This window comes from Pteropus medius, unplaced genomic scaffold, assembly GCF_902729225.1.
Source record: "Pteropus medius unplaced genomic scaffold, Ma_sr-lr_union100, whole genome shotgun sequence".
NCBI lineage: Eukaryota > Metazoa > Chordata > Mammalia > Chiroptera > Pteropodidae > Pteropus > Pteropus medius.
The window spans coordinates 2,003,681-2,074,981 of NW_024345600.1; the positions used below are offsets into that span (position 1 = coordinate 2,003,681).

General features: G+C 40.0%; 2 protein-coding genes, 1 non-coding gene and 2 pseudogenes across 5 annotated transcripts; 2 read left to right on the forward strand and 3 right to left on the reverse strand.

Annotated features, from left to right (window-relative positions):
* Nucleotides 1-7,432, reverse strand: part of LOC120611728 (uncharacterized) — a 25,324-nt pseudogene extending 17,892 nt beyond the window's left edge.
* A 9,185-nt stretch (nucleotides 7,433-16,617) lies between these two features.
* TRNAD-GUC (transfer RNA aspartic acid (anticodon GUC)) lies at nucleotides 16,618-16,689 on the reverse strand. The gene has a single exon. It is a non-coding gene; the product is annotated as a tRNA-Asp (tRNA).
* A 401-nt stretch (nucleotides 16,690-17,090) lies between these two features.
* LTA4H (leukotriene A4 hydrolase) lies at nucleotides 17,091-44,191 on the forward strand. 2 transcript variants are annotated; one of them, XM_039874068.1, is made up of 19 exons: nucleotides 17,091-17,338; nucleotides 22,867-22,997; nucleotides 24,498-24,618; nucleotides 26,934-27,002; nucleotides 28,606-28,710; nucleotides 29,770-29,822; nucleotides 32,029-32,101; nucleotides 32,354-32,494; nucleotides 33,354-33,377; nucleotides 34,407-34,477; nucleotides 34,929-35,040; nucleotides 35,609-35,753; nucleotides 36,743-36,846; nucleotides 37,281-37,351; nucleotides 39,331-39,385; nucleotides 40,236-40,331; nucleotides 42,429-42,511; nucleotides 43,160-43,264; nucleotides 43,906-44,191. In XM_039874068.1, the coding sequence occupies exons 1-19, from the start codon at nucleotides 17,180-17,182 to the stop codon at nucleotides 44,021-44,023; spliced, it is 1,836 nt and encodes a 611-aa protein (XP_039730002.1). In that variant the 5' UTR covers nucleotides 17,091-17,179; the 3' UTR covers nucleotides 44,024-44,191. The 2 variants fall into 2 exon arrangements, with proteins under 2 accessions (XP_039730002.1, XP_039730003.1); XM_039874069.1 differs by lacking the exon at nucleotides 42,429-42,511.
* Nucleotides 44,192-47,753: 3,562 nt separating this feature from the next.
* Nucleotides 47,754-68,828, forward strand: HAL (histidine ammonia-lyase). Of its 2 annotated transcripts, XM_039874066.1 has the most exons (20): nucleotides 47,754-48,498; nucleotides 49,146-49,206; nucleotides 49,313-49,340; nucleotides 49,673-49,747; nucleotides 49,840-49,912; nucleotides 50,006-50,072; nucleotides 50,385-50,422; nucleotides 51,034-51,159; nucleotides 52,069-52,208; nucleotides 54,052-54,099; nucleotides 54,747-54,894; nucleotides 55,646-55,741; nucleotides 55,833-55,891; nucleotides 56,976-57,056; nucleotides 59,363-59,428; nucleotides 59,505-59,670; nucleotides 62,163-62,297; nucleotides 65,764-65,872; nucleotides 65,971-66,040; nucleotides 67,952-68,828. In XM_039874066.1, exons 1-20 carry the CDS (start codon nucleotides 48,252-48,254, stop codon nucleotides 68,090-68,092), a joined length of 1,974 nt encoding a protein of 657 aa, XP_039730000.1. In that variant the 5' UTR covers nucleotides 47,754-48,251; the 3' UTR covers nucleotides 68,093-68,828. The 2 variants fall into 2 exon arrangements, with proteins under 2 accessions (XP_039730000.1, XP_039730001.1); XM_039874067.1 differs by lacking the exons at nucleotides 47,754-48,498; nucleotides 49,146-49,206; nucleotides 49,313-49,340; nucleotides 49,673-49,747 and adding an exon at nucleotides 50,183-50,214 and having other exon boundaries at nucleotides 49,878-49,912.
* On the reverse strand, nucleotides 56,202-56,320 carry LOC120611789 (uncharacterized; annotated as a pseudogene).
* Nucleotides 68,829-71,301: the final 2,473 nt, after the last annotated feature.

Below are 71,301 nucleotides of genomic sequence, written 5' to 3' on the forward strand. Positions count from 1 at the left end.
TTTTCACTTAGCAGATCAGCTTGGACCCTCTGGCTACCTTACCTAATGGCTACGAGATGGCAGCCGTGGTTGCAGACATTCCACAAATGCCATGACATCCTTTGAACAAACAGTCCTTTCCTGCGCACGCGCGCGTGTGTGTGTGTGTGTGTGTGAAGGCTTGTGTGCCTGTTTAATCTGAGAGGAAAATCTTAGTCAAAAGCCCTCTATATTAGAGTACAAGTTAAGCTGCTAACACAAAAAGACTTGAAAATAGGATGGCTCAAACAAGAAAGAAGTTTGTTTTACTCTCCTGTATCAGACCCAATTCCAAAGAAGACCCATGACTTCTTCCCTGAAGTCATGCTCTTGCTTCGAGTTGGATTACCAATACCAATGTCCAGTCTAGAGAAAGGGGAAGACAAAGAAAGGGAAGAACAGTAATCACCTTCTTAAAAACATGATCTAGAAAGTAGACTCATTTTTTCCTCACACCTCATTGGCCAAAACTTAGTCACATGGCCACATCTTGCAGCAAGGGACACTGGGAAGCAAAGTCTATAGCTGGGCACGTGACCAGCCAACATTGGAAGAGTGCCACTGCTGAAAAGAAAGGGAAAATGAGTAGGAGGTAACTAACCTTCTCTGCCACACTCCACTAGTAGATTTCTGCTCTTGTCTCATGGTCCAGAATTACTTCACGTGATCGGGCCTAAACCACTCACTGCGTGAGAAATGGCACCACCACGATTGGCTCAGGCCAGGGTTCCTGATCTGCAGCACCACTGACATTTTGGACTGGATGATTCTTTGTTGAGGGAGGCTGTCCTGTGCATTGTAGAATGTTTAGCAGCATCCCTGAGCTCTACCCACTAGCTGTCAGTAGCACAATTCTCCCCGTCTTGTCGTGACAACCAAAAATGTCCCCAGACATTGCCAAACCACTGTTAGTTGAGAATCCCTGGTTTAGATCAACCAAGATATTTCCCTGGAGCAGAAATAGGATGCCTGTTCCTTGAATCATGTTTGAAAGGGATGGACACAAAATCAGAGCTCGTCTAACAAGAGTGACGGAGGAAATAGTGACCAGCAGTGTCACCTATGAGCAATCACAAAATAAACATCAAACAAGACATCACCAAATGGAGGTCCTGTCAGAGCATCTTTAATCAAATAATTTGTTTATTTACTCAACATGTATGTCTTAAGAGCATATCTGTACCAAATCATTCCAAGCACTTTAGGCTCTGGAATTAACGATAACAAAGCAAAGTACAACATCCTTTACAGACCTTACATTTTAGCACATGGCTACCTAATAGTTAAGAGTTAGCTACGGAGGCAGGACACGGTAGCAATGAAGCACAGGCATCGGAATCAAATACTCGGGGGCCTGAATTCTGGTTCTGCCACTTATTAGGTATGTGACCTAGACAAGTTACTTTTAACTCTCTGAGTTTCTTTGTCTTATCTATTAAATGAAGATAATAAAACTATGCACCTCTTAGGGTTATTTTGAGGATTAAATGAAATATACTCCTTAGCTCAGTACCAAACACATAATTGTCTCTAAATTAGTGTTAGCCGTGTTATAGCAAAAGAGCACTGAGCTGGGAGTCAGAAGTTTTTCATTCAAGAAACATTTGTTGAAATTAATAGTTGATAGTTGTCATGGGGGAGGGAGCATGGCAGAGGGAATGCAGTTAGCATCAATGTGGCGACTAGGTGGAGGGAGGGAGCAATTGGGGGGAATCACTTTATGAACTATATAGATGTCTAACCACTGTACTGTATACTTGAAACTAATTTAAATTAAAAAATAATAATGATTTTAAAAAGAAACGTTTTTTGAGCATGTATTATATGCCAAGTTTTAGATTCTGAGTATTCTGGAGAGCGAGATAACTAAGACATACCCTCTGTCCTTAACGAGCCTTCCAAGTTCAATATCTATCACTTGGGGAGGGGTAGGGGTGAGAAAATGCATATAACCTGGGTATAGATTCTGGTTTAAGCCTACAGTTTTGTTTTGTTTTTTAGCATTTAGATCAATGCCTGGGACATGGAAGGTGCTTAATAAAATAACTGTTGAATGAATGTTTCTATACAGTGAGAACAAAATTCTGACTCCCAAAAATGTTTGGTAAACTATGAAATCCTTTATAAATGTCAGTGAAGCAGGAACATTGATAATCGTTTGTCAAAATAATTGAATTATATGCAAAATAGAAAATATCAAAGCTTTTTCAAATTCTTGGAAGCCATTGGATTTCTTAAGTAGATTGAAATCTTGCTTACATAACTTTCCTAATAAACCCATTCCCTCATGTACTAGAAGAGTCAGCTTTAAATCAACTCATATCTAGATCATGGCAAATATGACTGGGATCCAAATGAATGGTATTTCACTACGTAATTTATCTTGTTTTACCTTTTTTTTAAGTTATTGTGTTAAATTCATGGACTTCATTTATAAAAATAGATTCAATTTTGCTTAGAACTTGTTTTGGCTGAAGAAATGGAAACAGTAATAACAAATGACAAACTAACGAATTCTAAAAATTGAGTCTGTTCTTCCAACTTACTTGTAATTATTTTATTCTGACTTTTATTATTATCAAGCTGTTTCCACTTAGATTACTTCTAAATCTTAAAATGTAGCTGTGTTTAATATAAATCATGGGGCAATTGAAGAGTTTGAGAGAAAACAGAGGCCCAAATTAATATTGTGCTGTTGGGAAGGGCTGCAGGGGCTGTTATCACATGCCTCATTTCTCTAAAATGTTTAATTTAAATCTGGAAAAATAAAAAGGTAAAGTGTTTGTCGAATGCCTGAGGGCAGAGGTGGAAAAAGCAAAGGTAAGTTTACAGAGAACTAAAGTTGGCAGGAAATTGCAAAATGAGATCTGGCTTGAAATATAAGTTTACTTACCAAGGAGGAAACTATGAAAAGATCAAAGAACCCAGTCCCCCTTGCACGTTCTCTCAACTGATTCTGGGTATGACTTGCGAGGTTGGGGTAACCACTACTATATTAAAACTAGAGGAACTTTTAATTTTCCCCTTGCTACTTTGCCTGAAATATGGGTCACTGCCCTGAGGTTTATGGTGGTGCTCAGATTATAGCTTCTGCCTGTTAGATAGGCTTTTGCATGCATGGATAGCTGCATTTCTTTTTATACTCTATGATCCATTTGTATATGTTTTTTCCATTAAAAAGATCTGTTGAAATAAGAAGCAGAAGTCATCATCACTAAAAGCATATTCAAAACAAAGTAAAAGCTAAAACAAGAGTTAAAGATACACAAACATGTAGGTCTAATGGAGTTCCTTCCTTATTAAGTCAACTGTTAATATTATCTGGTTCGACATCGGAGGTTGTGTAAGGAATTAATTGTGAGTCTTTTCTTAGGGACAAAGGTCTTTTATAAAGAATCCTTCACCATCGAAGCTTACTATACACAGTAGACACCTTTAGGGGATCTGCTCAATCCACAGCCCAGCCTTTTCTTGTGTGGCCAGCACTCTTCATGATGCCAGTGACACTATAATGGGGGGAAGAGGGAGAGGGGGTACTAATCTAATATGACTGGTGACTTTATAAGAAGAGGAAGAAATAACAAAGATATCCCTCTCCCACTCGTGCGTGCTCTCTTTTCTCTCTCTCTCTCTCTCTCTCTCTCTGTCCATGCACAGAAAGAGGCCATGTGAGGACCCAGTGAGAAGAAGGCCACCTATACACCAAGAGAGAGGCCCCAGGAGAAAACAGCCCCTGCAGACACCTCGATCTTGAACTTCTACCCTCTAAAACTGAGAAAATAGGTGTCTGTTGTTTAAGCCACCCAGTCTGTTATTATGGGTGCCTGAGCAGATTAATATAATGAGAAAAAAGAGAAAAGTTTCATCACAGTAGAGAGAGGGCAGAGGTTAGAGGGAAAAAAAGGGAGTGGCAGGAGAGAAGAGATTCAGTGCTCTTTTTCACACTAGGCACCTGAGACTGTAGGAGGGAGTTTCAATGAATCTCCGACAAAGTAGTCTGGTGAGTTAGTTCAGTTTTTATAAGTGAGGCACTACTGCCACCTGGTGGTAACATACTTAATCCAGTCATTTATTCATTTAACTAACATCTATTAAATGCCTGCTCCATGGAAGGAAGCTTGCTAAGCAAAGGGAACATTAGTAAACATTGATTAACACCTACTATGTGCCAAAATGAAGCTTAAAAATGATTTAAGCTTCAGCATAACCCTCTGGGTATTATTATCTCTTTTTACAGAGGAGGAAACGGAGATCCTAAGAAATTCAATAACTTGCCCAGGGGTCTACAGCTAAAAAGTGAGAGAATCAGATCTTGAACCAGGGAGTCTGGCTCCTGAGCTCCTCACAGATGCGTTCCTTGCCCTTACAGTTTCTTCTTAATAAGAGGTCAATAACCAGTTTAAAGGAGCTGTGTAAAATATTAATAATTTGAAATGGCAGCAAACCATTTACTCCTTATGGAGTCTGTTTTTGATTTACCGTCACAAATCTTCTGCTAAAAAAGGCCACATTCAGCTGACTCATTGTGCATCCACTTGGTTAGGGCATTGGCCCAAACTGGAAGGATTTTAAAACATAGGAAGTCCACATTCCACAGGAGCTATTTCAGCAAGAGGGAGAGAGGTGGATGGGGAAATAAGTAAAAGGCAGAGCAGGAGAGGAAAGAGAGATAAAGTATAGAGCTGTGTCATCCAATATGACAGCCACTAGTCACTGTTTAAATGTTAACTAACTAAATTAAAAATTCAGTTTCTCAATTGCACTAGCCATGTCTCAAGTGCTCAGTGGCCATCTGTGGCTAAAATGGACTGCATGCAGAACATTTCCATCATCACAGAATGTTCCACTGGACAGTACTGCTATAGAACCCTTATCCTGGCGGATGGGGTCTTCCCATGGCCGATGCAGGAATAGGTCACCCAGAGACTGTCTTACAGCTGGGAGTCTGCAGGTCAGTGACAAAGTCACAGAGCAATGGTGCAATAATCCCAAGAAGTGCAATAACCCCAGAGCAAAAGAGACGGTGCCTCCCTGCTGACCTGTCGCATATGCAGGCTGACGATGAAGACGCCGAGTCTCGACAGGACTTGGCCCCTTTTCCAGGTGAGGTGATGGATGTGTAGAGCGGCCCTGTCCCCCACTTCCACTGGGTCCGGGAGCTGGTTGGTAGGGTGCTGTCGTTCGTTCCTTCCATGGATCTCCTTCTCGGTGTCCACGTGGCTGGTGGTTAGAGAAGCAAGGACAATTTCTCCCAATCTCCGTTTCCTCGGGGCCTTTGCTCGTAGTCGATGATCCGTTAAATTGTCATGGCAAACTGACCTGCATGGGCCTCTGAACTCCTGGCCCTCTCCTTACGACGATCTGAAGGCGTTTGATGAAAGCTCTTTGTGCGTGTGTGATGATCGTGCTTATTTGCTCATACGTGAGCCTCTGCTTCTCTAACATTAATTTTCCCACTTGTGATAAACTGGCAGAGATGGATGGTTTAGACAGGCAATGACCAGCTAGTAAAATTAAATTTTAATTAGGCTGACGGCTAAAGGGAAGCTTACTAAAACACATGGACACAAACACACAGAATGGGCCAGCACCCAAACCAACTGTGTTTTCACCCCTCTCTGTATCTCTGCCTTGTTAGTTCCGTGTCTGGTATCTGTCCCTTCCCTTGCAATCCCACTCTTTAACCTGATTGAGTCCTTCCATCATCACATCTTGTACTAAGTTCATTAGCCTCCCTAAAGGTGCCCCTGCTCTAGGCTCAGTATTCTCCAAAACACTCTTCGGCTAAATTCAATCAACAAACATTTACTGAGAATCTACTGCCCTCAAAGAATGATGGTGAAGTAGGGGGACACATTAGCATAATGAAATAGATACAGGTATATAGATATATAGATTCTTAGTGGAATATATCTGTCGGTTAATGGTCCTTCGGTTGCAAATTGATTGAAAGCTCCAACTATCTTAAGCTGAAAAAAGGAATTCGTTACCTCATGAAGTCCAAGAGTACATTTTGAATTTAGGAGGAGTGTGATCCAGAGGCTCAAACAATGTCACCAGCAGACTCTTGTTCTCTCATTCCTTTCTCACTCTCTTCATTTGGGCTTTATTCTCAGGTACTACGTGAATACAAAACTGCCGGCAGCTTCTGGCTTACAATGGAAACCTGTACGTTTCTCTCCAGCGGCTTCTGTCACGTTTCAGAGTTCACTCTGATTAGACTGACCTGGCTCACATGGTCGCCTCTCAACTGTGGTTCCTTAGTGCTCTGATTGGCGAGACTTAGATCATATATAGTCTACTCCTGAAGTGAGGGAGAAGAGGATCACAGAACTGTTGCAGAGAAGAAAGACTAGGCACTAAGTAGACAAAAAACAGTAAATGTCTCAATAGCATGAGCGAGACATATCAAGAGCACAGGGAAACAGATGCCCAAATCTGCATGGAAGTCATGGAAGGCTTCATACCAGAGGGGAAGCCTGAGGTGACTTTCGAAAAAAGAGCAGGAGTTTGCTGGGTAGGCAGGAGAGGGGGTGAGAATGGCGAGGAGGAGATCCGAGTGCAGAATGGCCTGAGCAGTTACAATAGAGAATAAACCATGTATCCATACTTTTGTATGAAGCAAAAAGCCTGATTAAAAAGCCAAGCTCTAGGACCATAGTGCCTGGTTTTAATCCCAATTCAGAAACTGACTAGCTACATAATCTTGGCTACCAACTTAACTTTTGGTTACTTTCTAATTTAAATAACCTGATTACTTAACCAGGGCAGTGTTCATGCCTCAGTTTTCCCATCTGTAAAATTGGTTAAACAATAATGCCTACCTCACAGGGTTGTTATCAGGATTAAGTGAAATGTGTTTATATGTCTAAAGCCCTTAGAATAGCACCTGACACACAGAAAGTGCTAAAAAGTATTAAATGAAGTTAAATGTGTTTATTGATTAATGCTGTGCTGAAACCTAAAATCAGGGACTACGCTTATTTCATGTAATGCAGTCCAAATTTGGTTTTAAAAAATAGGCACAAAAGAACAACGAAACTTTACCTTTCACATGACCATTTATAGAGATGACATTGCATGTCACATAGAATCCCATTCCTTCTCGTATATAAAGTGCCCTCTATCCAGTCATACTGTTGTAAGCTGTTATCCTACAGTTGCACATTTTATAGGAAATGTAGTTTCTTTCTCATTCCGGTTTTTGTTTCCTACGGTCTAATCTTACAGACTTATTTTTGCAAAATGTTGCTCAATTTAGTCCACCCAGCCTCATGAGACAACGACCTGACCCAAACAACCACAAAGAAAAGGAATTTAACAGAACGTACCCACAACCCACTCGCTTTGTGTTCGTGTTATAAAGGTCAGGCTCTGAAATTAGGGCAATGGTCTCGTCACTCATAGTCTGCATGTTACGTCTTCCTAATTGATTAATTCATTAATGCATACACGTTAGGGACTTTGGCCAGATGTTCTCGCTATATTTCATTCTTTGGAAACACTCCAATCTCTGCCCTTAAGAAACAATGGCTTTCGAAATGGTCTAAGCAAAAGGAAATATATCTTATTCGCAATGTTTTATGCAGTGGGAGGAAGAAAGGAAGTTAGAAAAATGCCTGTGGTGAGACCGGGGTACAGGGCAATGCTCAAAAAAGGATGTGCTCTGGGGCCACACTGCCTGGGGCTGGATCACAGCTCTGCCCATTCCAAACTGGGTGACTTGAGAAAGTGACTTATTTATCACAGCCTCAGCGTCCTCCTCTGTCAAATGAGGATGGTAATAATGCCTAACTCACGGTAGTAGCCAGGCCCCAGGGAGGCCCCAGTGATCCCCACTTCCTCCCTACTGTCTCAGGTTGGTCTGTGTGACCAATTAAAAATGGCAGGAGTGGTGGTATGTCACATCCACAGCTCAGTGTTGTTAGACTAAAGCTGGAAAAATAGCTTTCCAGTGGCTGCTAGTTCCTCTGCCTCTAGGGAACAGAAAATCTCAATGAATCCTGCCATGACTACCAGGCCAGGATGGCATGGCCAGCCCCAGTGTACACAGACATCTCACGTAAAGTGTGACAAATTCATTTTTTTGGATATACATCTGAGGATTCAAGAAGTATGAGTTATTTTTCTTAATTTGCCTTTGGTATCTGACTTTGCTCTTAACCATCAACTTCATTGGAAGTACTCTCCCTTTTAATTACCCATCCAAACTTGACACTTTCGTTCAGTGAGGGTTTCCACAGTGGGATGGACACATGCACACAGCAATCATTTCAGTGCAGGCAGAAAACATTAAATTTCTAAATTTGTGTATGTATCTGGTCTGTATTCGCAGGTATGACTCGTGAGATGAAATCAGAAACAAGTATACTTTGTTCTTCTATTGTTCCTTTAACTCTTCTGAGTGGGCTAGTGTTTCTTCTGCCCCTGGTTAAAACCTTCTGCAAGCTCATGACTTTTCTAGACGCTCGGGTAATTCAACGTTCTGGGGTTACTTTTCACAAACTGCAGTCTCAATGCAGAAGTTAGAATGCGGGCATAAGTGAGCAACGAGAGAATGGCAGAACTAACGATTCCTCCCTCCAAGATAAGGCGGACAGATTGATTTAACAAACAAAACAATGATGATCAAATTAGATCTGACAAGAAGGTAGGCACCTCTGTGCAATCAAAATTATTGAGATGGTTACTTAAAATAAGAATTTATGTGTATTATCTATGACAGTGAACCTTACTTTTGGTATATTTTATGCCTCGAGACATTTATTAATTACATTAGCACATGTAGAGACTTTATAAATAAGCAAACCAACATTTATTGAGGGCGTGCCACCAAATTTCTACTGATATTTGAAAAGCAATTAAAAATAGAGATCCCTGCTTTGATCCCATGCCATCCGTACTGCTCCCAGGAAGATGCCCACGCCCCAGTTTACCCCTACAGCGTGTACGGACTGGTCCACCTGTTTCCCACACTGTTCTTTAGCAGTTTCATTTTATGGTCTCCATTTTCCAATAAGTTTATGAACTTCCCAGGATCAAGCGGGCAGCCATGTTGCTTGTGCCCATGAAAGGTGTCTGGTAATACCGCAGCGATGTAGTTATGTCTGCCACGAGTGCCTACTTTTGGCCTAAAGTTTGAGAGTTCTGCAATTTCCCCTCTCCAGGTGAAGACCAGGGGATGGGGCAAGGGAGGAGGGAGGAGAAGAAAATATGGAAAAACTCGAAAGAATTTTTTCCGTTGGATGGATTCCTTAAAGAGCAGAAATAAAAGGCAAACCTATCACAAAATGTCACTCGATTTCGAATTTTATGATATTCTAGTCAAGGATTGCTCTAAGAAATAAAGAGGAAGCACTTGAGGAGTAAGAGACAGAAATTCTGGGAACCGAAGCCCTCTGCAGCAAGCAATTACCTCAGCTGCCATGGTGCGTCTTCTCTTTCTGCCATCCTTCCTTCCTCTTCTCACTTCTTTGATTCCTTTCTATCTGCTGGGGACCCGCCATGTCCTTTATACTGAGCTGGGTGCTGTGAGGAGTTAAAAGGACAGGAAGGTATGCCTGTAAGAAGCTTGCCACCGTAACTCCTTTGGGAACGAAGAGAGGTTGAAAGAAACAAATGCAAACTGACTGGAAGGAGAAGAAATATATACAGTTGATGCTCCTTATTCGCAGTGATTCTATTCTATAAAGTTGCCGTGAACACTGTAAATCCTGAGCCACTGCTCACAGGAAAAATACAGTAGGGTCTGGAGAAATTCTGGTCACCATCTTTTCATCAACCAACCAATGCATAACCTTGTTTTACATGTGTTTCTGTCTAAAGGCATCTTATTCAATATACAATTGAGTTATTAACACTAAACACATAGAGCGCAGCACCTAACATGCCTGAACAAAGCTTATCTAATGCATACATTCTCCCCAGAAGGCACATCACAGCCTTCTTACGCTTAGGGACACTAGACTACACTTCAGCATTTGCTCAGAGGACATTTTAGACAGCAAAATCACCAACAATAACAACAACATAAAAAAAAAAAGTGAAAAATAAGACACTAAATAGGCTGCAAAAAGGACACTTACTTACACTATAAGAGGCAGAAACAAAGCCGAGCAGCAGTCTCGTTCAGCCTCAGCTGGGAATGTGAGCTTCAGGAAACTCAAATTTTTCACAGCTCTGCCTGTGTCCACAAACGACCATGAAAGGCTGCAAGAGCTGATTCTGGGGTAACAAATTTTAGTGAGTTAGAGAAATTCACAAATATGAAATCTCAGATAATGAAGGTTTACTGTGTGTGCGCACACACGTCTACACACGTGTGTGTACGTGTATGTATAAAGTTCCCATTCGGAAAATTAAGGACCAAAAGAAGAATGAATATACATTGGGAAAATTTTTATGGAGAATGGGGGCAGTGAGCAGAGGTGAGGGCAGTGAGTGGGGAGGGCTTTCCAGCATCGTCACCTGGATGAGTAAAGTGGAGCACGGTGAGGTGTGTCTGAGAGAAAGGAAGTAGAGGCTGGCTGGAGAAGGGCCTGCGCCGGGAGCCAAGAGGAAGCAGCTTGGAAAGGAGGTAGAAGCCAGGTTAAGGGGTAAGTGGAAGTGTGTGACTCAGCTTGAGAAATACTGAGACACACATTTGCGGGAGGAGAGAAGAGTAACTCAACTATGTGAGTCTCTTACCCAAGTTTGCTCAACTCCAAATACCAAGTAAGAGAGGCCTTTTATAAGAAATGACAAAATAGTAGATAGTTCCTCAAACTCGGATTTGTAGATGAAAAGAATGTTTAAGAGGAAAGCCTTTTAGGCTGGTCTTCAGTAAAAACATATTTTACAAGTGAGAAGCCATAATCTGCTCTGTTGTTAAAACAAGAAAAGTTGGGCTCAAAGCCAACCAATATGAGACAGGAATATTGCTTTGGAAAATCCCATAGACACTTGTCAAATCCCACTCATGCTTTAGACCATCAGAACTAAAGGTTTAAGTACCGCTTTGATGAAACAGCACTGGCTACTTAGTAGGAAAAATATAGGTAGAGCTGAAATCTCTGAGTCAGAGAAAAACAAACGGTACAGCTGAATCTTGCAATCACACACACCTAGGAAAGAAACAGAAGTGACTGAGAGGAAAATAAAGTATAATCTAGACCAGCAGTTGCAAAGAATTTTTTTCTTGTAACTCGAAAACAACTTTCCTCCCTGTTCGATCCACCTAAACCCAACACAAACTGGGCTTATGTTGTTGGGCTCATGTCCAAGACTACAGAACCTGGGTTGTTGCAATGAATAAATTTTGGTTGGGTGCAGCGGTCCCATAATAATGGGTCCTGAATGGGTTAAGCTGTCCAAACTTCAAAGTGGCACATCAAAACCCGGCTACACTGTGTTCACAAAAAGACGTGTTCTAGAATGCCCATTGCAGCATCATCCATAATAACCCAGAACAAAAATTATCCCAGCGGCCATCCACAGTAGAACAGAGAGACAAAGCCCGGTGTGCCCGCACGTGTAACGCTACACAGCACTGAGGATGCACAACCTAGGACCACACACAACCGTATGGACGAATCTCACAAACACAGCGACCCAAAGAAGCCAGGCATGAGTACCTAATGTATGTTTCCATTTGTAGCAAGAAAATATAAATTGCCAATCAGGTAGAAATAATATGTTATTGAGAGTCAGGCAGTGGTTACCCATGGGGAGCGAGAGATTTCTAGAGAGTAGAAAGGAATTTGAGGGGTGTCTATGCTTTGTATCTAATCTGGGTGCTGATTGCACTGGCATGTTCAACTTATAAAATCCAGTAAGCTATACACTTTAGGATATGTGCACTTTTATGAATGAATAGCATGCTTCGATAAAAATGTTTTTAAAGTGTTCACCATTAGCAAGCGGATGGTAGAACATTCTCTGTCGCAAGCAAACGTATTGTCTGGTGACATTGGAGGACAAGAAAGGGCTCAAAGGTGGCTTTCTATTTGCCCAAAGTCAACACAGAGTCAAGCACTGACTAAAAGGATGCCTGGAACCTCATATGTAATTTCATTTATTCGTTTACACATTTGTTCATTCACACGACATGCTCAGAGAGGGAAAATACACCATCTGGGAATTAAGGACACTCTCACAAGGAAACTGACAAGCACACACAGTGTGGTAGGTGCTGTGTTGGGTGCTAAGGGAGAACTGATTTGAGTTGTGGACTCCAGAAGCTGCTCTGACTTGTTTAATTACTATTATTGTACTGAATTTCCTCAAAGTACCCTGTAAGCCTCTAAGTCAGTAGTTTAATTTAATGTGCACATGGATGACCTGGGGATCTTATTAAAATGCAGATTAAGATCTAGTAGGCCAGGGCGGGCGCCTGAGATCTGCATTTCTGATAGGGCTTTTAGGAGACACTGATGCTGCTGGTTCTGGAATTTTGAGTTGTGTGGGGAAAGAGAAGTCATGTGACTAGCAGTAACTCTGGGGATTCAATGCAATCTATCTTGTTCAGGCCAGTCCCTCCCGAGGGCACAGGCAGAGAAACAAAAAGCAGACCTGTGTGGGAGGAGGAGGCAGTGGTGACTGGATGGCTGGGGAGGCTCTCCGCCAGACCGTGCCTGCTGTCAATCACAGTGGGAAGGAGTGGGAACAAGCAGGGTGGGAGTGTCACTTATGCTACTTTACAAAATTGGAAGAATTTTGACTCATGCTCCTTTCATTTCTGGCCTCTCCCGATGCCCATACTTTTTCCTTCCATGAAGAACACACTGAATATGTAAATATAAACATAAAATTCTTACACAAGCAAACACAGATTTAACAGAAAAATGGAGAAATGGGTCAGGGTTGTCTCATCCATTTTTGTGAGCTAAAGGAAAAAAGGTGGCTGAAATCATTTCTTCTATTTCCTCACCCATTAGAAGGAAGATATGAATGTGAATGCCATCACATACACCTCGTTCCATTAAGAAAAGGGATTCTTCTGGTCTCCAGCTCAGACTGGAAGTAGAGGCTGGGGGCTGGGGGTGGAGGCTTCCAGCTTAAGGAAGAGCAGGAGAAAGCAGACAAGTTATCCTTCGTTCAGCATGGCCTGGGAAGGTGAACCTGCAGGGATGGAAGTGGCCAGTGCTAGAGAGCTTGATGGAAACAGGAAGTCACAGAAGGCTGCTTTATGTTTCGTTATAGATTTTGGTTCTGGTGACCTTTCTTTTTAAAAATATCAATAAATAATTCTTTTGAATCGGCAATATTTTCATATATATCAAAAGTTAAAAAGGTTAACTGGTTACTTACTCAGTTGGAATATTTACTTGTCACCTCTGTTTCTTAGTCACCCTACTTCTCCCCACAGGCAAAACATACCATGAGTTTCTTGAGAATCTTTCCAGAGATATTTTACATAGATATGAGCAAATTTTATATATATGCTCCTCGCCCTTTTACACAAAAATAGAAAGTCATCCATAATCTTGATCTGTCAAACTCTCCCACACTGCCCCTTATCTTTCTGGATATGCACCCTGATCCCAACCACCCTTCGGGCCCATGGGAATTCCAATCTGTTGACTCTACCTCTTCAGGTCTCTCTCATCCTTGGTGTCCTCTCATTACCCTGCTTGCACACATCCTTGGCTAAACCACCCCAGGCAGTCACACCTACCAAAAAGGTAGAGAATATCTATTGCAGATATTGGTGAGACCATGAAGGACTTTAAGAAAAGTAATGATAAGATTAAATTAGAAAGAATGCTCTAGCAGAAAAAAAAACCCACACAAGATAGAGGGGGAAAAGACCTAGTTAATAAATAACACTTTCAAACTTATACAATAGTCCTGGCTACTTTCAGCTGATAGTTCCTTCTATGTTGCTACTCCACTACCTTTAGCATGGCAGTTAGAGCTCTAGCCATCAATTCTGCATTCCAGATACCAGAATAGAGAAAGAGTTTTTTCATTATTTATTTTGTTAAAGTTCCTGTGAAGGACACTTTCTAGAATTCATAATTGACAATTCGACTTATCTTCCATTGACCAGAACTTAGTTACATGGCCATAAATGCAAAAAAAAAAAAATAATAATAAAAAATAAAAGGCAAGAAATGTGGTCTTCTGGAGCGCTGTGTTCAGCTAAATACCAAGAGTTTTACTACTAAGAAGAAAATATAGATACTGCGGAGATAATTAATGATCTCTACTAGATCAGATGTACAACCTAGAGAGGAAAGAAGAAATTAGATTATTAAGGAGTGTGTAAAGCTTTGGGTTATCGTGTAGGATTCTGTAGCCCCAGAATTGTTCTTTCGCAAACACATCTCTGCTTCTGGGCCCATGCCTGGATTCCTGGTACTATGTCTACTTGGAAAGCTGTCTACCTCACATTGCCCATGTTCAATTCTATAGCCTTTACCATTTTTCCTATTAAAATTCTCATTCTTCAAGCTCCATCACAGATGCTATATCATCCATGACGTTATTCCTGACCTTCCCTAAAGGGATAGAACTTGTCTGTCTAGAACTTCATTTATAGTTCTCCTTGGGCCTTGCCCTTCATCTTAATACTATGCTGTCTTAGGTCATTGGTATAACTGTGTACTAGAGTGTAAATTATCAACAGGCGAGACAAAGCCTTCCCCGACTCTATTCTAGGTAGTGCAGTGTAGTAGAATGCACCTACACTTGACTAAAAGGAATGGTCTACGAGAAGGGGAGAAAACAGTGAGAAATCGATATACCCTTTTAAGGAAAGTGATAATGTACCAATGGCAATTTCTTGAGTCTCCTCAATGTAAATGCGTTTCAAAAACATGATTATTGTTAATGTCGCAAACTTTTTGTTTGTTTGTTTTTTGTGATGTGTTTATTTCTCACAAAGTCTTGCCATAATTTTTTCCTTTGACAGTATATTATGAAACTGCTATATTTACCTTTTGCTTGAATTATCTCATGGATGATTTCTTCCCTTCCATTTTCTCTAATCTTTTTTTTTCTGGATCCATTGGATGGATTGATCCTTTAATTTCTTCTAATTTCTACCCTATTTTTCACTTTTCCTTCTTTTCCGCTCTCTCTCACTCACCCATATATACCCTGACCTTATTTTCCAACCCTTCTCTTGATTTCTTTATTTCTGCTTTCATGTTTTATATCCCTATGGGTTTTATTTTCTCATTCCAAGACTGCTCCTTTTTTCTACTATCCTGTAATTATTCCACGTATGCAATGGATTCCATTGTCTTCCTGAGTATATTGGTGTGTGAGATGTTTTCTTCTCCCAGTAGTCTTGTTTTTCTCCAATTTGTTTTGTTTTCTATTTATTCATTTTAGTCCCTATCTTTTGGGTTAGAGACTTTCCTAAGATGGCTGGTGATCCTCATTTGTCAACTCTTATTTAAAATTGGGGGGGGGGAAGCGAAGCTGATTTAGCTTCTGAACATAGGTAGAGCTTGTTGACGGTGAACTGCAATTGGAAGTTCATTGGGAAGCCCATGTTAGCGATATCTTTGGTTCTTTCCCCTGGGGCACTCAGATTCCATAAACAAAATTCTTCAGTTTCCTGCCTGAGAGCCTGGTGTTGAAAGAGATTGGCTTTTTTTTTTTCACTCATCATAATTCTCTTGCATCCCACCAACGTTGTTATGTGTATCAATAGGTAATATCAATGGAATCATGCAGTCTGTAACCTTCTAAGTTGGCTTTTTCCACTCCGCATAATTCCTTTGATCTCCACTAAGTGACTCATAGACATCTTCACTTTGATTCCCACAAATTCTCAAACTCCATATGTCCGAAGTTAAGCTTAGATCTTTCCTACCTAAATTTGTCTTCTTCATATAGTCTCTATCTCTCCTTAATGATTACTCAGCCATGGACGCCAAAAACCTGAGAACAACTTTGATTCTTTCTCAATCCTTCCTTCCTCTCTATCCTTACCACTTACCTATGTCGGGCCTCCAGCGTCTTCTCCCAGACTGTTTTAATAGTTTCCTAACTCTCCTGCCTTTGACTTTCGTACCTCATATCCATTCTCCGTATACTACCAGTGTTCCCTTGACAACATAAATCTGACCATGTTACTGCCCTGCTTAAAATTCTTCAATGGGTCCCCCATTCATGAACTCAGGATTAAAGTCACAGCTGCTTAAAGTCCTTTGAGACCTGTGCTCTTCCAATTTTTCCAGTGTCAACTCTGAGGTCCACACTAAAGGCAAGTGACCCCTCAATCCTTCCTCACCTTTCCTCAGAGCCGAGCTGAACGTCTCCCCTTGAGGCCAGTGCACACGCATATCACAGGACTATCTCATTACAGCACATTGAAATAATCTTCCTAAGTTTCTAGTATGGGAATGTTGGCTTGTTCTGGTTTAGATCTCCAGGTCTGGAAATGTACAAAATAAGCACACAAAAAAATGCTTGTTAAACTGACAGAACTGAGTTTTTTTAAGGTGTTGCCAATATGGCAAACCAGCAATAAAATAGCTCTTAAAAATGTAAATCTCACAAGTAGCTTGACGTGTGCTATTTCTTTCACATTGTCTTTTACAACACTTGTAAGAACATTTTCATTTACCAAATGTATTTACTAAGAAAAAAGTAATTTCGCTGTGCCTCCCCGTCGGGGAATCGAACCCCGGTCTCCCGCGTGACAGGCGGGGATACTCACCACTATACTAACGAGGAACTGCACAAGGGAAGGTCTTCTGACAAGCCTCTTATCTCATTCAGCCCCGCCCAGCCTTTACTGCTCATAACTATAAATAGGTTTGATATTCTTTTATTGCCATTGCCAATGTCACCGAAATCAAAGGAAATTAAAATAAAAACATTCAGTTTGATCTTTCCGCTCCACTTATTTCCGTCGGCCCCCAATCCCCTCCTCTTCCTTCTGCTCCCGGTTCAGGAGCAATCTCGGTCCTCCACACCCCACACCCCCCACACACTCCCAGGGTGCCAAGCGCATGCCTTGTCGCGCTGCACTGCGGGACTTAGAGTTCCATCCACGCCGTTCCCCACTCTTCTCTGACTTTTAGAAACTTCCTTTCCCGGCGGGCACCGCGAATCCCTCCTCCAGTTCTTTACCTCCCTTCTTCCTCCTCTCACTTTCAGTCGAGTAGTCTTGGCAGCTGAGTGTTCAGCTAGTGATCGGTGTGCAGCGGGACTCCCGGGAGCCATGCCAGAGGTAGTGGATACGTGCTCCTTGGCCTCTCCGGCTTCCATCTGTCGGACCAAGCATCTGCACCTGCGCTGCAGCGTTGACTTTACTCGCCGGGCGCTGACCGGGACCGCCGCGCTCACGGTCCAGTCTCAGGAGGACAATCTGCGCAGCCTGGTACGGTGGGACGCGCGCCCAGTGCCCGCCTCTCCCTGGCCACCCGCCTCTTGTCCCTCACCCTGCTGCGGCCTCTTCCCAGCTCCACGTCCCTATCTGCTCCGCGCACCCCTCGGTGCCCCTCTGCAGCCCTCACCCCTTATTCTGCACCTCCTTCTTAGCCCCCACTCATTTCTCAGCGTCCTCTTCTCCAGCCCCACTCTCCCTATTGCTCCGCCTCCCAACCCAACTTACGTGTGTGCATCCCTTCTCTTATGCCCTACTTCTACTTAAGTGTCTCCTCCCTGCTGCCCCCCAAACTCCCTCTCCAGTCCCTGGGCACATCCTACTGCCACATCCGCGCTGCTCACCTCACCCAGGGCTCGGGTTTCATTTTAGCACGAATACCCCCACTCCCATAATCCTAGTTCCCAGCAAAAATCCCCCCGTGGCCTCCCCATTTCCACGGCCTGGAGCCCAGAACTCCCTCCTCAGGCCTCAGAGTTCTTCCAGTCCCCAGCGCACCTTCCTCAGGCCACACTCTCATCTAAGACTTAGATACGTATCCTGCGGATCCCGGATCCCGCTCTTCCTTCCTGGGAACCTTTATTTCAACCCCTGAAGTCTGCAGGACACGACCAATCGCCGTCTTCTCTCGGTCTCCCTGCCCAGTCGTTCTCAAACCCCTTAGGAATCCCAGCACCAGACCCCTCTCTCCGCCCTACTTTGATACTTCCAGTCTCCGCTAACTCTAGATGCAGCTGTTTTTCGCCAGGGTCACGGTCTTTCCTACTTTTGAGACTTATCACTCTTCTCTTTTAGAAATTTAAAGACGTGTGGGCCATTCAAACTTTCTAAGGATGTCTCAATACAGTGTATTAGTAATGGGTTCCAAAGAGCAAGTAATTACTGTGCTTTTTAAAAAAAGTATTTCTACAAGCTCTCCAGCCACTTGAATGATGAAAAATTTGTTTAGATTTATGGAATTTTATTAAATTATTTTATCTGTACAAAATAACCTGTTTTCAGTGTTCTTACTCAAATTGTCTGATAGTATTTGGATTGTACCTTTCACCTGAAGAATTTCATGGGTGCGCATTTTAGAAATAAGAGGGACAAGAAAAGATCAACCACAGTGTATTTTGCATAAAGTAGTGTGGTGATGGCTACTAAAGTTTAAATAAGAATTAGTGGTTTTCATACTTCTTTTTCCTGCTTGTGTAATAGGCCTGTATTTTGAGTCATTAATATGAGCTAATATAGCAAATAACTTTCTTACTCTTTGTTGTCCTTTAACATTTTGCTAGACTAATGTTGATTTAAAAAATAGGCTGACTCTTCTATGTATTGGTAAGAAGTCACCAAAAAGACTATAATGAAGAAAATAAATGGAAGTAGTATAAGCAAGAAAGTGACTATTTCTCTGTAGATTGAACTTTGGTCTTCTTGAGGTACTATGTTATCTTTTATTGCAGGCAGCTTTTCCCAGGAAGATTGGCTGAACTAAAGTCCTGTTTCAATGCAGTCTCTTTTTTTATTAAAAGAATTGAATTTTGATAGCTCATTATCACTTAATATGACTTTGCACTCTACGCGTTTTGTAAAAAATAAAAGAAAGCTTTTCCTCTGCTCCATGAGTAAGCAAGCATCAGGAGGCTTATATTTGAAAAAAAAGTCCCTTCAATGTATCAATCTAAAAACTTGTCCATTGTTTCGATATTCTCCTGATCTAGAGAAAAGATACTTAAATTATGATTTCTGGTTGGCATGTCTGTTTAGTAAATTAGAGCCTGGAATTATAATAATGTTAGAGTTTATACGAGGAAGGCTAGTTGTAGTACAGTGACATCTGTTTATTTATTTTTGTTAATTAATTGTTTCCTTATTTATAACAATAACCTGAGTCTAAGAGTTTGGTTTTATTTATGTGAAGTTAGCTTATTTCTTTCCTCCACCAGATTATGGACTCTTGAAGGTAGAGATGACGTTTCATGTCTGTGTGTATCTCAGGTTCTCAGTCTATAGCACCTCGCATGTAGAGAACACTCAAAAGTTTGATGAATTAATGGATGAATTCAATTAGAAAGCAGTGGCTAAGCCTAATATGAATTGCACTGCTAATAGTGCTAAGCGTATCTTGAAGGTGAGATGGCATCATAGCTCACTGCCATGGAGAGAAAGGACCCAATGCCAGGACCCAATGCATATGTTCTTTCCCTCTCCCATTCGTGTAGTCCTTGATGCTGGGGGATGCTGAAGGAGTTCTAATAGGACTAATTTCCAGCTTTTCTAAAAGTCTTTTTAAAAGGGTTTTTGCTATTTGCACTGAAGTTTAGTACTTATTTGTAGTAACTTTCAAGCATTTGTTTCTTTCATTGAAATTTTCAGTTTTTTAGGCATTCTTTCAGTTTGTGGCTCAGAAGAGGTTTTAATGCCTTGGCCAAGATCATAAACTAGTAAGTGGCAGAAGCCAGGGATGGAACACAGATCTTTCTGACTGCAAACCCACCAGTCTTCACTAAGTAAATCGCTGAGCTGGGAATCAAATCAAGGTGTTTTTTGGTTTGGTTTCAGTTTTAACGCATAACCCCATGGTTTTTTTATTATAGCACCCTGCAAATAACAAGTAGAAAATGTAAATAGAGACATAATAATGAGGCATAACACTTTTTAAATTTAAAGCCTGTTTTCTTGCAGAATGAATTTGAGACATATACAGTATAAGAAGATTTAATAATAATTAAAGAATTTGCGGGAAGAGAGAAGGATCGGAAAAGCAATATACATGGTGTAAAGCCCTAGACACAAACACAGAAGTGGACCCAAGACTGACATGGACTTTCCCAGACGCCTGTGCAAAATGGGAATCAGTTTTATTTTCCATGGGAACTGGCCAGCTGCTTAGGATATTATTCAAAGAGGATATTATGAGATATATTAAATTATATCCTCAGTAACTGCCTACCATTAGTAGAACTAGTTCTTACGACTACATATGGGTGTCTTGGCTTTACACATAGTTGGTGCTCAATAAGTATTTATTGAAAAATACCAATTTCAACTTGTCAGCTAACCAATTTCCTTTGTTTTTCTTTCTTGTTACTATTTTTGATCAACTATTTAATAACATTCATCAGTGAAACTTGAAGGAGAATTCCTTAATTTGGGAGTGATATAGAGCTTAACCATTGCATTTTCTGTTTTCACCTGGTCCAGGGTTTGCTTCAGGCATGACACCTACTATTTTTCAGGCTCTGTACTAAATCCTAGGAATATAAATCTAAGTAACATTCTGTTTTCTTAAGAACCTTTAGTCTAATGGAGAAAATAAATTATAACACAGTTCAGTAAGTACTATAGGAAAGAATTGGGCCAACTGTTGTAAGTACAGAGGATATGAAAAAAATAGAATAATAACCTGATTCTTCTGATTCCAAACAGATTTGAAAAGTTTAAGCAATACAGAAAACAGAATGTGTTCCACTGGGAAATGACCCAATTAATTCATCCTTATGGTTACAAGAGTAGTATAAACATTAGTAGTTATGTATATAGATATTCAAGTGAAATTTTTAAAACCAGATATTTAGAAATAGGTACTAGACTATGAAGGGACAAAGGAATAGCTCTATTATTCTTAATAAAATAAACCTAATAAAGCCATATATTCTGAATATGCAAGCGCAGGAAGATAAGTCAGTTCTACTAATTTAGAGTAAGGGCAACACTTGAGATACCCCCAAAAGAGAGTAACCTGAAAGAAATAATTACCGATTCGGAGGCAAACAAATGGTACTCATAACAAATCTGGTTGCTCTTTAAAAAATAAAAAAATAATAAAAATAAATAAACCAGGTTGAGAATTTCTTCCCAACCAAATATTATTGATTCCAGAGAGGTGAGAATTAAATTAATGATTGCCCTTGTGACTTTTCCTGAGCTTATGACCCACAGGTAGTATAAAAGAGGCAACCTGCCTTCTAACTCCCCATGCTAGTCCAGGCCAGATTCAAGGTAAAGACACCAGAGGTAGGGAGATCTGAGAGCAGATAGTTCTAAAGCAGGGCGTGACCTAGGGTGGTGATAGAAAGAAAGAAAATAAAGTATGAGGGCAGTGTGAAAGAAAAACTTGTTAACTGGCTATGTGGAATTGGGAAATGGGATCAATTGTGGATTATTTGAATGTTTCATGGATACCTTGAGGGTTCCCTTAACAGAGAAATCATGGGAGGGGGCCAATTTAGGAGACAATGATTGCCTCATGAGAATTCTTAGAAGCCTATAGAATATGAGGCCATCTTTCCAATGGAAATATCAAGCAGATAATTAGAGATATCCAGCTTAAGTCCTCGGGAGGGGATGCAATTATAAAAACAGACTGATGGTCATCAGCACAGTGGTATTAACTGACTATGTGGGCATGAGTGAGAAGTAGGAAGTGACGAATCTAGTAAGGCTGGAACACTGGGACATATCCACATTTAGGAGTTAGAAAGGAGGGGGAGGAAAAAGCATTAGACAAGTAGAACCATTTATGGGTAAAAGCAAAGAAGCTAGGAAGGACTTCAAATAGATGATATGGTTTGCAAGGGCTATGGATGAGTGGACAGAGGTCAAGATTATTGAACAGAAAGTCCTGTCAATCAGAAAGAGCGCCCTTTCACTAATGGAGAGGCTGGAAGCCAGATTGAAGAGGGGGAAGGAAGGAGAGTTTGAGGAAGAAGTGGACATAGCAGCCATAGATTGCCCTTGGAGTTTAAGAAAGGAAAGAGAAAAATGAATAGTTATCAGTGAGCAGAAGGACAAAACGAAGTTTTAAAAATAATGTAGGGGGCTTGCTTCGGTTGTTTGGTAACAGTTTGGCAGGATAGGAAGGTTGAAGATGCTAGAACGAGAAATTAGTTGAGAGATAATGAAAGGATATGGTGTCTAGGGCTCAGAGGAGTATTAGGATAGAAAATACTCATATTTGCTGCCACTCCCTTCCTGTCCAAAGCAGTTGCCCTTAATTGGCCATGGCAAGGAGATAGGCTCTCCCAGTCTTCTGTGGGGTCATTTGGTCAGAGTTGCCATACCAACGTGGGCTTTTTCTAGATACACAACAGTAGTGATTATAGTCTGTGTATTTGCCTAACGAGTGCCAAGGTTTGTTTTAATTTTTGGATGTATGAAAGTACAGAGGACTGTATGAATTCTAGGAAGAAATATATGGTGAAACATATTAAAGAGTCATGATGAAAGAAACTTAAGTCATAGACGATTTTTTTCATAGCACAGAAGTTAAGTTTTAGGAGGCAGAAGCAAAGGCATTTTAACTTAAAGAGTTGATTTTTACTTAAAGCACAAAATTTGTGTAACTATTATGCATATCTTAGAACCCAAGAATTTTTAGGAAGCTTAGAGTCCGGAGTGATGGGAACTATGCTAACTTTTGACTCCTTTAATTCACTTACTTTCACTGTTTCTTACTCTCCCTAAGCAACCAGTTCTAGTCTGTAATTTTCTTTGGGATATAAAACTATCATTTAAAAATGTTAATTTAATTTTAGATTTTGGATACAAAGGACCTTACAATAGAAAAGGTGGTCATCAATGGACAAGAAGTCAAATATGCTCTTGGAGAAAGACAAAGTTACAAAGGATCGCCAATGGAAATCTCTCTTCCCATTGCTCTGAGCAAGTATGAACGTTATCCTCTTTCTCTTTTAGAGCTAAATAATGGGGGAAATATGTTTTCAATTTAGAAATGTATTTTTAATTTTTTTCTTTCCTAGTTTTAGTTCGTGTATATGTAGTAATTGGTATTCTACTCCCGCTGCTCTACTGTTCAGACTGAAGCTTATAGTGAAAATTGTATGTTCGTAAGATACTAAAGCAATGCATTGTATGAAATGTTCAAGAATAGGACTTTTGATAACCGCTACTTCTTTACTCATCATTTTACCAACATCTAGCAAAATGTGATGGTGGGAGCATGCCATCGTAAGGAGGCATTTCAGGATCACCTGGGAAGCTTTGACAAGCTGCACTTTTTTTCACCTGTTCCCCAGAGGCCAGCCATTTTTATTAATGGAATGATAACAATGACAAACATAGAACCATTTCTCTGTAGCAATCTTGAGATAAGTGCTTTAGATATAATCTTATCTAATTCTTGTAGTAACCCGATGGGGTAATCACTGCATTTTACAGATGAGGAAAGGGAACCTCAGAGAGATAAAGTAACTTATTCAAGAAAATGACAGTCAGAATTGTCATATTGGGAGTATATCCCACTCCTTGCTATATGGGGGAGGGAAAAAGGGTAGAAAACCAGTGGCCTAGGGCAAGGGTGATCTACCCCCACCTTTCAGTGGCCGATGTTCTCATGCCTTCTCTTCCCATTTAAGAAAAAGAGAGGAAACATCCACACATAATTTGTGAGGTAGATTTCATTGACTCCATTCTACAGGCGAGGAAACCATGGCATAGGGAGGTCAAATAGTTTGCCCAAGGTCACAGCACTGGTAAATGGTGGAATCAGGATTCAAACTCAGGCACAGCCGCTGGTTTCCAGAGCTCTTGCTATTTCCTCTTTATGAGTGGGGTAACGCTCAAACCATCTGGGGTGATGCCCAAACCATCAATCCCTCCCAGACTGATAATGTTGTAAAGCAAATGAAGTGCTAGGAAGAAGAGATTAAATACAAGCACAGATTTTTTTATTAACTAGATTCCACAAACATAAAAACGACTCCAAGTTTCTAAAAGCGCACTCTCGATTCTGTGGCTTTTCCAATAACAGTCAGACCAGCACTGCCCTGCGTTATGCTCTGGCATCCACCGCTGGGGATAGTCAAAGCTCCAAAATTACTCCTTCCACTTTCCCGCTGTCATAAAAGATTACACGATATCACAGAATCAAAAAAGCATATGACACACAGTGGGGTATTTAGTGCTAGTCCCTATTAGGTCTTCCTAAGGAGTTAGCACGGTAGCATGAAAAGGACTCACAGGCTGGAATTCAGGTAGGAACGTGAGAGGCAAACCTACCCACTTAAGATGCGACGTTCCTAGAGCTTACTCTCGATCAGTAACAAGATCTCATATAATATTTATATTATTCAGTGCATGTATTATGAATTCAAATTTTAGTTAGATTGAATTATACTCTGCTAATATATTTGTTTGTTTCATATAGAAATCAAGAAGTCGTTATAGAAATTTCTTTTGAGACATCTCCAAACTCTTCTGCTCTTCAGTGGCTCACTCCTGAACAAACTTCCGGGAAGGAGCACCCATATCTCTTCAGTCAGTGCCAGGTAAAAAGGATTCGGAGTGATTTCTTATTCCCAGCTCATGAAGCTGAATGCAGCAAAGTAGATAGGGGTCTTACGGATATGTGGGTCTTACCTAAGATAGTGTTTTAATTTATCTTAAACTATAAAAATAACATATTTTATTTATATCTCTCACTATCAACACATTCATCTATTACTCTAAAAGAAACTTCCTTTAATTTGAAAACATGTCTACCTAGATTGGACTATCTAGGTCATATTTGTATTTATATCTCAGTACCTAGCATAGAGCGTGTACTCAATAAATGGTCATAAAATGAAAACATTGATAAAATAAAATAGATACTGGTTATGAAAATTGCTAACAATAAAGAAGTGGAAAGTGAAAAATCAGATTTCCCAATTCTCTCCAGACATCATTGCCCAGAGGTAACCACCACTGAGTTGTGTATAGCTTTTCCTGATTTTTCTTACATATTTACAAATGTATGTATTATATAAATATATTAAATGTACCTTTAAAATAATATGATTTAAACTACTTCTCTTTAAAAACGAAGAACCATATAATTAGAGATAGTCTGTCACAAAGATAAATATCAAACTCTCTTCTGAAAGAAAAAAAGCCTAATTCTGTTAGTAATCAAATAGTTTACAATTAAAGGAGCTCACTTTATTAAACATTTACTATATGTCCAAGCACTGTGTTAGGTACTTCACATATTTTAATCCTCTTACTATTCCTGCGTGACAAATAATTATGGTAGGCTCAATATTGAATGAAAGTCTATAAAAAAGGAGGCAGTGTTGGCACTTGAATTAGACATGTTTACTTTCTATTGTTTGTTTGTTTCACATAGAAATCAAGAAGTCATTATAAAAATATCTTTTTAATCTAAGAAATCCTTTGTTCAGTAATCCGGAATTGACAAAATACTCTAGGCAAGAATGTACAAATTATGCATTCTCTTTCTTAGTAATACCTGATTCTTAGTATTTCTTATAGAATGTCCATAAACTGAAGTTGGCAAGAAAAGTAAGATTTGTGAGGCGTAATATAATATAATTTGACTATATTATTCCATTTCTTATTGGCAACAGTTTTTGAAGTAGAGGAAAGAGATTTCAGGTAAATTCAGAAATTATACAGTTGGCAGGAAGCATATAGACATGACTTTGATGAATTTGCTTACAGTTGTTCTCTATACATATTTGCCTGGGTTTGGTCTTATCCAGTGAAATACATATAAAAAAACCCTTAACCAAAGACAATTAAGAAACTCTAAAGGCATGTTCTTAGAACCTCATTTTGGGAGAGAAAACCAGATAGTTCTTCTAGTTCTACTTAATTCATCTAGAAGTCATGTGGGATCTCATATCTTTGGAGAATCTGCTAGACCTAAAGTAAAAAAGGATGGAGTTTGGGGTTTTAAGGTAGTTTATGGTAGCACGAAATCTGTCTAGGACTTAAAACAGCTTCAGAGAAATCTGAAGGTGTTCAGAGGATCGGTATTCCTTTAGGCTCAGTAGACTCTCAATGAGGCTGGGGTTCCTTTGCCCACAGGAATAGATAACAGACTTACTTGTCAACAGGCTACGACAAAATTGTAGGTGCTCTGTCCATTCTTCTTGATGGAACCAGCATTTATGACAGATTGATGTGGAAGCGAAGAAACACTTTACATGTTATAGGAATGACTATGTCTGCATGGTATTGAGAGAGACTGTTCCTTCTCCCTCCTTTTCTTCCTAGTTGTTACTTTCAGAGTTAACTTCACAATTGAAACATCAGGACTCCAGCAACATTTCTCAGACTGTGTTCATCAGAACACTGGTGTCCCAGTAGATGTTAGTAACTGACTAGAAATAAGTAGGTTTCATGTTAAAATCAGTGTGAGAAATCAGACAGGTTTCTTTCCTGTAGGTCTTTTCAGAGCCTTCAAGAGGCTTATGTTCCCAGGGACTCTTCAAGACAGATATTGTATGTCGCGGCTCCCAAATTTGTTTCACCAGATAGTCTTTTTTTCTCAGGATTCCTAACAGCTTCTCACTGGGCACTACTATTGCTCAAAGCACAGAGTAGGAAACACTTCACATTACTCATCCTTCAACTGAACTGTGAGTGCTGACCATACATTAAAGTGGGAAAATCAGATTTTTTAAATCTACAAATCAATTGTTGCTACCTTGAAAGATCCCAAAGAATGTGAGGTGTATTTTTATTTTTAAAAAGAATGTGTATAAGAACAATGCTGCAGTTTTCATGATTTCTTAGTGACTTGGTTTATAGGAAACAGAAATAGCTCTTTCTTTTCTTTACCTCTCCCCACCCCCAGGCCATCCACTGCAGAGCGATTCTTCCTTGCCAAGACACTCCTTCTGTGAAGTTAACTTACAGTGCAGAGGTAAATGTCACAAATTATTCACTAAATTAAAAAATCCATATAAGTAAATACGGTATTAACGATGAGCAGAGCTAATAATTGAATTTTAATTATCAGTTGATAATCACTGAATTTTACAAAATTAATTCTTACTGAAATATATAATAAAGAAACTGTGGACTTCATTTTGAATCTCTGTTTTAAAGGCAGTTTTGAACATAAGTGTAAAAAAAGCAGCTGAGTACCATTCTGGTTTTTAAAAGATTGTAGAATTCTGGACCTAAAAATGAGAATTTGGGAACAATTTTTTTTTTTTTACTTTTAAAAATTGACAATTGCGAGATAAATGCACTTTATAGCCAAATAAACATTATTTGGGCATACTAATGAGCATATATTGCAGACTTGTCTGTATACATTTCCAGCTTATTCTTGTCATAGATACTAATTCTTTCAGGAAAAGGTAGATTATAATTAATAAATAAATACTATCCCAGAGGCTGGCCCTCGTTAGACCAAGCAGATAGAATTGAGGACCAACCTGTATGTACGGGGCCTTTTTGATTGCCACATCATCCCACAACCCAACTACACCTCTTATAGCTCTATAGGAAACTGTACTTGGAGGCAAAGAGTCTCAGGTTCTGGACTCTTCCCCATCACTTAATGACTGCATGACCTTGAGTAAGTCTACGACCTCACAGCCTCAGTTGTGCCTTCTATATAACATATCACTTCATAAATGAAGAGAGGAAGTGGAACCACATTATTTCTTGAATGCTTTTAGCTCTAGGATCTGTGATTCTGAAGCTCCTGATTCTTTGCCTGCCACCATAGTAGCTCTAAGTACTGGGTCATGCAGGACAAAGGTGGAACTCTAGCACTTCTTGGAATGAATGCTTACTAGAGCATCAATATTCAGAGGATAGTCCTCAATTCTGGCATTCATTAGAAATAAAACTTACAGAATCATAGAGTTAAGGTGCATATTTAAGCAACCATAGAGTTTGCTTCATAGAGATATTTTCTATACATAATCCAGAGAAAATTGTTTCATAATTCTTGGTGATAAGTTTTAGTTTCTCACGATCATGACCCTTGACAAGTTCTATTTTTAAGTTTATATTTTAAATATAAATGTTTAAAACTGGGTTCTCTACCCTAAAGTGTCTGTAGCATCTATTTCGAGGGGCACTGGGGAGCGGTGGTGGTAGCTACTATTGCCAGGCACAGTGCTGGCCTCTTCATTTATATAATTTATTCCTTGCAGCAATCCTATGAAGTAGTACTCTTGTTTGATGGGTGAGCTGAGGCTCAGGGAGGTTATTTGCCCAAGTTCATGCAGTTAGCAAGTGGCAGAGCTGAGATTTTAACCTAGTTTCTACCAGGTCTTAATATGGATGGATAAATGGATAGATAGATATTTCACATTTATTTTTAAAGAAGCCAGTTTTACATATTGCTAATTCTATTTATAAAACCGATACACATGAACTTATTGGGTTCACAGTCTATTTATTAAATAGATAGTCACAAAGGGGAGGAACAGGTTATTTTCCACAAGTACTTCAACAGACATAGAGCCTTTTATTTATAACTGGAAATAACCTTTCTTCTCCATTAGGTGTCTGTCCCTAAAGACTTGGTGGCACTTATGAGTGCCATTCGTGATGGAGAAGCACCTGACCCAGAAGACCCAAGCAGGAAAATATACAGATTCAGCCAAAAAGTAAGATCTTAGGGTCTAGGTTTTTGTTTTAGTTGGTGGTGAACAACAAATAGTGTTACTCATCCAGAGAGCAGGATTGCTTCTGAAATATTTCAGAATTTAGAAAGCAGCTTCTGTTTTTTGTTATCATCATTTCTTTTGTGCTTTTGAAATATTTTGTTCTATTTACACTGTTGTATTGAAGAAAGAGGTTGCTGGATAGACATAGTAGAGAGCGCATCAGACCCCAGATTCCCTCATCCCAGTTAGCAGATTTCCTGCTTCTCTAAGTTACACTTTTGCCTGCCCTCATACCAGACTGTGGTGTGTGGTTGTGTAATGTTTACAAAAGGAAGAGCTGTCTTAGGCCAAAAATGTTTACAAAAGGAAGAGCTGTCTTCAGATTCTGTTATAGTCCTTTGAGTTAAAATTTCTACGTAGCTTATAATTTGACTTTATCTTTGACCTCTAACGAATTGTGTGTGTGTGTGTGTGCACGCATGCATGCACGTGTGTATGCTTTTTTAATCAACCTCCTTGACATAACGTGTAAGCGAGTCACAGTGGACAGTTTGGCTCTCACCCCAGCTTCTGAGATTCCAAGCTCCCAAACCTTCCGCATCCTCTTTTTGCTGGATTATTTTATATGTCTCTCAAATACACCAGGAGTGGATTTAAAAAAGGAATTTAAAATTTTTGGTTTTTTAAGTCAAGAGAGAAAAAAAAAAAAACTTAAGAGAAAAGCACAGTTGCCTTATTACAGGTTAATTTTTGAGAAATGCTTAAAATGTACTGTGTAATATGTGCAATCATCCTTTTCACATTTCAGAAGCTTTCCTTCCTAATGGAATAAAAGGGAAATAAATGTTTTGAAATGTTTTACATCACAATTTTGAACTATTTGACCCTTAAAAAAAAAAAAGAGAACTATTTGAGAAGTACAAAAGGAAAGTAATCCATACTAATGTCTGGAGATTTGAAAGGGAATTCACTTAACTTTTAAATACAAATTGCCTTACTCTGTAACATTTTCAAACACTAATTCCAGCATATGGTGTGTGTTTTGTTTGCCCTTTTTAGGTACCGATCCCCAGCTACCTGATTGCTTTAGTTGTTGGAGCCTTAGAAAGCAGGTGAGCTTTTACAAATTTTGAGGTGAAAAGATCGATGAAAAGATCAAACCTCAGGCATCTTGAACCTCTGTCCGGATTAACTAGTAGATCATTTGTGTATAAGTTGACAGCTCTAGAATAAATTTAAATCTAATTATAAAATGTTAAGTAACAAATTAATTGTAGATTAAAAATCGGTGGTTATGTGAAACAAATGAGATAAAACATATTAAAGCACTTGGAAGCCTATAAAGATTAGAGAAATATAAGATGTTAAAATTTTACCAATAGCTACAGTGCCCTTATTAATTTTTTGTTTCTTCTTCTAAACAACTGAAAATTAATAATATCTGTAGTAATCACATCCTTTAAATTGCCAGAAATATGGACATGATAGAAAAGTCAGGCAAATACAGATTCCAGTTCCCACCCCAGCTGTTACTAGGTACATCCTTGGGCGACTCACCTCTTTGAGTTGTTTTTTTTTCACCTAAAGACTAGAAATAATAAGATTTACTTCCAAGGATTTTTGTGAGGATTAACAGACCTAACATATGTAAAGCTGGCCTATTGGAAGAACTCACTAAATGATAACTGTAATAATTGTAACAGCAGCTGACATTTAAAAGGTCTTATTATGTACCAACTCTGATGCATTATCCCACTGAACCCTTACAGCTCTGTACGGTAGATATTTTTTCCCAACTCACCAATGAAGAAACCAATGCTCGGTGAGTTTTAATAACTGGCTCAGAGTCATACAGCTAGGAAATGTCAGAGCCAGGACCCAAACAAACCTAGGTCATCTGAACCCATGCGGCATAGACCTGCGCTGTCCAGAGTGGCATCCGCTAACCACGTGAGGCTCGAGATGTGCTATAACTGTAAAATGCATACTGGATTTCTCAAGATTTAGTATGAAAACAAAAGTAAAGTATTTTCATTAGTAAATTTTTATGTTGATTACATGGTGGAATTGATAATATTTGGATATATTGGTTAAACAATATGTTACTAAAATTAATTTCATGTTTCATTTTTTTTTTTTTAATGTAGCCACAAGAACTTGAAATTACATATGTGGCTCCTGTTTGTGGCTCTCATTAAATTTACGTTGGACAGTCCTGGTTGCTGTTGCTACTCAGTGTGGCCTAGAGCAGTAGCTTTGGCATCACCTGGATGTTGGTTAGAAATGTAATTTCTTAGGCTCTAGCTCAGGCCAACTAAATGAAAATTTGTGTTTTGACAAGCTCCCCAGGTTATTTGTATGCACACTGAAGTTTGAGAAGCACTGCTCTAGCGTCCACTGCCTCTCCAGAAGGGGCAGGACACCAAGACAGGTCTTGTCGCTTGGGATTTTGTGCTACATAAAATTTTTTAAATGAAATTTGGATGAAAAAAAATATTTTTTTTTGAGAAAGGTATTTTTGAGTTTGAACTCTATTAAATGATGTATAACTAGCTCTATTTGTTTCTTCCCTTTTTTATTGTGTTAAAAAAAGACATAAAATTTTAACTTCTTAACCATTTTTAAGTGTATGGTTCAGTAATACCAAGCATATTCATACTATCATGAAACAAATCTCCAGAACGTTTTCATCTGCAGAATTAAAACTCGGTACCCTCTCCATTTCTACCTCCCTGTGGCCCCTGGTAACCACCATTCTACTTTCTGTTTCTATGAATTTGATTACTTTAGATATCTCCTAAGTGGAATCATAGAGTATTTGTCCCTTCGTAACAGGCTTATTTCACTTAGCATAATGTCCTCAAGGTTCATCCACGTTGTAGCATGTGACAAGATTTCCTTTTTCTTCTATATGTTTCTTTGGTATAAGAGTGTTCAGCCTTTAAATGCATAACAAAGTTCCCTGTTCTGGAATAGTCTCTTACCTAGCTGTGACTGGGTTTCTATAGTTGTGAGATTACGAGAGGAAACTAGATGCCCCAAGGTCTTTCCAGAAGCCAGTAAGCTAACCTTTGGGGGTTCTTTATGTCTCGGTTTTCATCCGGCCCAGACTGTACCTCCATATAGAGCTGCACATCAGTGGCTGCTTACACAACAGCACGTTTGTACTCAGGCCATTGAATCTCACCGCTGCCCTGTAAGCACATGGTACATCACACTCCTTCTGTAAGGATTTGTGTACAGTACTTTAAACTTTCCTAGAACCTGGTAAGTAATTTGCCTTGAATTTCCTTTTTATTAGACTTTTTAATTTTGCAGGCAAATTGGCCCAAGAACATTGGTCTGGTCTGAGAAAGAGCAGGTGGAAAAGTCAGCTTATGAATTTTCTGAGGTTGGTCATACAGTCACCCTTTTCAATAACTGTGGTAGACAGTTGTTTTAAGGTGTTGAGTATGAAATGTGATAGTGTTAAGTGATGTGGTAAAAAATCAAATATGTTATTTATTGCATTTGTTACTTTTTAATATTGTTTTCATTTAAAATAAGCATCATTAGCTCTAACCTTCATAGAAAATAATATATACTTGTAAGAAATGTATTATAATGATGAAGATATACAAATATATATTCATTAATTTTCCAGACTGAATCTATGCTTAAAATTGCAGAAGATCTGGGAGGCCCGTACGTATGGGGGCAGTACGACCTATTGGTCCTGCCGCCATCCTTCCCTTATGGTGGCATGGAAAATCCATGCCTCACTTTTGTAACTCCGACTCTGCTGGTAAGTGGAAACACTTCTTCCTTTGAAATTGAGTTCTCCTCAAACATAATCCTAGAAATGAAGAATCTTAGACCTCTAATAATATTTTTTAATCTTTTATTTATATAACCCTTGTTTCTAATTTTATTGCTTATTGTGGTTATTATCATCTCATCTTTCAAAAGAAAATAATTTGGCCATTTGAGAGAAAAGAATATTATGTATGAGGCGTTTTGGGATATTAAGGGTCAGGGGCTGTGTAATACCAACTCACTGATGAATTATGTATCAAGACGAAGAAACTAAATCGTTTGCACTTGGCATATAGGTACTGGTATAAAAAACAAAACAAAACAAAACCTCAGTTTACCATGTATAAGAAAGGATTAGGCCACAATATATAGCTATATTTTATATACCTTTGTAAAATACAGCAAATCCTTCCTAGAACCAAGTGAGCAATGGATTAGCAACTAAATAAGTAAAATAAAATAAATCATAGGAGACACTATAAACTTTTAAAAAATATACTGTGGGTAATAAAGAGAAAGAAGGTAAATAAGGGTAAATAAGATAAGATAATAAAGAGTGGAAGTAGGAGAAATGTTTCTTAGATGTTAGAGACAAGTATACTGGCCCTCCTGGTATTGGAAAAATTCTCTTGGATTAGGAAGAGAAAGAATCACGCAGTTCGTTAGTCCTGCATTTTTTGTTTTATTTTCTTACCGCATGTCTCTTTTGAATTCTTTGGAGTGACATGTAGAAATACAGTGTTTCGTGAATGCCAGGATACTGTATCTTGCTATAAGTGGTCTTTTAAGAAACAGTCTGTAATTTGATAACTGAAATACTAAGGTATTTTTTTTTTTTTCTTTTTTAGGCAGGTGACAAGTCACTCTCCAACGTAAGTTAAAATTTTTTTGTCCTTGCCTTATCCTCAAGAAGTATTAAGTCAACTGATTTTAAAATATCCATTGTATTATGTTGAAGATATGGTTATGAAAGATAAATGTAAGACATTTTACATTAACAATTAGATTTAACAGATTTAAGAACATTTTATGGTTTGAGCTCTTCATATGTTCATGAAATATTTTTTAATGGAGTCATGTATCCATTTAATATTTTCTAAATGATTTTTTTCTAATTTTTTAAAATAAATTTATTTAGTTTCAAGTATACATTACATTGATTAGACGTCTATAATGTTCATAAAACGATCCCCCCAATTGCCTCCTCCCTCACCTGGCCCTCCACTTAGCCAACGTATTAATGCTAACTGCATCCCTTCTGCCATGCTCCCCATGCCCAGCTATCAACTTCTAATTTATACTTCTTTAACCCTTCACCCCATTCTCCCAGCCTCCCAACTCCCCTTCCCTCTGTCCATCACCAAATTGTCCACTATATTTGTGAGTCTGTTTTTGATTAGTTTGTTCTTTTTGTTCCTTAGATACCGCATATAAGTGAAATCATATGGTATCTATCTTTCTGTCCGACTTATTTCACTCAGCATAATAACCTCTAGGTCCATCCATGTCGTTGCCAATGGTAGGATTTCACTTTTTTTAATGGCTGAGTAATATTCCATTATATATATGAACCATAATTTCTTTATCCAATCGTTTGTTGATGGGCATTTGGGTTGCTTCCATATCTTGGCTGTTGTAAATTGTGCTGCCATGAATATTGGAGGGCATAGATCTTTACAAATTATTGTTTTGTTTTCCTAATTTTTTAACTGCTTTATTTTTTTTGTCTTTGTCTAAATTATGATTATTTTGATGAACTAAGTAACTCCCTGAATATCTCAGCTAATGCTTAAAAAAAAAGGAACAATATGGAATTGAAAGAATTAGAATGCTTGCATAATGGGTTTTTTTAGAGTAAGGTAATCAGCTTTACTTCTAATCATTTCCACTATTTCCTTTAGGTTATCGCACATGAAATATCTCATAGCTGGACAGGAAATCTAGTGACCAACAAAACTTGGGATCACTTTTGGTATGATTTTTTTCCTATTTTTTTTTTTATTGATTCTTGTTATTAATTTCTTTCCCTGCTTCTAACCATTCTGAACTGTTTTGTGTGTACATCTTGTTTTTCTTTGATATCTCTTTGGTACAAAGGGTTTTTTTTTTTTAAATGCCATAACACTTGTCACATTGTTAGGTAGAGTAGGGGTATTCAGTTTATGTTTGTTATTTAGTTACCGGTGTAGTCTTATTGTAGTACCTGAACGTGTAAAACCAGGACCATGGCTTAATTTTCCCTGCTGCCCTCTGCTGGGCTGGGCTTCTCAGTATTCTGAATTAAATGTAGGGAAGCCCCCTTGCAGCCTGCCTAGACTATAGTGATCATGCTTTGCTTTAAGAAAATACCATGTTGATTAAAATGCCTTTTCCTCTCAGCTATGTCACTGTTTTTATTTTTCTTTAAAAAATTTTTTTTTCAGGTTAAATGAAGGACATACGGTGTACTTGGAACGCCACATTTGTGGACGATTGTTTGGTGAAAAGTTCAGACATTTTCATGCTCTGGGAGGATGGGGAGAACTACAGAATTCGGTAAATGAGTCATACTTTTAAAAGTAGTCATCCAAAGTTGTGTCAGTGTTCAAAAATTTAAGTTTGAAAAGCATCTTTCCTAAGCAGCAACAAGCATTTTTACAGGTGTGGAACAAGGAGCCGGTGCTGGTGTAATATTCTACTGAACCCTAACCTCAAATGTGTTCGTGACCAGCAAGACCTCACTGGGTATTTGCAATGAAAACAGTTACTGTGTTTGAATTTTATTTGGTATATATTTATGGCATTTTTCATTGACATTTAAATTCAGTTCTCCTGAAAGTTGAATTTGCTGACCAGGCATTGAAACATTTTTCTAGTTTTTTAAAAGACCAAAACTTATTATTGGGCAAGAAATACCATGGAACTATTCCATAAGTAGCCATTCCATTAATAGACTTCCAGAATTTATGTTAACATATCCTACAACTTCCAGGGTCTAAGTCTGCATAAGTTCTACACTCCCCTAGTTATGCTGCAGAGTGACGTAATACTTCCGTATTAGCTCGTTCGCATGATGATAACTAGTCTTCATATTTGATTATTCACCTATTTCTGTGTCTTGCAGATAAAGACTTTTGGGGATACACATCCTTTCACCAAGCTTGTGGTTGATCTGACGAATGTAGACCCCGACGTAGCGTATTCTTCGGTTCCCTACGAGAAAGGCTTTGCTTTACTCTTTTACCTGGAACAGCTCCTTGGAGGACCAGGCAAGTCATTGGCATTTTCTGATTTTTCTTTTTTTTTGAGGGTAATGTGAAAAATCAAGAAGAATTTTTTAACTGTCGTTTTTTGCTCCATTGTCTTCCTCCAGTTCCTTCTGTCTGTGGCTACTAAAGAAATCTGTATCATTTTCTAATGTTAACTCCTCTTAAAACCTTGAATAACTGCTGAGTTCAAAATCGTGCTGCTTGACTTACAAAAAAAAAACCACTCACCAGTATTTTAAAAATTAGGAAGATAATATATACTCATTGGAAAATTTATGTGGTATAGAAGTTTATAAGAGTAACAAACGAGCACCCCTCAGCCCCTCCCCATTCCCTGGGGCAGCCACTCTTAGCAGTTTGGTGTGTAGGGCTCCAGATCTTTTTCTAAGTGTAAATGAACAAATAGACAAATAACTATATACTGTTATTTTAATTACAGAAAATGGATCGTACTTTATATTTATTCTACATTTTTTAAATTCAATATTTCACATATATCCTTCCATATGGGAATGTACAGCTCTCTCTTATACTTTTTAATGCCAGCATAATATTTCATTATTTAGATGTGCTGAGTTCATATCACCTTCCCCACTCCTGGCAGTTGAGGTGATCTCCCTTGTTGATTTACTTTGAAGGCCCTTCCTTACCTCGACCCATTCTGCCTGTCCGATCGTATTTTCTTCCTTTTTGGTCAAACTAGGGTCATTGCTTTTAGAACGTGCGCTGTGTGTTCCTTTTCTGTATTCATTGGGTCATCCCTTACCTATAATTAGGATTTCTTTTCTCTCTTCCACGAAATTACATACATTCTTCCAGCCCCAACTTAAGTCCTACCTCCTTTTTTGAACATTCTTTCACTCTTAAGGCCCTCATTGGCTTCCCTCTTCTCCAAATGTTCTCTGTGGTTAACTATACAATGCCAAGCACCAAAAAAAAAGTTAAATAACTAACTTTCCATTAATACTTTTTTTTTTTTTAACTCTTAGAGGTTTTCCTAGGATTCTTAAAGGCTTATATTGAGAAATTTTCCTACAAGAGCATAACCACTGATGACTGGAAGGATTTCTTGTATTCTCACTTTAAAGATAAGGTTGGCTTTTAAAAACTTTCTTTCTTTTTATGCCCAGTATAGCTTTATTTAATGGCTATTGGTTAGGCTGATTTGAATTACTTAATAGAGGTATTGGTCTAGAACTTAAAACTCAATCTTTCATTGTATTTTTTTATATTTAAAATGTGATCTCAGCAACATAAACTAATGTGTAGAATCTTCCTATTTCAGAGAGACCTGCAATAGTTTTAGATATTTATTTTTTGTATGTACTTAATTTTTCTATTTTAATTACTTAGCAGAACACAATTAATTAATTAATATAAATTTATTTTTAAAAAGAGACTTAGAAATTACCTTGACACAGTGGTATAGACAAAACTGTAGATATGAGGACCTGAAATTCTGTTTTAATTATTTTTATAATAGAAAAGATTGTTCTGGAACAAATTGAGTATTGTTACTGTTCACAGGCTGATATTCTCAATCAAGTTGATTGGAATACCTGGCTCCACTCCCCTGGGCTGCCTCCTGTAAAACCCAAGTCAGTACTTACCCTATAGCGATTTCTTTCTCATTCTTCTAAATTCTAGAATATCCTCAAAATATCTGAAAGGGTTTTATGCCTTCCTTAAGCTGTTGATTAGTTAGTGACGAGAGTAGAGTTCTTAGGTGTTTGAACCTTAACCGTGAGGTCAAAAGAGTAATTTTGATGATATTATAAATATAAATTAGTTCAGTTCATTGCGAGTAATTATTGAGGGTCTCCTTTCTGCCCAAGGATGGTGAGAGAAAGAGAGGAGTTGCCCTTTCCTTGAAAACCTTTGCAATAAGAAAAATAACATAAGTATCATGTTAATCATTACAACAGAATTATAAGTTATCATCCCCATTTCCAGAGGCAGCAAATGAGGCTTAGCTAGGTGAAGCATCTTGCCCAGGTTTACACAGCAAGTAAAAAATAAGAGTTGAGATTCAAACCCCTCCAATTGTGCCTTTTAAACTGAACACCTTCCTCGATCAGGGACCTGAATGCTGGCCTTCCACAAGTCATGTCAGGATGCACACCATCCTATGTTCCAGCCAGGAGTGCTGTTCCTTCCAACTAGAGTGCTCTTTACCCAGCTAATTCAAGTCACAGCTCAAGACATGCTCCCTCATGGACGTAGTCCTTGACCTCTCTGACCAGGTTGAGTCTCCTATTTAGGGTTTCTTGGTGCTATGCATTGCCTCTTTATAGCTGTTGCTACAGTATTAATTTTACATTTATTTGTGTGATTATTAACATCTTTCTTCTTTGCTCCATTGAAACACCACGATAGCAGGGCTCATATCTGGTTTTACTCATTACTTTTCTGAGGACTTTGCCATAAATGAGGGTTGCCTCCTCTCCCTTGGCTAATCCCGACTAGTTCTTTGCATTACCATGAGAAGGAAGTTTCAGGGCACCAAGAAACAGACCAGCCAAAGGTCTTTCACTGTCCTATCGTTCCTTTTGAAATCAGTGCTAAGTAATGTTCTAGTCGAAGGTAGTTTACTGCCTGAGCAGTCTAGGACCTCTCATCCCGTTCGGTCTTGAGGACAAACAAAAGGGTTTGTCTATGGTCCACGGCCTGACTACTTCATGAAGACAAACTAGCAGCTGATTCAAGGACAGTCACAGCTTTGACCCCTTTATTATCTCCCTCTGGGCCCAAACTCTCTTGAAGCAGGTTCGATGACAACTTCTGATCAAAACTTACTTCATTTAGGCCCTAAGGCCAAGTACATCTCTGTTCTCTAATAGAAACATTTCACAGCAAGCAAGAATGATTTACAGACAGAGAGGGCAGTGTGTTGCAAGAATTTTGCACACATTACACGTTACATGGCCTTTTCCATTGTTGTAAAACATATGATTTATTTTCCAAGGTGAGAAGACACAAAACTTAGTGTAATATTCTTGGCTTAATGGTCAGAGTTTATTTCCACTTTCATCTGAAAAGAGAGGAACAAAATCATCACATGATTTCAGAGTCTCCCAAAGATCTCCTCATGCGACACCAGTATTTCCCCAGGTGCCTGTTACAGAACAGTGCCTGTTACATAAGTGCTCGAAGATCTGTTGATGGTCGGATGGTTGGAACAACAGAATATGAGATCCACGAGAGCAAGGTCTCTGTGTTGTTCATCTCTCGTCCCAAGTACCTAGAACTGCTCCTGGCCTACAGTAAACACTAAATATGGTCAACTGAGGCTGCTTTAGCATTTACTACTGAAGCTTATGACAGTCTTTGCTGAGATGTTTTGGCATTCTGTCTAAAAAATAATCAGGCGATTAATTAATTTGGTATCCACTTGGATTTCTGAGTTCTTAGATGATGCCAGTAATTAAGTCAGGTAGAAGATTTCCTATTTCCATAACTCTGGAGTCCTTTAAAAAGAACTTTGAAGTTTAAGTATGTTCTGTAACTTCAAAATTGCATTTATGCAAAAGCATGTGCATTTTAGTAAAATTTAATCTCTATTTTTTCATCTTTGCAGTTATGATATGACTCTGACGAATGCTTGTATTGCCTTAAGTCAAAGATGGATTACTGTGAGTAGTGATGTGTGATTTTTAACTCTCTTTTTGAATTGTACGAGTATTTCTTTACTCATGAAGGAGATGGGGCTGGTAGTGATAGGCGCTTTACTCATGAACTCATGTATTTGGAAAGGCTATTTGTAAGTCAAGTTTGCCCAAAGTGATACTATACCATCTCCCAATGTATAAAGTGAAGTTTAAGGGCAGGAAACAAGTAGACGTTGATGGCACTGGTTCTGATTTTTCTTGCTTCTTGTCAACTCTTTAAAAAGTATGCAAAAATATTTGCATTTTTCCTTTTTTCTTTTCCTCACAAATCTTTTATAAAGGTACTACTTCAAATATAGCCATTACCCATACCAGGTAAATCTAAAATGGTCCTGGGCGACAGCTAATGCCAACGGTTGGGGAAGAACTGAGGCACTTTTGCTCTGTCAGTTTGCTTGTTTACATCTATGAAACTTCCTAAACAGGAGCTTCTTCATGTATACACTGAAATATAACCCTTAGAGAACCCTGGATAATTCTTGAATGGAAAATTTAGCAATAAATCTTATAGGAAAAATAATTTCCCCTGTACCCTCTGAGTAGGTTAACATGAATAGTACAAAGGATGTCAGAAGTTTCCTCCACTCTTACTATTAAGTCTAATTTTACTTAAGTGGTATGCATTACAGGAGTCATAGTTATAGTGATATAATCTCTGAAATATTTAAGTAGCTAAGGCTTAAATTTATTTTTTACAATTTTATACATTCTTATATTTCTGTTTTTTTCTTTCATTTTTACTTTCGTGTCAGAAAACCAATAAATATTATTAAATTGAATATGAATGGAAATAACTATGTAACATTTATTTTAGGCCAAAGAAGATGATTTAAATGCATTCAACTCAGCAGACCTGAAAGATCTCTCTTCTCATCAGTTGAATGAGTTTTTAGCACAGATGCTTCAGAGAGTAAGTACTAGCTCAAAACGTTAGAAATTAGGATGGGCATAAAGACATAGCATATATGTCAAACCCAACTTGGAAAAAAACGGTTAATGTGGAAACTAATGGAAAAAATAATTTATAAAATGTATTCATTTACCTAAAAACATTTGTTGAATGCCTACTGTTTAGTATTGTGCTAAATATAAAAATATATAAGAAAGAAATATACCGGGTCCTCAGAAAGTTTACAAACCAAAGTAAGAAAGGTCCCACGTGCAAAATTTAGCAATAAAAGGAAGTATAGTTTAGGTGTAACTTGAGAAACACTTAATTAGTGAAGAAGGACTCCCAACTGGTATAATCAAGGAAGGATTTGGGAAGAATGCGGCTTGACTTGAGCAGAGCAGTGTTAGCAGGGAGGGAGAAATTCAAATCAGGGAGCAGCAAGTGACAGAGCAGCAAGTGACAGAGTGTGCCCAGTGTTGCGGGACTAAGTCGTAGCTCTGATAAAGAGGTTAATGAAGGTAACACTAGAAAGGCTGGTAGGATCGGCTGTGGTAAGTCTTGAATCCTAAGCTAAGAATTTTAGATTTTATCCCAGTCAGCAGGAAAGGTCTTAACATTTTTAAGAGTCATTTGATGAAATGGTGGTTATGAAAACTACTCTGCTGGTGATGTGAAGGCTGGATTGCCATGAGGAATGCTGGTGGTGGAGTTAGCTGGGGGACTCAGAGGAGTATAGAACCTGAGGGTGGGGCTGGTGGGAAAGGAAAGAACAGGACAGGTGAGAGGGGAGATTGCACAGGATGAAAGCACAGGGTTTTATGAATGACTGGATTTGGGGTTTAACAGGGAAGAGTCCAAGCAGATTTTAAGGTTTTAAACCCAGGTAATTAAAAGAATATGTGAGACTGAAAGATGCTGCATATTGAGAGGGAGATAACGACTGAGTCTTTACTACCGCGTGACAGGGAGCTCTTAGATCTAAGGACCTTGAGAGGGATGGAGAAGACTTTGAACAGAATTTCCTATGGAATTGATGCAAAATGAGGAATAGGATTTCAAGACAACCGGGGCCTTAGAGCATCAGTTTTCAGTGCATTAAGTCATCGCAGCTTCACAAATGTCTGTAGCACTACCATGTGGCCTAGGGCCATAAAGAAAGAAAACATGATGGGACTCAATGACTTGAGGGTAGGAATGGCACACATTGGGGAAAGTAAGGGAGCCGAGCAGGTGACCTTAACCAGGTGACCTACCAGGGTGGACTTGGAGTTTAGTTGAAACTGAACATTTTGGGAAGCGCGTGGCGGTCACTGAGAAGCGAGTTGGTTAATGAGCGTGGAGTGAGAGTTTTGTGCAGGAGGTCGTGGCTGGCGACGAGAGTTACCATCACCTCATGGCACCTCAGCCCACACTGCACAGGCACCTCAGACTCTCCTTGTCCAAACTGAACTCTTCTTTCTTTTTTCTCCCAAACCTGTCCTCCCTTTTAGCACAGGTCAAGAAGGGCACAGGAGGTTTATGAACCCCCTGAAATTGTATATAGAAATTTGTGTTAATAAAGTAAGTGTATTTTTTTTCTAAGGAAAGGGTCCGTATTATTCATCAGATTCTGAAAGGGGTCCGTAATATAAAAGTTTAAAAACTGATATTTTTTAGGGATCTTGATAATTTAAAAGGGATCTCAGAGGAAATATAAACCTGGGAAAGGGATTAGTGAGGAAAAATTTAAGGAACTGTGATTTAATCTGGAGAATGGAATATATTTAAAGTATATAAGGTATAAAGAGAATTCGAATGACTCTGGAAAGGGTCTGAAAGTTAATATTTTATATATATATACCAAATAGTCTGAGGAGAGTAATTCTCAATTAATTCTCTACATACTTCACAAATTAAATTATCCCTTGGCTCCCAGTAGAACATCTTTATCCAGAATAAGTTTGCACAAAATTTACTTTAGTGTGCATTTGTTTCTTTTATTATTTTTTTAATCTAACTTACTATTATGTTATAAAATATTTAGCATTTTAATCTGGCTAAGAATTTCTCTCCAGCTCCTTTCTTCCAAGGAATCCTGTTGAAATGATACATTATACTTTCTTATTTTGCTCTTAGGCACCTCTTCCATTGGGGCACATAAAGCGAATGCAAGAGGTGTACAACTTCAATGTCATTAACAATTCTGAAATACGATTCAGGTACATCATTTTAACTTGTCTCTGTGGAAGAAAGTAGAAAACTAAAAGGTGGAGAAAGGGAAAGCAGAGTATGAGACATACATAAGTCTTGAGAAATCCTTGTCAAATTTATTGGTTCTAAATAAATAATTATAGTGGGTTTTTTTTTAAAGGAATAGTTGCAATGGCTATACGACGATAGTATTAATCTTTTTATTAGAATTTGTTCTAAGCTTCTCTTGCCTTTAAAAAAGATTAGAATTAAGGATTCAGTGGTAAACAGGCTCCACAACTAGCCAAATCGACCCTGAAATGGGAATAGTTAGAAATCTTTGATTCTGTTATATGGTAAATCTTTCTTAATTCAGATTTGTAGTGTTAAGCTTAAACCGAAGTTCAGTTCCTTCAGAAATTACATATATAAGGTACATGAGCACTTACACAAGCTAGATCTTTTTAAAGAACAAACTCCTCTTCCTTCTCTTCTCCAATTATATATATATATAAGTATTTGAGATTCTCAGAATAAAGACATAATGTAAAGTGATATACAAGGTAACTATAATGGGATTATTCATCATTACAAAAGTACTTTTCAAATATACCTGCCCTATCCTGCCCTGTGCTCCTCATTTCCTACTCCATACCCCCTAAAAATCTTCCTTTCAGATGGTTACGGCTCTGCATTCAATCGAAATGGGAGGAAGCAATTCCTCTGGCTCTAAAAATGGTGACTGAACAAGGAAGAATGAAATTTACACGACCCTTATTCAGGTAAGAACCAAATCAAACTATGCTTTGAATTTATATAAGAAATGGGGAAGAAAATACTTTGTAAAATGCAATCTAAAAATAATACATATTTTTTAATTTGTTAAATATTATAGATATAATTTTAGAATAGAAATTAACACTTCTAAATATTTAAAATTTGAGATAATTTCATTCACTTTTTTCGAAGCATTATATGTGGATTACCTAATATGGGCCAAAGAGGGTTAGACACTGGTGAAAATGAAACGATTCAAAGACAATCTTATAGACACAGAAATACCTTTAAAAGCAAGTAGAAGATAATTAATGGGTAGGCATGGACAAGAAAAAGAGGGTCTGAAGTTAAGTGCAAAAAGAATTGAGCAGGTAAAGCCAAATTTTTTGATTCAAATGTTGCAACGAGGTGGAAGAGTAGGTCGCTTGACATATAATAAAAGAGTGCTTGATAAAAGGGGAAAAAGTATCTAGACTATTTCAGTGAAATTATTTTGCCTATGGATTTGGCAGGAATTCTGAAAAAAATATAACCGTGACATAAATATCCACAATTAATCTGTTTCATTGACTTCACGAGTATAATAAAGTTTGCCAAAACAAGAAAACAAGTCATGACCCGTCTTTGTTCTTTTTTTTTTTTGCAGGGACCTCGCTGCCTTTGACAAGTCCCACAACCAAGCCATTCATACCTACCAAGAGCACAGAGCAAGTATGCACCCCGTGACTGCCATGCTGGTGGGGAAGGATTTAAAAGTGGATTAGGACCTGCCTGTTGCTGATTTCAGACATTTCTCTTTTCTAAATTGAATTCATAGAGAAATATAAAACTTCAGCTCAGATTGTAACTAGAAATGCCTTTTTACTTTTGGCTTTTTATTGTTTGGTCAGTGATTTTCATAAATAAAGCTAAGCTACCTTCCTCCTACCCACCCCCACCCCCAATGTCATGTTCTTTATAAAAAAGTGAATTCGAGCAAAAGTTTAATCTTTTGATTTATAAATGTTAAATTTTTAGGTTCATACATATTTTCTCCCAGTATGGTCACAAACAGTATCAACATATTATTTACTTGTTAAGTTCTTTAAACATGATTAGAGTTTTGCTTTTTCAATAGCCTTAAACAGCAGCACTCAGTTGGATTTGCTCGCCACCCAGCTGGTGGACGTAGGATGAACTCCCTTACCAAAATGTACACACTCTAGCGAGAGCACTCTGCTCCTTGCGCCTGGATTCACTGCGGACCCACTGGACTTGTTATGCAACCCTGTCCTCTAGGGTCAGGCGGCCAGCATTTCCCATCAGTCTCCTAATGGTCTGTTTAGCTTGCGTCATCTCTTTAGCAGTCAGCAAACATTCTTTACCTACATAGAGCATACAGCATCCAGAGAGAAATACTGGAAACGATACAATTTGATCCAAGTTAGAGTGACAGAGTTTTCCTGTGAATGCAGAATAGTGCCCCGGGGTGCCTTGGCACAGAGTTTAAGAACCACTGTTGAATTAGTTAGGATTCTTTAATTGTAAGTGACAGCAACTCAAATGACTAGAAGTTAGAAAGGGAAAAGGAAGATTATTTTAAGGATACAGGGTAGGGGGAAGTTATCAGAACCTGTGGTCAGACAGAAGGGAACTGACACCCAGGACTGCAGAGCCATCAATACACTTGTCACTCATTTCTCTAATCCACATTGGATAGTCTGGCTACCCCCAGCTTTACTGTCGCAAATAGTTCTTACCACATGGAGAGACTATCTCAATTCCCAATTTCCAGAGATGAGACTGACCCAGCTTGGATCCAGGGAAATAAACTCTAGCAAAGAGGAATAGTGTTTTAGAGTATAAGTGTAGGTGGGGATATATCATCATTAAGTACCCCCCAAAAGTGCTAACACAGTGACGAAAGTCTTAAAACCAGTAGATGCAAACGCCCAAAAGGGGCAGATACCAGAGACAGAGACTGGTCCATTCCTGTCATCCTGACTCCTCCCTGGCTCTCACTCTCCTCTTGGACATGTCCTCGCACTGCAGTGTGATTCTGTTTCTGAGAGCTCCACTCACTTGCCTTCTGTACCAGGAATACTAGAGGAGAGAGTCCTGTGTAAATCCCTGGTATGTAATCACATTCCAAGTGATTAAACTTTCCAAATCCACGGACCCAAATGATGCTTCAGCAGCTTCTTCTGCCTGCCCTCTAAGCTTATTCCACACCCTATGCTAATGCCATTCTTCAGTTATTACTGGTGAGTGATACTGAAAGTGAATTGGAGCAAGGAACGTTGAAGGGTGGCGTTGAAGTGTGCTCCGAGGAAGGCAGAGGGCGCTGAAGACAAATGTCTATACAGATTGACCTAGAGCCAGCTCTCCACACCTAACTCACTTCTGCTAATAAGTATATGTTGAGTGTCTTTGTGCCAGGCGGGATATATGCATACTTTCTGGGTGAACAAAGATAATGTCTGTAGAGTGGTAAAGAAGTATGCTAAAGCACCCCAGAGAAGGGCCGCTTACTCCCACTGAAGGGTTTAGGGAATGCTTCTTGGAGAAGAGAAGGCCTAAACTGAGTCTTAAGGAATAAGAAAGATCTAGCAGTGCGTTCCAGGTGGAGAAAGAATCACATAAGTAAAGGTATAGACTATGGGTTCTTTGGGGCATGAATTTGGATGAAGCCAGTAGAAATAGTTTGTCTCTGCTCTACAGCATCTAGGCCCTGAGCTTATAATCCTCAACTGGCTGGATGTGATTCCAATTGCTGGGAGCTGGTATCATCTGGAGGCTTCTTCCCTCATATGTCTGATGTCTGGCCTGGGATCACTCAAAAGCTGGGCTCAGGTGAGACTGGCAACTGGAGTGCTCAAATAGTTTGGATTTTCTTACAGCACAGGAAGTAACTGGACTTCTTATCAGTCTTCTTTATATATCTGCACCATATATATGTATTATATAATATATGTGTATGTCACCAGAGAGTAAGCCCTATAAAGGCAGAGAATGTATAGTATTTATTCCCGGCACCTAGTGCTTGGAACACTGCGACATAAAAGGCGTACAAGAAGTATTTGTTGGATAAGAGCAGAAAGTTAAAGTGCATCATGTATAAGGGCCTCAGTTTTCTCAGAGGTAGGAGGTAAAGTTTTCCTCTAGGAGAGGTGCATATTGAAAAGATCCTTGGGGAGTGGGTGAATATTTGGGAAACTGAGGGGGAGGGGCAAGTAGAAGGGTAGTGCCATGGCCTACACCATCACTGGACTTTCTGTAGCAGAGCCTTCCACCTGGGTGAACAAGATGGAAGTTTGTTGTTACGACCCAGAGGTCAGGTTTTACTCAGAACGAAGGCATAGGTTTAGGATGATAAAGGAATTTCGAAGTGCTGAAGAAAGTGGTCCAGGTAAGCAAATGGGGGACCAGCTTCCTAGGAAAGTAAGGAAGCTGGTAGGAAGTGGAGGGCAAGTTCCAAGGGCAGAGGGAACTAAAGTCAGAGGAGAGCTGGAAGGCTATGAGGTGGTGATCAGAAGGTAGGGCATTGGAAGTTAAGATTTATGCGTTTCAGATTCAGGTGATGACAAATTCCAGGATACAGTCAGGATGTAGATGGCTCAAGCGCAAGTCTTAATAAGGTCTAAGGCATAGTAGCTCTTGATTTGTCCACATTCCAGGAAGCTGTCAGAGAAAGATGCTGGGTGTGGGTATTCTCTGTAAGCGACTGTGTCACTAGTCCCAGCAGAAGTCTGTTTTAGTGGAAACAGATTTTTCAGGATTTTTCTATTGCAATAATCAAATCTCTAGAAACTGGCTTACTGCTAAAATGCCGCTTAGTTAAACTAGTATCCACATTTCTTTGATTCCTTTTTCATGATCTTCAGAGGTCCTTAATACTAGTGGTAATGAATTGAGTGCAGGGAGCAGTTATTTGTGTTGAAGAAGCTTAACTGGATGAGAGATATTCATGACCAAGATGAAAGAACATTTCATAAAGCAATATAGGTATATAGAGTATTAAAGATCAGATAATAATAATCACAAAAACTCCTGTAGTATTTCCCAGGGGCTGCTCTAAGGACTTTAAATATAGGAACTCACCGAATCCTCCCACAGCCCTTTGAAATAGGTACTATCATTTCCATTTTATAGATGAAGAAATAGAGGACCAGAGAAGTCAATAACTTGCCAGAGGTCCCACAACCAGTAAATGGCAGAGCCAGGATTTGATCCCAGGTAGATACTGTAAAATTGCAGCGAGGCAGTTAGCATCTTCATCTTTGGAAGAGGAAACAGAGGCTAATTAGTAACTTACTTGCTGGAGGCTCATAAGCCGTGGAGCTGGAGTCCCACCATGGCTGTCTGAGCTGTTTAACCTCCAAGCCATGGTGGCTCTTTTGTCCAACAGTGACCTTACTTGTGGAAATGACCTCTGGTCTTTGCAGTTTCCCTTTCTGGAGGGACAGCTTCAGAAAACGTTAGCAGTGGCAGAGAGTAGTTGCTCAACACTTATTTGTGGAATAAACAAATGAATGAGGATTGCCAAACTCCCTGGTGTCACAGTTGGCCAGCAGGGTGCATTTTACAGTTGAGTAATTCCAGTAAAGGCAGGAACTTGGTGCTTGCAGACTGCCTTGAGGGAGGAGACTGCTGACAGGAATCCCCAGGAAAGGGGGCCAGCAGGCACTAGGACCCCCAGGCCTATCTGCCAGCAGGACTGCATCACAGCTAGACAGGAAGCTGGCCTGCCTGCATCCCCCTCTCCTGCCACTAGCTCAGCTGCAAAAACCCAAAGGAACACCGTGGGGCCCTTAATAAATATTTGTACAACGTGTGAATGAGTAAAGTCAAGGGAGGTGGCATATTTTGAAAGTCCATCCTTGTCCTCCCCACCTGCCACACCTCAGTAGTCACTGCCAGATAAATGTCTCCCCTCCTGGTGACAGTCACCACTGTCACCGGCACCGCCTGGTTGCCGTGGCGTCATCGTGCTGCAGGAACGGCAAAGGAGCCATGCCCAGGTACACAGTGCACGTGCGCGGGGAATGGCTGGCTGTGCCCTGCCGGGACGCGCAGCTCTCCGTGGGCTGGCTGGGCCGTGAAGCCGTGCGGAGGTACATGAAGAACAAGCCAGACAATGGTGGCTTCGCCTCGGTGGACGACGTGCACTTTCTCGTGCGCCGATGCAAGGGCCTGGGCCTGTTGGACAGTGAAGACCCACTTGAGGTGGCCCTGGAGGACAATGAATTCGTGGAAGTGGGTGAGTGAGTGGCCAGAGGGGCATGGCGGGAATTCATTGCCATTGTCGACCCACTCCAGGGAAAATGCGTGCTGGCTGTGTGCAGGCACTGCTAGGCCACTGTATGCCTAAGAGTCTCACAGCCCTGTGAGAAAGGTCGGATTCCTGTCTGCCTTTTACAACGTGGCAACAGACCCAGAAAGGAGGTGACTTATGCAGAGTCAGACTGGCTAGTAAAAAGCAAAGATCAGATTTGAACTCAAGACCACAGGTCTGAATCCTTTTGCAGTTATTAAATTACTTTGTGTTATACAATTATTTTCACAGGCTTAAAGGTCCTTTTGCCCTTCAAAAGAACCAGACTAGAGGCCAATGGCATAGAAAAGTTCAGATTTAAAACAAAATAAACCTGAGGATGGGGATAGAGTCGGGGGATCAGATCTTGAACTTTCACTTAAATCTGAGTCCCCGCCCAACATAGATATCTCTGCCTGTTTCTCTTCTCTGTAAAGATACTAAGAACACTTGAAAGTATCTAAAGTCGTTTTAAAGCTGCCATTTCTATAGAATTCCAAGGCAATTGAAGAGCCCTTCCTTGGGTTACAGGAGAGGCCAAAAGTGGCTCTCCGTGGTAATCTGTAAGGGGTCGCTCTTCGTTCTTGTTTCAGTTATAGAAGGGGATATCATGTCTCCCAACTTCATTCCATCGCAGCCAGAAGGAGTTTACCTGTATCCTTTCCTGCAGCCTGCTTGGCCTGCTCTGGGGGCTCCACCTGCCGGTGATGGGGCTGGGACTCCTCCACAACCCCCAGTATTTTCCTTTACCTGGCTCCAGGTACAGCAAATACCGAGAGCCTGAAGAGGTAAGCTTCAAACCACTCTCTTTTTTGTTAAGAAAACTAAGCCCCTCTTCTTTAAGGAGGGAGAGAACCGGCGAAAGTGATGAGCAAACACCATCAAATAGGACAGGACTTTGTCCAGCTCTGCGTAATCGGGAAAGGCATTATGCTTTTCATTTCTAACTTTCCTTACTCGGCCTCCTCTGAAGCAAGCTGTCTTTTAAATTAGGACATTAATGTGTCATAGCAGTGATAAAATCTCTGAAGTATCAACGTTTGATTCTGCCTGAGGCTTCCCTACTCCCTTGTTCGAGCAACTAAGCTGTGCAGACTCATGGAGATCTCCTTTTGTGCAGTATATCGCCTTAGATGGGGATAGCCTGACCACAGAGGATCTGGTCAACCTGGGCAAAGGACGCTACAAAATAAAGGTATGGGGGAGGCAGGGGAAGGATGTCCTCTGATCTTTCTTGCTGCATGTGGATGTTTTCAGCGTGCTCAGCCCTGACCCATGTTTTTCTAGCTCACCCCAACTGCTGAGAAGAAAGTGCAAAAATCCAGGGAAGTCATAGACAGCATCGTAAAGGAAAAAACTGGTATCTTTTCCGCTTCGTGGTATAGAATTATTTTTATAGACGAAAAATATGGCCTGCATCTGATCGTGTAATGTCTGTTATTTTTTATTCTAGTTGTTTATGGAATTACTACAGGTTTTGGGAAATTTGCCAGAACTATAATTCCCATCAATAAGCTGCAGTAAGTTTGATGTCTGCCCTCCTCCCCACCAAACACACACATTCCATCTGCCCCCATCTTTGAGATTTTTTTCACCAGTGGAAATAATTAACATTCACCCCAATTTACAGATGAGGAGAATGAGGTTCCAGTTAACTTGCACGTGAGTTGATACTGAAGACACAGGCTCGCTGGTTTCTTCCATTGCCTCACGCTGCCTCATTCTGTCCCTCCAAAGATTTAACTGTCCCTTCCTACATTTCCCCAACTGAGGGAGCATTTTCACTGAGAGGTATCTAAGAGGGTTGGTTTTTTTTTCCCTTTCTTTTCCAGAGAGCTCCAGGTCAACCTCGTACGTTCACATTCTTCAGGTAAATCATTCCAAACATGGAGTGCCTCCTAGAACTTGTTTCATTGGGTGGGTAAAGTAAAGCACAGAGTGAGACATCCTATAACAGCCATGAGGATTAGGTGCCAATTCTGCTGCCCGGGAGGGAGGGAAGCGGAAAGCATCTGACAAGAACAACTTCCAGATGAATCTCAGAAAAAGGAATGGGCCAGGTGGAGGGACAGGTTTGGGACAGGAGCACATATACATCATGCCAAGAGAGTGGTGCATTCAGGGAACAAAAGTAAGGCCGAAAGTCAGGGAACGAGTTAATCAAGATGAGGTGAGATAGAACAGTCTGTCGAATATCAGCTCCTGTCCGATTGCAAGGGAGCTTGCGCTAAGGCTTCTGGACACCGTTCTAAGGGTGCTGGGCAGGTGGTGGGGTCTCACTGAAGGGTTCCAAGAAGGAAGACTGAGAAGGCAAACTGGGATTTGCCTTTGTCTGGAAGATGAGACCTTAAGAAGCAAGACAGTCAAGAGGGAGGGCCGTCCAACTAACTGAGTCAAGAGGTGGAGAAAGATTTGAGAGATGGAGGCAGCCAGGAGGTAGAAAAAAATTTTCTTGGAGAAAACATCAATTCTGTTTTGTAGGTGTTGGGAAACCACTAATCCCTGAGAGATGTCGGATGCTCTTGGCTTTACGAATCAATGTCTTAGCCAAAGGATACAGTGGCATTTCCCTGGAGACTCTCAAACAAGTTATCGAAGTATTTAACGGTAATGCGATGGATCCCCAGCTGACCATCCATTGAGGCTGGGCATGTCCCACAAGGTAGACTTGATGAGGAATTGGTAGAGACAAGAAGACATAAAATAATGGAGATGCATAGAAAATGGGCTCATCAAGCAGGATAGCCAGGTGGGGGAATGTGGCAGAGACACTCCTATGCACTTTAAGATTGTTCATTCGAATTGCTATTCACTGATCGGTATATCACATTTATGGGTTACTTGTGTCCACAGCATAGGAACTCTAGCATGTGTTTTAGTCTATGTGACTGTCCAGCGCTGCTTCTTCTCCCACTCCTTCACCCCAAAGAGTCTCTGAGCCTCTGCTGAGCTAGAAAATTTATCTTTATCTGTGAGAAGGGACAGTGGCCTCCTAAGCATTTCAAATCTTGTCTCCATATTTGGATTTTCCTGTCCCAAGAATTAAGCTCCAAAGAGTTGAATTGTGTCAGATCCTAACACTAGATGGCTTTATGATCACAAGCAAGTCCTTGATCTCTTTTCTGTCCTATCTTTGAGAGAAGCTGGATGTCAGTTAAGTCTGGCGATCCTACAACTTGGAAAGCATTAAGATGTCAGATTCCCAGGCACCAACCAGAACTAGTGAGTCAGTCTTTGGGATGGACATCCAGGAATCACGATGATTCCTAGATGATTTGATGTGACTTCTCTAACCACATCTGGGCACACTGAATCACAATTCTCTCCAGCCCCGATCTTAAGGCCAGACTTAAGGGGCTGGTTTCGGTCTTAAAGAGGCCAAATACTAAGTGAAGGATGATAGAGAATGGGTTTTAAAATGATGAGATCCTATTGGAGGAGGTTGGACTCGCTGGCTAAATGAGGATAGCAAGAATGCAGTTCTCCTGAAGTAACTGGTGCCCGCTTCCCTCCTAGCCTCCTGCCTGCCCTACGTGCCAGAGAAAGGAACCGTCGGTGCCAGCGGAGACCTTGCTCCACTGTCTCATCTTGCTCTTGGGCTAATTGGAGAGGGGAAGATGTGGTCTCCAAAGAGTGGCTGGGCTGACGCTAAATATGTAAGGCTTTCCTAACAGCCTCCACCTGCGGTATTTTCCCTAGGCTGGGCGCTGGGTGTATTCCATTGCTTTATATCACTCATCCTTACAGCAGCCCAGGGAGGGAGCCGCTGAAATCCCTGTTTTATAGGTGAGAAAACTGAAGCTTAGAAGTCAAACTAGGCAAGGCTGTTAGCTTCCATGCTCAACTGTCAGCCTCTGGACTTGGTGATCGCCTGGGTGAAAAGGTACAGCTGCCAGTGTTGATGCCAGGAATTTATTCTGCATCTAAAACACTTCCAGTGCCTATCCAGGAGGTCACAGTTTGTCACTAGTTTACTTAGTTGCTGGTCTCACAGGTGCAGAGCTGTGGATCATAGCACTTGCTCTATGGCCTCTGAAAAGCAGGTACCATTTCCTCTCCAAGCTCCCAGCGTGATGGCTCATCAGAAAGGCTTGTTTGTGATACAACTATAATGTTTTTTATTCATCTCCAAATTCCATCAGAGCAGTGCAAAGAATTATTTGAAGTGCCATCTCTGATCAGTGGCTGGGAAGCCCCCTAAGAGTAAGCAAAGGGCAGAGGAGGGAGCAGTCAACCAGACAGAGAATGCTGGTGGGGATGCAGGTTCTAGATCAGCTCTCTTCCGTGTAGTCTCATCTTGATTATTTCTCTATGTACAGTGTTCCCCAACCGCCTTCACATAGCAAATCTGAGCATGTCCTGGCTAAAACCTGTAATGCTTCCCTTTGTCCTTATGAGAAAGTCAGAACTTAAAGTGGCCTACAAGGGTCCTGTTTGCCAGGTTACCCCTTCATCCTTCCCCGCCAGGGTTCCGCCTCACGGACGCTGGACGTTCCTTACAGCTGGAATGTGCTGCGCCCTGGGCAGAGGGAACAGCACGGGTCCTTCCTTCTCTTCCCCACTCAGTCCTTTTCCTCCTTCTAATAAGGCCTCTGGGAAACTTCGCTCTCTGCTCTTCCGGTTCTTTTCCCTACCTACCCCCAAGCCCCTTTTGCTCCTCCATTGTGCTCTTCTAGCATCTTATATTATTTTCCACTGAACTATACCCACTTTCTACTTCCTGGAGCACTTAACATTCTATCACTGTAATTGCCCTTGAGCTTGCCCATCTCCATTTTTCCTACCCTAGCCCCAGCCCCAGCCCCCAGGACAGAATTGGGTGTTTAATAGGTATGTTGATAAACTTGTGAAACTGCCATTGTAAATGGTGCTGGCTCCTTCTTCCCTAGAAGGACCTTAACTTAGTGACTGCTTTCACTTCTTTTATTTCAGGGGAAGATTATTCTGCCCACTTCCCCTCAGGATTCTCTTTCCATCTGTTAGGCCAACAGTCCCCCCTTCACTGGTGTTCACACATTTGACGCACAAGTAAGAAGCCATGCTCTGAGGTTCTGCCAGTGTTTAGATAAGTAGGATGAGGGTAGCGGACTTTTTAGCTCAAGCTCTGGAGGCAGGGAAGTGTAGGTAGACAGCCAGGAACCCAGCCTTAGTACAGTACAAGTGTACATGTATGCTCAGGAAGCAGCAGGAGAAAGTTGAATTGCCAAAGTGGGCACTGGACACAAAGGGCTTAGAAACCAAAACTCAGGATTACCAAAACTAGATGCTAGAGCCCTTGATTTAAGAACAAAAAATTATTTGAAAGCTAAGCTCCTCTCACACTAAAGAACGGAACTGGAAAATAGACCAGAGATGATAAACAGAACCAATTCATGTAGATCTCATCTTTTATAAGACAGACCTGTGGCCTTAAAGATCTTTCATTGGATTCCTCATGGAATTAGAAATAGGCTGGTATTTCATTTGATACCCATTTTCATTTTTTAAATCATTCTTTAGGTCCTGGAAGCCCATGGATTGAAACCAATTGTTTTGAAACCAAAAGAGGTAAGGAGATTCAAGGAAAATTTGTTCATGTTAACAAGTCTTTATGCAGTTTTCAGTCTTAATATGTCTCACTGTTTTTTTTTTTTAATACATATGGCTTCTATATTTGTTAAAATTTGTTCACTGAAGAAAGAGCTTCTCCATAAACATTTAAAATATTCTTTTTACCACAAACGCTTAGGGGTTCTCTTACCTAAGAACTTAAACTTCAGATTGGGATCTCTAGGGATTCTAAGAGACGCTCTAAGCCAGCATCCCTTAGGGTACTCTAAACCAAGGGTCTTGGATGAAAAATGTTTCAGGGTGTCATGTCTACAATGATGAGAAGTTAATGAATAAATGCAGCATAATTAAGAGCTAAAGATTTCATATGTATTCTACACTGGAGCCCTACTGCTGCCTTGAGAATGGGAATATTTGACAGTGTTTTCATTTGCCAGATTAATAGTAACAATTTCATACAAGATGGCAGTTAATCCGCAAGTGCTTAAATAAGTATTTCTGCACTCCACTTCAGAAAACATGAATAAACATGATTCAGCTGACAGGCTAACTTTTCTCTTATGAAAGCAAAAGATACTAAATCAACTTGCACATAGACTTGTTATAATAAATACAGTAGGAAACTTCTCTCCCCATCCCCAAAGGGTCTGGCACTCATCAACGGGACACAGATGATCACTTCTCTGGGCTGTGAAGCTGTGGAGAGGGCCAGTGCTATAGCGCGGCAGGCTGACATAGTGGCAGCCTTGACCCTGGAGGTGCTGAAGGGCACCACCAAAGCCTTCGACTCCGGTCAGCATGATTCTTCCTTTCAATTGCTATTCATTCAACCAGGGCTGGCAGGTGGGCTGTTCGAGGTCTTTAGACACAGGAGTGGTGGGGGTGGGTGGTAGGGGAGAAGGAGAAAACTCAAGTGCCTATGGCATACCCAATACTGACACAACCTCTTCTAAATTATGCCACACTTGATACTTGAAATGACTGCATTTTCTAGACAGATGCTGACCCTAAGAGTTAACTGACCTGCTCTAGGTCACCCAGGTCTGACTCCCATCAAACTACGTGCTGTTTTGGGAACCTGTTTGTAGAGTTTTAAAACTATAGGATTCAGGTCAGTCCTTAGACAATTGAGAGGGGAAAAAAAACTGTACAAGTAGTAGATTACCTGGAAAGTAGTGAGTTTGAAGGACTTTCTACTATTATATATAGTAGGACAGAAAAACTGTCTGAAAATGACTTAGTTAAATTAGGCCACTATGGAGCTCCCTTCCAGTATGAGAGCCCACATCTTTGTAGAGTAGCCCAGGGTGTTGAGTCGAATTCCCAGTAGACTCAACACAGTTTGCACTCAGATATTTAAAGTAGAAAGAATAAAGAGAATAAAAAAACTGGCTTTTGGAGTTCATTTTCTAATTCTGTGGTGGTTAAAGATCCTTGAGACTTTTGAAGGCTGTGTCAGCACCACGGATGGTCCTGAGTCATCTGTGGTAGTTTGTTCTAATACGAGAGTTGCTCACATTTTTTTCTCCTTCATCGATTCTAGACATTCACGCTGTTCGCCCTCATCAAGGGCAAATTGAAGTTTCTTTTCGTTTTCGGTCACTCTTAGACTCGGATCACCATCCATCAGAAATAGCAGGTCTGGGCGTATTTACATGAGTGAGCTTATTTGGTTTTGTGTTTTGTGGGGGAAAATTTGATAACAAATTCCCCCTTCATCTCTTCCACAGAAAGTCACAGGTTCTGTGATCATGTTCAGGATGCATACACCTTGCGCTGCTGTCCACAGGTAAACAAACAAACAAAAAGTTTCTTTTCTCTCTCCCAAGACAGGGAGGAAATAGAAAAAGAGAGGTGTTAGAAAATTATGTAATGGTCGATTATAATCCAAATTTCTTTACCACCTCTACTAAAAATTATATACATTATACTTCCATTTGTGCAATTATTATAAAGTTTCTGTTCAGTGTGACAAGCTGTTTGTTTCCTTTTGTTTACTTACTTATTTTTTTAGGCAAGGCAACCCTTGGTTGACCTCACAGATTGCAAGGACCTTGTCAGTTTATAATCCCTCATTTCTTATTTTTATTTTTTTTTTACACCTACAGCACCTGGTCTTCCTAGGTGGTCTCCCATCCAAGTACTGACCAGGCCCAATCCTACTTAGCTTCCAAGATCAGATGGAATCGGGCTTGTTCAGGGTGGCATGGCCATAGACTTTTTCCTTTCGAACTGCGTTGCTCAATCTCATTGTAGAGAAATCCAACAGACAACTTGCTGTGTTGATTTAGTACCATTTTTAAAATTCTTAATAATAACATCATCCTAACTAGTGAATGGAGTTTTACTTGTTCTCCTTGTTAGAGTTAGAACCAGCCTGCCAGGAATGTTCACAGGAAAACTTAATCAAAATTCAAGTGCCTTATCTGCATTTAATAGGCAGACATAAATCATCATAAATGACCCTGTGAGGCTTAATTTTAACTTAAAAAAATACAGATGACCTGGGTTGGCATGAGGCATCCTGTATTGCAGATGTTACAACTCATTTGCATATGGCAATTAGTTAAATGAGAGATTAACATGCATCTCAAGAATGAAACAATAGTTCAGCTTGTGCCAAATTCCAGTCTATAGTGTAATAAAGATTTCTTCCGAGAGTGAATACCCTCGCTTCTTTGCACCTAGCAAGTTCTATTCTAGCTAGCTCAATCCAAAACGTCTCTGGGGAAGAATTGCCAAATTAGCTCAACAGCAAGAATAAATCCCACTTTGAAACCTCCTTGCTATTCTAATAAGAATATAAGACTCTATGTGACAGGCACCATTATCAGTGTCTTACATGTATTAACTCATGTAATCTTACATTTTAGGTCCATGGTGTGGTGAATGACACAATAGCATTTGTGAAGAACATCATTACCATAGAATTAAACAGTGCAACAGACAATCCCGTATCTTTTGACTGCTTACTAAACTGTAATTATAGACTGTCAGCTGGTAATTTTAAGATCTACTGAAGTGATCGTTTTGTGTAGCATCTCTTTTCTGTCACTCCATTTCATAAATTAAGTACCTGAGGCTCAGAGGTTAAATGACTTTCTCTAGATCAGATCTGGTAAGTGGCAGAGGCAGATCTGTGAACCTAATCTCAGGCTTGGAGTCTAGCATGCTGCTATTTCAAAACTGACCCATTCAAGATTAAAGGAGGCTGAGAGGTTTCACAAAGGCACTTTGCCCCCAAATCCACTGCTGAGGTTGTCAGTAGAAGGATGACGACCCATAACACAACTGTGATTGTGTAGACTCTGAGTAGGATGGCATTTATGCAAGACTTCCTGGTTCTAGTGACCCCGTGATGCATTAAACAGAACTTTTTAACACTTACTCAAGTGTTGATCAAGGAGTTAAGACTTTCTGCATCTCGAGTTTTTATTTCTGACTTGAACTTTACTCAAATCAGCATTCCCAAATTTGTGCTAAGAATACTAAGAATGCTTCCAATTCTCAAGGATGCATCTCTTCTTTCCTTCATGGTGTGGGTATCTCAGAGCCATCTTGTTTTTGCTATGGAATGTTCTGTGATGGCTTTGGTCTCCCAGAAGTTGATGTGATCAGCCAGGTCACTCTGGCAAAGTCTTCACAGAGATAATACTGCCTTTGAAGACAACCAAAAGCCCTAGGAATCTATTTCTCTGATTCTACATCTGCCTTTGTTTTTAACACTGGAGAAGAGCTGAATTAGCAGCCTTAAAAGTAGCTTCACGGCAGCTGTGTAAGGTTTCTCACAAGACCTTTTCCGTGTAGCTTCTCTGACAGGCTTACATCAGGATGTATGTTTTATGTCCTCTCAGACTGTTTCACTGTTAAGTCAAACCCACACTAAATAATCCTCAACTCACTAATGTACCTCAACACCATCCCACTCCTTAAATAGAGTATTAGTCTTCATAAACTCCATGTAGTCTTGTCTATCAGTTCATGTCCTATAAAAGAGAGGTATCCAGTCTACAGTTACATAATTTAGATTTGAAAGAATATCTTATAGTTAAAAAAAAAAAAACACTTATTAAATTATTGGAAACAGGCATGAAATAATTCCCTACTAAATTCTTCTTCCACCACTTGCCTCAGCAAAAATTTCAGCCCAAAGTCCTTTACTTCCTCAATTAAAAATTTTTAATTGCTGATGAATTTCTAATAGGCTAATCTTTGAGCATTCTCCTTCAATACCAGTGTTACCTGAAAGAATATTTTGTCTCCATTTTCCATTGCAGATAGAGAGCACCTATTACAAAGTTGCTGGATATTATGGGAGCTAACTTCTGATTGTTGTAATCTAGTACAAATCTGGAAAAACTAGAGAACAATCGAACAAGCTTCAGTTCTAAATTGGTACAGAGATCACTTACTGTAAGGATTCAGAGAATGGAGAGAAGACCGAGTCCCATGGTTGGGGTGGGTTCATGGAGAGCTGGAGCAAGGCCTAATAGGCTCTTGGTTATTGTTGGAGAAAAGGGTCGCTCCAAATTTGACTACATTGATGTAACAGAAGCATCTCTAGCTTTTGGGAAGTCAGAGTGAGTTCCTAGTAAACAGGTAGTGAATAGTCTTTAGTCCAGTAGGAGAAAATGAACTCTTTGGAGTTCACGATACAATGGAATGATCTCCGAGAATACTAATATTCAGTAATATTCAAAGTTACCACTGACTTAAACGGGTTTGGGAAAACCTTTTGGCCGCCATTACTGTGAATGCTGGCAAGGGATCACTGAGTAGAGAATTTGAAAATTTTCTCCGAATTGATTGTTCCAGACAATTCGGTCATCCACACAGTCTTCCATTCAGCAGGTTCTTTATGGAGCACAAGCTCACAGTGCCCATTGAAGAAATAGAATTTGCTTTTAAACTGATGTCCTGGTCTTTGTTCTTTGTTTCAGGTTATAAACTTTTTGAGGGCAAGTACTAACCACCAGATTAGTGCCGTTACAGGGCTTGAGAATCTCTGATCTCAAGAGAGAACATCATTTCATGCCCAGGTTTCATTGGCCCCCAACTGTGTATACACGATTATTCTGTAAGGCTGCTTTGTTTGTTTGTTTTGTGTGTTCCTTTATGTCAACCACTTTTTGTGGAAAGACTTTCCTGCCACATTTTACAAGGGCTGCCACCTCAATGTTAAAAATCACCAGACTGGGGAAAGAGTTATACCTGAAGTAATCAGCAAATGTTACGTTCAAGCCTTAACCTATCTTGAAAGATGGTTTTTGCCAGCAGAGGAGAAACTATTTCTGGAGGAAACTTCCATGGTGAATATCCAGCCAAAGTAAGCTTTTTAGAATTGCTTTTGACCCTGAAATCATATTCCAATATAGGCTAACTGAATCGAGACACTCTTTCAGGCCCTGGACTATTTGGCCATTGGTGTCCATGAACTTGCTGCAATTAGCGAAAGAAGAATCGAGAGGCTCTGTAACCCCTCCCTCAGCAAGCTGCCTGCCTTCCTGGTGGCTGAAGGTGGTCTGAACTCTGGATTCATGATAGCCCACTGCACAGCGGCAGCCCTCGGTAAGCACACGACCATTTTCCCAGAACAAAAGCCTGTCCATCGAAAGGCCTTTCCATTTTACCTGAAATATCAAATTTTGTCTTTGAATGAGATCTAACTTTTTTAACACCTCCATTAGCATCCTGCCTCTTTCAGTACAAATGCAGCAGATTGCCTCTTTAATAATTTTTAGAAAAAAATATAAAATAAAAACCTAAACAACATTATACTGAAACATCATAATACACTAGTGAGGTTGTAAACCATGAGGTCCCCACAATTTTTCTGTTGGAAACAATTTGACATCACATATGAACTTTATCTTTGTAACTTTTACCCTAATCTCAATTTGAAGCCTATCAGAAAAAAAAAGAAAACGGTGTTTATAGTTAATGGTGAAGCTTGAACTAACCTACATGATTAAACTTTGGATACATTTCATTAGCTCTACCAACCACTAAAAATGTGGTTACAGATCCAACAATGCTCATAAGAAGTAGGATGCCCTCTATGAATATCAAGCTTCATATAGCTGATTTCTGACCCAAGACTATATAGGACAGATAAATAACTCACACAGAACAGGGCCTGGCACAAAGGAAGTGCTAAGGGCTTCATTTACATTCACTCACTTAATTCTCACAACAGTGCCATGAGGCAGGTATTCTTATTGCCTTCATTTTACAGATGAATACCTAAAGATCTGAGAAATTAAGTGAGCTACCCAATATTGCACACCTAGTAAGTAGAGCAAAATTCAGACCGAGGCATTTTGGCTCCCAAATCTGTGCTTTAATTTCAATTAATGAGGATCTTATTTTAATTAATACTTAATCCTAAAATGTGGTTGCCAAATTTAACAAATAGAAATGTAGGATGCCCAGTGAAATTTAAATTATTCAGGGCATACTTGTACTCAAAATTAGTTTTTTATCTGAAATTCAGATTTAACCGAGCATCCTGTATTTCTGTCTGGCAAACCTATCCAAGAGGCAGGATAGAACGGCAGTTCATTAAGAGCATAAATTTTGGGTTCATATCCTCACTCTACCATTTATAGTGTGACGTGGAGCAAGTCTCCTTCCTGCTGACCCTCAGTTTACTCCCGTGTAAAAGAAGCATGATAAGTTTACCCGGTGGGGCTGTTTTGAGGATGAAATGAATTAATGCATGTAAAGCCTTAGAACTATGGTTGGTGCTAAATGTTAGTTGCTATTACTATTACTCTTAACCCCTTCCCCACCTAAGCTTCACACTAAAACTCAATGCAAATAACCAACCAAGAGCCAGTGGATTTATCTTCTCCTCAGTCCAGTATATTCTATTTGCTTACTTGCTTATTAAAATACTCCCTTTCAAGGGTAGCAACTTCTCCCATTAACAAGGCAGGCAGAGTGGTAATTGATTTCTGGAGAAAATTATGGACTTTGAGAAGCCCCGTTTAAATGTGCCTAGCTTCCCAAGCTGCAACCGAGGTTGTTCAACTTACTTTCATTGTAATGAAACTGGTATTGCTCATATTGTGGCCACTTGCACGTTACGTTTCTGAGCAAACCTCACCACAGTCTGCTGATCCACGTGGCAGGTGTAGGAGCTTGCAGTGCTGAAATCTGCAAGTCTCGGGCAAACCAGGATGAGTTGATCACTCTAGTTTATAGCTAGATTATCTCAGATAGGGTCCCTTGTAGCACAGAGAACAACAGATGCTTCAATCAGAGCCACTCTCAGTGTCACAGAAAGAAGGGAAAAGACTTTGGTTTTGACCTTTTCTGGCTTCTGACCCTGGGGAGAAGGAACTCTGTAGTCTAGATGCTTGCTACGTAAAGTGTGGTCCCTGGACCAAAAGTAAAGGCATCACCTGGGAGTTTGTTAAAACAGCAGAATTTCAGTCTCCACCCAAAACTCAACATTTGCATTTTAATGATCCAGTGATTCATATGCACAATAAAGTCTGAGCAACCTGAATCTAGGCAATCTCTAGGAGTTCCTCGCCTCCATGCAATCGGACAGACATCAAGCCCCTGCTTAAACCCAGAACATCCACTTCATCATCATCGAACAGTCTAAATTGTTAAATCTTCTTGCCCAAGTCTATAGGTCCGGCCTTAATCCCCAAAGGCCACGTCTGAATTCCAACTCTGCCTCCTCCGGTGACACAGTCAGTCAAATTGTCCTTGAGTACCTGGAAATGACCACCATGGTCTTTTTTTTCCTCATCTCCCTGACATGCTAAATGCTTCCAGTGTTTTCAACTTGGCTTTGTAATATTAGGGTTCCCATCCCAATCTTGTCTCAGAACGCAGTATAGCTTTAGAGCCCTTCTCACTTCGGGGAAGAAAAACAACCTGCTTCCTTTTCCCTAAGTGACTTCGGACCGATCATCTGGCACTTGTATAACCACCGAGAGCTCCTGGAGAGGGTATTCTATGTGTGGAGCACTTTGGGAAAACACATGTCATTTGGGCAGTTTTTCCTCTTAGGAGCATACTTAACTTGCACTGACGTCTTTCAGTTTCTGAGAACAAGGCTCTGTGCCACCCCTCGTCTGTGGACTCCCTCTCCACCAGTGCTGCCACAGAGGACCACGTCTCCATGGGAGGATGGGCAGCGAGGAAGGCCCTCAAGGTCATCAAGCATGTGGAGCAAGGTAACATTAACCTGTCCAGATGGCAGGCCCAACTCAAGCATCTGTGAACCTGTTAGAGAGGCGGATTCTCAGCCCTCCCCAAACCAGCCAACTGCATCAGAAAGTGGAGGGAGGAGAGAGAGCAATCTGGGTTTAACAAGCTCTCCAGGTGATTCTGAAGCTCGCTGAACCACACCTGCAGGTTAAGCCGGTTCATCGGCTTTTTTTTTTTTTTGATTAAAAAAAGGGACTTTCCAAATATATTTAAAAATGGAGAGATTAGTACCACGAACTTCATATACACCTCACTCTGATTCAACAGTTAGCATTTTTGCTTCATTTTTTCTTTGACTTTTCTCAAATTATTTTCAAACAAATCCCCATTATATTATTTTCTTCCTGCATACTTTAACTCTTAAATATCAACATTTTCCTACCCACCAGGTTGCCATTATCATATCCAACAAGTCTTGGTGGCATCATTAAGTACCTATTCAAGTTCTCCCAATTATCGCAACTGTCTTTCAGCAGGTTTGTTCGAATCAGGATTCAAGGTCCGCATTTTAAATTTGACGGTCAAGGTTTTAAGCTTCTTTTCATCTAGAACGGTCTCATGTCTCTCCTTTTTTTCTTTTTGTACCACTGACTAGTTAAAAGACCAGGTCGGTTTCCTGATAGAGATCGTTATTTTGGACTCACCCGTTAGCTTCCCTGTGGTGTTCCTTTTCATTTGTTCTCTGTCCCCTGTGTTTCCTGTATGTTGTGGTCGGCCCAACCTTTTGGGCAAAGACACTTCACAGGTGGACCCGGGATTAGGCCCACTTCTCCCTGGCTTCTTAATTACTGCTCGTTTAGCTTTTTAAAGAGAAATTGCCTTTCTTTAGACATTGTTCCCTAGATTTTTAAGTTTTTGCAACTGTATTGGAAGCAGTTGGATGGCCAAAGAATATCACTGTTTTAAAATAAATGTGAGAGCATCAAATATTCTTTTTTCGTAATGGCTTTATTGAGATGTAATTTACACACCACACCCATTTTAAAAGTACAATCCAGTGGTTTTTAGTTCAGTCATAGAATTGTGCAACCACCACCACAGCCGACTTTAGAACATTTTCATTAGCCCCAAAAGAAGTCGTGTACCCTTTACCTACCTCTCTTCCATTCTCCCGATCCCACACCCCGTGACCCCCAGGTTTAGGCAACCACGAATGTACTTTCTCTCTCTATTGATTTGCCTGTTCTGGACATTTGATATAAATGGAATTATACAATATATGTTCAAGTTTCATGCATGTTGCAGCATGTGCTAGTACTTCATTTATTTTTCTGGCCAGATAATTTTCCTTTGTATAGGTATACCGCATTTTATTTATCCGTTTATCAGTCAAGGGATGTTTGGGTTCTGTCTACCTTTTGGCTAATATGAATAACGCTGCTATGGACGTAAGTGTGTGAGTTTCTGTGCAGACCTGTTGACATTTTGCTAGAGTGGAATTGCTGGGTCATTTGGTAACTCTATGTTCATCTATTGAGTAACTGCCAGACTGTTTTCCAAAAGTGGCTGTACCGGGTTATGTTCCTACCGGCAATGTTTGAGATTTTTGATTTCTCCACATCCTCGTCAACACTTGTTATTATCTATCTGCCACAGTGAATTTTTAATGTTCATTCTTAAAATGGTCTTTCCATTGAACATATTGCTCTGGCCAAAAGTTTACAAAGTCACCTTTGTCAGTTCTCAGATCTCCTATCCAATTCATCAGCAAATCAACCTTACCTTCAAAAGATACCAAATCGAGCCTCTGTATCTCCTTTTGATTGGTCTCCTGTTTTCATTACTGTTCCTCTACAGTCACCATATACAATAACCAGGCTGAGCTTCTTAAAACATAATTTGACCACACCATGCCCTTGCCGAAAATTTGCCAATTACTTCCTATTGTTCCAAACGAGATCCAACCCCCTTCCTGTGGACTGCAAGGATCATGCAGAGTATGATCTGGCTTCTGGCTCTCACTGCCACCTCTGTCCATCCCATTCTCTACCCTGGAACCACAGTGTTTGTTCTTGTACCTGCCAAGGACACATCCCTCCCTCGGCACCTGCCGCCCTGCTTCCAAAATGCGTCACGGGATTCGTTTCCTCACTCCATCTACTAGTCGCCCAGATTTCACTTAGATGCCTTCCCACCATTCTGGCCCCTCTCCCTTTTTTTCTAATAGCACTTAGTACTCCTGACATACTCAGGCTTGTTTGTCTTTCCCAGTAGATTATAAGTAGAGATTGGCTAGAAGGACCTAGAATACCTAGAGAAGTGCCTGGCACAGACTTGGTGTTTAAATATTTGCATGACAATAAAGTTGGAGCTACAGGTCCAACTCTAGCTCTTCTGATATAGTTCTATACATTTATATATTTATATATCTATACATATACATCATTTGTATTTCCAGCATGTTTATTGTTCCTTAAGTTTTCTTTGATTACAGATATTAAACAAATGCCTATAACTCTTGAAATCCAGTGGTACTAGATATATAACACAAGATAAGTACCTGCTTATTGCATAGGAGGTACAGAAAGATAATAATTCCACCTGTTGGGGGTGGAAAGTCATCTACCATTCAATTAGTACAACTTGATCATCTACAGTGAATTAAACAGTAAATTAGGTATTTTTTTCTTTCGGCCCTCCTGGAAATTAGAGACTAACCAGAGAAGTGGGCATTAGACAGCAACTAGGCAACTCTTTGTAGCACTTAACAAAATTCTGGCTAAAGAATAGAGTTCTAAAGGATATAACTAAACCTAATCTAGCCTGAAGGGATGAGAAAGGCATCTCTGAAGGCGTATTTAAGATTAAGACCTGAAAAAAGAATAGGGCCAGCTAATTAGAGAGAAATGCAGTATTGACTTTGTAAGGGAAGCGGGGTGTGCACAAAATAAATTGTTCTGGGATGCACTGAGATGAAGATACAAGACGCCCAAGCACCAGTTTCTAGAATTTCAGTTTTAGTGGACTGGGGAGCCTTTGAGTTTGAAGACTTGAAACAGATGTTGTAGAATCAGTCCCAGGGCAACCAAAGACTCTTTTGCTCATTCACTGGCTCCTTCGATCCTTTGGTGAAGGTCTCTGTACCATGTATCTCTGGCCAAAAGACCAGCAAGACTAAAAACAAATTGAAATTTATACAAAGATGGAGATAGGAAACAGATGTCATCTACCTTGTTCAGACGAGGTGAAAGGGGAGAACTGAGACATTTATCTGAATTGTTCTCTCCTTCTCACCATTAAAGACACAGCCAAGAGGTTAGAAAAGCAGATTTGAAATGGTAACTAAATATCAAGGCAGCTTCATTCTATCAGTAGACAGAGAACCACGCATCTGCAAGTTGGCTAGCAGTGACGGTGAACTTCCTGTGATTTATAGCCCTCAGGAGGAAGTCAGATGTTAATCAGTCATTCCTTCCACCTCTCTTGTCCCAGTGCTGGCCATCGAGCTTCTCGCAGCCTGCCAGGGCATCGAGTTTCTACGCCCCCTGAGAACCACCACACCCCTGGAGAAGGTCTATGACCTGGTGCGCTCTGTTGTAAGGTAAAGTCAAACAGATCCCTGGAAGTGACACCATTTCAGAACTGTGACCCCTGGCAGTGTTAATGTTTGGCTGATGCTTTGATGTGCTTTTTCTGTAGGCCCTGGATAAAAGATCGCTTCATGGCCCCAGACATCGAGGCAGCACACCGGCTGCTTGTCGAGCAAAAGGCAAGCTGACCACTTGGCTTATTTCTTAGTTGGGGTCATTATAGGAAAGTAAAGTGGGAGTGGGAAGTGGAAAAGCATTGTCTTATTCTTTTGTTTTCTGGCTATTCCTTGGAAGTGAAAAAAAAAAAAAAAGATACGCAATTTGCAAGGCCACCAAGAAACCATTGTTGCACCCCCACATTGAATATCTAAGGATTAGAAGCTATAATAAATTTTAAACGGAGTTTTGGAATAAGCATTCATGGGGAGAAAATGAGATGAAAGTTTCCTGCATCCCCTTCATCAAGGATGCATCCTTTCATTCAAAAGTACCTTCTCTTTCTGTAACACTGTCAACACCACCACCACCTGGTCCAATGCCTGCCAACTCTGGTGCTAGTAGAGAAGTGTGTGAGAGGTTAGCCTTTCTGAAATTGAAATATAATCAGCATATAACATATTAGTTTCAGGTGTACAACATAATGATTCAGTAGTTGTATATATTGCAGAGTGATCACCACGACAAGTCTACTTAATATCCATCACCAAACATAGTCACAGATTATTTCTTTTTGTGATGAGAACTTGTAAGATCTACTCTCTTAGCAACTTTCAAACATAAAACACAGTATTATTAACGTCAGTTGCCATGCTGTGTATTACACTCCAGGACCTATTTATTTTATAACCAGAAGGTGGTACCTTTGGACCACTTTACTCATTTTTGCCTGTGCCTACTCCCCACTTCTGGCAATCATCAATCATTCTCTGTATCTATAAGGTTTGTGTTTTTATTTAATTTTTTTTAGATTCCACATATAAGAGATAATGCAGTGTTTGTCGTTATCTGACTTATTCTATTTAGCAAACGCCCTCAAGATCCATCCATGTTGTCACAAATGGCAAGATTTCTTTTTTTAATGGCTGAATAATATTCCATTTTATGTATCTGTATATAGATATAGATAGATAGATGAAAGATAGATGATAGATAGATAGATAGATAGATGATAGATGGATGGATGATAGATGGATAGACAGACACACACACACATAAAACCTTTTGTTTATCCATTTATCCATTGATGCGCACTTAGGTTACATCCATGTCTTGGCTATTGTAAATAACGCTGTGATGAACATGGGGTGCAGTTATCTTTTTGAGGAGCTTAGCCTTTAAATGAATACATTTTCTAAGGTGATACAAAGAATAGGAAAAAAAGTTCCTTGACTGTCAGCAGCAATTTGATAAAAAGCAGTTGTAAATCAAAAACAGGGCCTTAATTTGAGAAAATGTTATGCTTGAAAGAGCATCAGTTGTTGGATGGAGGTGAAAAGCAAACAAGGGTCTGAGGCAGTGCTTCTCAAACTGAGACGTGCATGTGACTCTCCTGGAGGTCTTGTTAAAATGCTAATTTAGATTCAGTAGGTTTCCAGTGGGGCTGACATTCTGACTTGTCCCAGGTGATGCTGGTCCATGGGCCATACTTTGTGTAGCAAGAGTCGAACGGACAGAGCACATGCGGCAGAGAAATAAAGCAAATGAGGAAGCCCACTGCTCTCTATCATTTGAGGCTCGCTTTAGATAACACACGAACTGACCCTTGAGCAACTTTCCTTAATTCTGTCCACACCGAATTCTCTATGTTTTGTTTGTTTATTGGCTTGTTTTGCTTTAGAAGAGTAAGCAGCTAAGAACACTCATGGTCACTTTAGAAAAGTTTTGGACTTTGTATTTTAAAAGACATGAGTGTGACCAGAGAATTATTAACACAGATCGTGCGTCAAATGGCTTATAATAAAAGCAAGCAAACAGCTGCTACATGTCTAGTCAGTATAGATAATGTTTTGACTCCAGATGAAGATGATGTTTCATTGCATGTGAAGACAGTGCTGCCAACATTTCGACTTTGTTTTGTCCTTGTTTCTCAGGTTTGGGAAGTCGCTTCGCCATACATCGAAAAATATAGAATGGAACATATTCCAGAATCAAGACCTGTTTCTCCTACAGCCTTTTCACTGGAATTTCTACACAAGAACTCCACCAGAATCCCAGAGTCTGAGGATCTTTAATGGACTTCGTCATGGAATTGCAGATCAGGTGGTACTTAGTTTAACAGCAAGCAGTATGGTGCTGAAAGAAAGACCTGAGAACTTTTTTTAGGCAGAAAAAGAAGCACTTAGGTTACTTAGATGAGCACTTAGGTTACTTCTGTGTCTTTGCCATTGTAAATAATGCTGCAATGAACATGGGGTGCAGTTATCTCTTAGAGGAGGAGATATCAATTCCTTATACAATTCAGTTCTTCTAAAACCTACTTTTGTTAGGCTGGTAACAGCATCACAGTTGCTAAATCAAGCACTGTGTTCTTATTGACCTGGTTCGAGATGCAGCTGGTGTTTTCAGGTTATGGTTTTCTTTCCTTCTTTAATGATATCAACTGGCCATTCACTCTTATGAGTAAGAAGAGTGGCCACATTGCGTGGGTCTTTTACTCTTAACATTAGGTAAACTCAAATCTTAAAACAGGTTGATGGCATTCTTTTCCAAAAACCTTAGACCTTTGTGGGTCTTTTTATTTTTTTAACTTTTTTTATTTTGACAAGCTTTCCACTGGTTAACTTTGGCTGATTGTACTATCCCATGATATGATTAATGTTCCTTAATACACCTTTATAAACAACCCTTTTAAAATCATAATTTGTCCTCAAGCTGCTCTTTCTTCTATTAATCAAATCACAGTAAAGAATAGTCATTAGGTGAATAAGAGGTTTGTGTAAAGGAATTAAAGAAAGAATATAAAGATTGCTTTTGGAGTGGCCCTTATTGAACTGTGCATTTTGTATTTATCAAATACCACTAGCAGATCAAAATAAGGACTCAGATGCTTAAACTAGAGTTGGAGGTTAGTATTATTACTTCCTTACTATGTCACACTCTTATAATAACCCTGCATTAAGAAGCCTCCTTGTTTCACATACATAATCTAATATTCAAAAGTTAACCAACTCCCCGCCGTTATGGTTACCATTGAAATGAGGCTCTATTGGCAAAGATCAGATGGGACCCTAGGATGTATTATTCCATCTTCCTGCCCCTCCACCACCCCAAAGAAGATAAAGGACCTTCTGGGATGGTGTAAGTGTAATTGTCCAGATGAAGGATGAGTCTGATGACCTCTTGGCTTCCAAGATCTGTGACTTTGCACCCACCTGTGCAAATGCGTGCAAGTCTCTCCAAGTGCAGGAGTCTAACAATGGCTCTAAAGCTGCAGTTGGTTAAGGAAAGGACAGACACATTTGCCAGCTTGCCTACCTGATTACAGCCTAAAATGGGTCCAACAGTATATTTCACAATAGAGTTTCCAGTCTAGATCACAACCTATCCACAGGAAAGGTGGAGACAGAAGTGAAAACTGCTGCCTACAGCAATTCAGCGAACAAAAAAATCTGCTGGGGAACCCATTTGCCAAAAGGTTGTTCTTGATGCTGATCTTTGCTAAAATGTGACTACACACGAATGAAGCTTGTTCATCCTTACCCATGAGCTGCAGTGCAGCCTGTACCCCACTGTCTGATGGCTGCTTTTCACCCCAGTTTGGGGAGTGCTGGATCTCACAGGCCCCTGTGGTCCTCTGGGGGCACTTGTCACTGAGCTTTTTATACAGCTCTCTTAGTAACTGACATCACATGCCTTCAAGAGAATGTCAAGGTAAATATGGATAGAATAGGTTGAGTCTCAGTTGTCTTATGGTGTTGCAATATTCTTAAATTTTTATAACAAAGTTTAACACCTCTTTAGGGAAAGGCTATTCTAACTGCGATTAATCAAGTTTCCGAAAGATTTAGGCAATGAATATTCACCCATGAGAAAGTGTCTTCAGAAAATGTGATTGGCTCAGTATACATTCTCTCTCTTTCCCACTGACTAGCAGGAAAAGAGTTAGAGGCATGGAGAGAATTCCTCTCCAATGGGCTTCCCTGGCTTCTTAACCTGCTGTCTAGGGGCAGCCAGAGGGCAAGCCCCAAAGCACAGAGGCTTTTCTACTTTCTGTTTTTCCTGTTGGCCAAAGCCAGTCAAGGTCAACTTGGGAGAGTAGTACCAAGAACATGGGCAATTGATTTGGCACGATACAACAATCTGTCACATGCATAAAATCCCATAAGTAACTCAAAAATTTTGAAAGAAAATACTTTTCATACTATTTTAAAGGCGTTCATTTCTAGATCTGGTCACTGGATTATTATCGTTTTATTAAACCTTACAATATTTCATGAATAGCATGATCATTTTGCATTTGGGAGGGCACTTTGTTGAAGGTATTTATTAAATTTAAATGTTGACAATATACCAAAAACCAAGACCAAAAAAAAAAAAATGTTGGCAAAACTTCATTTCAGCTGAAGGCATGGGCCTGATTTGCTTAGTGGTGAGTTCATGAAAGGGCTGAGGTTGCAGCTTGGGTCATTGATACAGAAAAGAGTTTTACTGGCGTCTCTCAGAATTCATTTTCTCTCCTGAGAGCCACGGCAGCCAGCCTTTCTCACCCTCTGGCTTGACCTGAGTGAGGAGGCATGGACCACCAATGCCTGTTGACAGCCAGCCTGACCCAAGGGGGATTCTGGCCTGGGGGTGACACCAACACTGGATAGCAGAGCAGAGGGAGAGAAGGAATGAGGGTCTTCAGCATTGCTAAGTGCCGGATAAACCAGCCCTGAAGCCTGCTCTTCCTGTGAAGTTTCCAAGCGTGAACCAATAACATTTTAATCAGGTTTTTATACTTACAGCTGTTAGCATTCTACTTATGCAGCCACTATTTGTGAGGTGCTGCAGCAGAGCTGTGGGGCATCAATACAGCACGTGGTCCAGTATTCAGAGACTTTCCATCTAGCTGGGGACATGAAATGGCATTTACTTACCAAGTGCATGTCCTGGAGGAAGGCACAATAACTATAGCACCTTTGGATCATCAGAGGGACTTCCTGAAGAGGTGACTAAGCTGGGCTTTGAGTGATGGGAGTCAGACAGCAAAGAGAAAAGGGAGAAATATAAGCTAAATTTCAACATCAGAGGCATTTATGCCAGGAAATCAATTCTATGTTTGGTCGATTTCTATCATTAAACAAGTGGTGTCCAAGATGGTCCAGGTCCTTGCCCTCACAGCTTATCACCTAGGCAGTGTCCCATACGATAGCAACATGTGGCAGTAAGACAGGAAGCTTGGGAAGTAAGTAGAGGCCAGGTCACCCAGAGCATGAGACTCCGTGCTAACAGTACAGGA

What these genes read in the sequence shown, in the direction of transcription:
- LTA4H (XM_039874068.1), top strand. Translation starts at nt 17,180, where the DNA reads ATGCCAGAGGTAGTGGATACGTGCTCCTTGGCCTCTCCGGCTTCCATC. An exon ending in CAGCTTATGAATTTTCTGAG is followed by an intron (nt 32,102 to 32,353) that starts GTTGGTCATACA and finishes TTAATTTTCCAG; the next exon opens with ACTGAATCTATGCTTAAAAT. An exon ending in ACAGCTCCTTGGAGGACCAG is followed by an intron (nt 35,754 to 36,742) that starts GCAAGTCATTGG and finishes TTTAACTCTTAG; the next exon opens with AGGTTTTCCTAGGATTCTTA.
- HAL (XM_039874066.1), top strand. Translation starts at nt 48,252, where the DNA reads ATGCCCAGGTACACAGTGCACGTGCGCGGGGAATGGCTGGCTGTGCCC. An exon ending in CCTTGCGCTGCTGTCCACAG is followed by an intron (nt 55,892 to 56,975) that starts GTAAACAAACAA and finishes CTTACATTTTAG; the next exon opens with GTCCATGGTGTGGTGAATGA. An exon ending in CATCAAGCATGTGGAGCAAG is followed by an intron (nt 62,298 to 65,763) that starts GTAACATTAACC and finishes CTCTTGTCCCAG; the next exon opens with TGCTGGCCATCGAGCTTCTC.